The sequence below is a fragment of the Lygodium microphyllum genome, chromosome 29, assembly GCF_053477565.2.
Source record: "Lygodium microphyllum isolate KBCC chromosome 29, Lygodium_microphyllum_v1.1.10, whole genome shotgun sequence".
Lineage (NCBI taxonomy): Eukaryota > Viridiplantae > Streptophyta > Polypodiopsida > Schizaeales > Lygodiaceae > Lygodium > Lygodium microphyllum.
The window spans coordinates 71261152-71333240 of record NC_141163.1 but is presented as its reverse complement, the minus strand read 5'-3'; the positions used below and the strand labels follow the sequence as shown (position 1 = coordinate 71333240).

Below are 72089 nucleotides of genomic sequence, written 5' to 3'. Positions count from 1 at the left end.
AGTATGTTAGCCAAACAGGCTTACCACAACATTTTTAGGATAAAGCAATTGCTACTACCGTACACTTGATAAATCGGTCTCTATGTACTGCTCTTGTCTATCAAGTTACAGAGGAGGTATGGTCTAGAAAACCTCCTTCATATGCTTATTTGTATATCTTTGGTTGTGAGGCTTTCTGCCATGTACGTGAGGACAAGCACAATAAGGTAGATCCTAAGTTTAGGAAATGCATCTTTCTTGGTTACAAGGATGCAAGTGAGATGGGCTATCACCTGTGGGATCCATAGGCTTGAAAGGTGATCCACAACCATGATGTTGTCTTTCATAAAGAGAAAATGCATAAGAAGCCTAAGCATGGCATTGAGGTACGTAGGGTGATATTTCAAGAGGAGCTTCTTGCTACTATACAACCAACTAGACAACCTATCGTTTGCAACTGATGCCCCAATGGCCCATGTCCTAGATGCTCCACAAGATGTACAAGTTCTACAGCTAGCTTTGGTCTATTAGAGAGAGATGATAGCATCTATAGTTTAAGCCCTCTATGGATTATATTATGGTGATAAATGTTGGTGACTCTCTTACTTATGGTGAGGCCATGCACAAAGGTGATAGTCACTTTTGGGAGAGAGCCATGCAATTAGAGTATGACTCACTGCAAAAAAAATCATATGTGGGATTTGGTTCCTTTGCCTAGTGGCAAGTGTGCTCTGCCATCCAAGTGGGTATACAAGTTGAAAAGTATCCTAGATGCCCCAAGCCAAGATAAAGGCCAGATTGGTGACTAAAGGCTTCAAGCAAGAACATGGTGTGGACTTTGGTGCATTATTTTTTCTTGTCGTAAAGATGATCACCCTATGCTTAGTATTGGCTTTGGTTGCTCAGCTTGACTTGCATCTTTATCAGATGGATGTCAAGACAGCTTTTCTTCATTGAGACTTGCGTGATGAGATTTATATGGAGCAACCTAAGGGCTTTGTAGACCTTGGTAGGGAACACCTAATATGTAGATTTCGAAAGAGTCTTTATGGCCTTAAACAAGCACCTAAGGAATGGTATCACAAGTTTGAAGAGTCTTTATGGCCTTAAACAAGCACCTAAGGAATGGTATCACAAGTTTGATGCCTTTAAGCATTCACATAGATATTCATGTAGATAGCGATACAAATCCATGTTTATACATGAAGAAGACACATGATGGAAGCCTTATGATTTTGATCCTCTATGTAGATAATATATTGATTGCTGGGAATGCTCGTGATGAGTTGGATGCATTGAAAGGGCAACTCAAGAAGAGCTTTGAGATGAAGGACATGGGATAGGCCTCATATATTATTAGGATGGGTATTATGTGTTTCGCTCTAAGCAGCTCCTCTACTTATCACAGAAGGAGTACATCCAAAAGATCCTTGAGCGATTTCATATGTAGCATGTTAAGATTATTGGGTATCCTTTATCTTCTCATGCGGAGGTTACTCATGCCGATATGGCCAAGATCCCTTATGCATTTATAGTGGGCACTTTGATATATGCCATGATACTTACTCGTCCTGACATAACCTTTGCAGTGGGAGTTGTGGAATGATATATAGCTATACTTACTAGAGTAGACAACATTAGGATGACATCAAGGGTATCATGAGATACTTGAAGGAAGCATTAGCTATGTGCATATGTTATGATGGCTAGGATACATGAGTCATGGGGTACACTGACTCTGATTATGCAGGGTATGTAGACATTCGGAAGTCCCCGCCTCTGGCTATGTTTTCACTTTTGTTGGAGATGTTGTTTCTTAGATGTCCAAGGTGCAAAAATGCACGACCCTATCTACTATCAGAGGCAAAGTATGTTGCAACCACTGTGGCCTACAAGGAGGCTCTCTGATTAGGTCATCCTGGTAACAAACATTGATATTACTGATGTGGTCCCCACACTGCATTCGGATTCTATGAGTGCTATTCAGTTGGCCAAGAATCTAGTCTTCCATGCAAAGATGAAGCACATTGAGGTACGCTACCACTTTTTTCAAGAGGTCGTTGAGGATAAGTCCATTGAGCTTGTCAAGATCTCAACTGACCAAAATCCTACAGATCTTCTCACTAAATGGTGCGCAGATCGGTCGCAGATAGCTCACGTGGTGAATCCCGGAAGGTCCCCAAGAACAAAGTACTCTACTTTTTAGCACAAAAACCCATGTAAAAGCACGACATGAGACAAGAGACAAATTGGGTTCAATCTCCCCCATGCCTTGTGTGAGCGCTTCACAAAGCATGTATTTAATGTATATTTCCAATCTTCATGCTCAATAATAGCCCAATTACAAAAATATGACAAGCTTTTAGCTTTTGAGTTTGCTTTCTACCAAAAATAGGAAAATAAAGCTAATGGACGGTGCCCATAGTGTCTGGCACGCCCAATCTCAATGTCCAAATAGAAATAACATATCCAGGCGCATAAGCGCATACAAAATAATAATAAATAATCGATGTCTCAATAGACATAACAAAATATAGGCGTGGCGCCTATCAAAATCTAATCCAAGAGTCGAAAACCCGCTAGACTCCAATGCTTTCCTCCGCCACTGCTGCTATCTCTACACATCAACTGAAGCATTCACAATCGTTAGTAAAATAACACAATTAAACCGACAAAAGTGAATACCTAGCAGTCTTCAGCTACATAAATAAATCAACTGGTTAGAAATAAATCCTAACCTTAATTTATTACGAGTGCGCACTCTAAACTCATAAACGTTTATTAATTTAATATGCATTTTGCGGAATCACCCGCTATGGAATCACCCATGTACACACTAAATTAATGAAACGCCCGAAAAGGACAGGCGTCCCCATCAACTTCTCGCACAAAGAATCCTCTTTGCGTATGAGCCCCGGTCATCTAAGTTTACGGAATCCACCGTAAAACCTCACGGAATCCACCGTGGAATATGCCTCCTGGCATCACTAAAAGTCTCTTAGCAGAGTGCTTTGCCTTCCTTAGGAGTTGATGGGCATTGGATAAGATGATGTATTTCCTCATCCTATTATACTTATGTACATTTGTACTTTGTCACCATTTTTCTTATTCTCTCCTCACTGGGGGCACATTCGCCTTTAAGTGGGAGGTTGTTGGGGGTAAAGGCACCTATGCCTAGTTGTTCATGTATTAGTTACACTGACAGTACTCGCACACATGTACACTATAAGTGGTGGGTGCCCATTATTGTCACTTCATTCTTTATTCTTTCAGTGACAATTGAATAAAGGGAAGGTCAATCACACATTGTGACTATTGGAGTTCCCACATCTTATATGTCTCTCTCTCTTACTCTTACTCCTTCCATCATAGCTCTTGCTTTCGCTCTGTGCTTTAACTTTAAGGCTCACGCCCTCCAAAAAATATGAGAGAGAGAGAGAGAGAGAGAGAGAGAGAGTGTGTGTGTGTGTGTGTGTGTGTGTGTGTGATGGAGAAGGAAGGAAGATAGGAAAAACTTTTAAAAGTGAGAAATTTATAAAAAATTAAAAGTTAATAAACATCTAAAATATTATTTTCAATTTAAAAAGTAGCTAGTTGATTGAAAAGATTCACTTTTTGCAACAAATATTTAAATTTTGATTTTTTGTATAAAAAAGGTTATGTAGATTTTCACACATTTTTAAATATAGACAAGAGAGAAAAAGAAGTGATGAAAGAGCAAGTGAGTGAAAGAGAGAGAGAGAGAGAGAGAGAGAGAGAGTGAAGAAATAAAGCAAAAGAGATAGTAATTGGCACAAAGAAAGAGAGTGAAAAGAATAGAGAGAGAAGGGGAGGATAATGAGGGATAAAGAAAAAGAGGGCATATGAGAGAGAGAAAGAGAAGTGGAAGAGAGAGAGAGATGGGGGGACAAGGGACAAATAGAGAGGGGAGAGAAGAGAGAGAGAGAGCATAACATGGCATCATAGATGATCTATTACTTGCATTGTAGCAAAAACGAGTAATGATGAAACGAATGAGATACTCGAGATTGAGAGGCATATCTCAATCTATGTGTCCCATCATCCATGGAGAAGTGGTTTCATATGTATAAGGTTGTGAGAATTTAATGAGAGGTAGCAAGTCAGAGTTTCAGCATAGTATGTATCAACGACCTATTCAATATCCCAAGGACCTAGAGGAATTGCTGTGATTCCTACCTATGAGGTGGTTGTGTAAGGCATTAAGAAAAACGTCATATGAAGGTGAGGTTGTCACAAGAGACAAGTGGGAATTCCCCAAGGGATGTAATCCAAAGGTAAACATGTGATTTCATCTTTGTTATATCCAATAAGTGTGACAACTAATCTTAACCTTCAATCCATAATACAATTCTATAGTGTGGCGTGGTCATATAGGTAACATTTTCGGGTAGAGCACATTGATAAACTATGCTTGACAATAGATTGTGGTGTCATGGCTAAGTTCAAGCATGAAAGTTGACGCCAAGCCAACAATTCGAATATTGTAGTAGTTGAGATGGAATACTTTGGTAGCTTACAAACTGTGATTTCAAAATATTATCATAGATTTTCTATGATTATATTTGATGTGTATTAGTTTAACATGGTGTTGGCTTTGGCAACTTGCAAAGTAAGATGTGATTTCAATAGATTACTATAGCTTTTTCATGATCCTATTTGATATGAATTAGTTTAAAACAGTATTGAAAGGAGCGATAATTAAATATTTTTGTTTATGACCGTCACTATTTTTACTACAACTATCACTATTAGCATTGCTATATAAAATTGTTGCTTTTTGCATTGCTATTAGCAAGGGTTCTGTGGCAACAATTTTACCAATACTTGAAGGAAGCATTAGCTATGTGCATATGTTATGATGGCTAGGATACATGAGTCATGGGGTACACTGACTCTGATTATGCAGGGTATGTAGACATTTGGTAGATGTCCAAGGTGCAAAAATGCACGACCCTATCTACTATCAGAGGCAAAGTATGTTGCAACCACTGTGGCCTACAAGGAGGCTCTCTGATTAGGTCATCCTGGTAACAAACATTGATATTACTGATGTGGTCCCCACACTGCATTCGGATTCTATGAGTGCTATTCAGTTGGCCAAGAATCTAGTCTTCCATGCAAAGATGAAGCACATTGAGGTACGCTACCACTTTTTTCAAGAGGTCGTTGAGGATAAGTCCATTGAGTTTGTCAAGATCTCAACTGACCAAAATCCTACAGATCTTCTCACTAAAAGTCTCTCAGCAGAGTGCTTTGCCTTCCTTAGGAGTTGATGGGCATTGGATAAGATGATGTATTTCCTCATCCTATTATACTTATGTACATTTGTACTTTGTCACCATTTTTCTTATTCTCTCCTCACTGGGGGCACATTCGCCTTTAAGTGGGAGGTTGTTGGGGATAAAGGCACCTATGCCTAGTTGTTCATGTATTAGTTACACTGACAGTACTCGCACACATGTACACTATAAGTGGTGGGTGCCCATTATTGTCACTTCATTCTTTATTCTTTCAGTGACAATTGAATAAAGGGAAGGTCAATCACACATTGTGACTATTGGAGTTCCCACATCTTATATGTCTCTCTCTCTTACTCTTACTCCTTCCATCATAGCTCTTGCTTTCGCTCTGTGCTTTAACTTTAAGGCTCACGCCCTCCAAAAAATATGAGAGAGAGAGAGAGAGAGAGAGAGAGTGTGTGTGTGTGTGTGTGTGTGTGTGATGGAGAAGGAAGGAAGATAGGAAAAACTTTTAAAAGTGAGAAATTTATAAAAAATTAAAAGTTAATAAACATCTAAAACATTATTTTCAATTTAAAAAGTAGCTAGTTGATTGAAAAGATTCACTTTTTGCAACAAATATTTAAATTTTGATTTTTTGTATAAAAAGCGGGCCGGCTCTCACAGGACCGTGAGTTCGATGGCAAAGTGGAGCTACTCATGCTTTTACGATGCTTTGGATCACGACGACGTCTCCTGTCAGGCGGCAGAAAGCTCACTCCCAACCCATTCAGAATGTGTTGTCGAGCAGCTTGTACTTCAACGTAACTCGGCTCCAATGCCAGAAAAAAAACTTTTCATTAGTGGATTCCAGATTGAAAAGGCTCCCTCCCCCTTGTAGATCCAAGAGTGCCAGCCCTTTTTTTCCCGTCCGTTCCGCCCTCAGGAAAAACCAGAGAGCCCTCTCTTTTCGCCCCTTTTTGATAGGATTAGTGGCCCCTTTCTTTTCTCCTTTCCTTCCCAAATTGGCTTTTCTCCCCGAACCAGAAAAACCCCCTTTTTAGCCACTCTTCCTTTTCATAGCATATCACACGCAGAAAAGCGGCCTCCACCTTTTCAACTTCCCGTGCATACCGTAATGCTCGCAAAGAAGCCGATATGTATGATCTATAAGTTGAAGTGTTGCATCAGCCATGTTGCATAACACCTGTTCTATCCCAACGGTCCGTTGGATTGACAAGAGCATTATACTGAAGTAGCAACTCCACTATTGAGCAATGTCCCTCACTAGCGGCAAGATGTAATGCAGTTCTGTTATCATAATCAACTGCTTTTGGTGAAGCCCCATCATCCAACACATCCTTCAATGCATTTGTGTCACCTTTGCTTGTCTAATTTCTAGTAATGTCATCTTCTCTATGACTACTATGCATGCTTGAAGGCTAAGGACAAATATTGCCTTGCAAGGAATACAACCTTCATCTTGCATTTGTTTGTAGCACGATAAACTGCTTTCCACTTGACCTTGCTCAACATAGGCTGAAAGCATCTCATCTTGCTCACCACTATGCCTCCAACTCCTCCTCACTATACTCATATGCAGAAAATAAATGTAAACACAACAACTAAGTATGTACAAAGTATCAAATCACACACACAACTTTTGGGTGGATTTCACACCTCGAATGCGCAGCAATACGACATCCACCCCCTCTAATCCTGCGCATCCTCTGGATGGGCCAACTACCCATGATCATTATCATCGAGATCCACAAATAGATCAATCTCTTCATTATGCATTTCCGGTAGATCAACAAGATTATCTGTCATATCATCTGTCTTTTCCATTGGAATTTCTTCTCGTTGCTCTCTTGCAAATTCTTCCAATGCATAATCCTCATCATCTCTTTTCTTGAAAATCTTGATTCTTTTTCCAGCAATAGGCACTCTAAGCACTGTCCCATCCAATTCTGTCAACTCATATGTTGCATTATCAAAAACATGTCTGACTATGTACGGCCCAAACCATCTTTTCACCATCTTCCGAAGTGCAGTATGCTGATTTTCAAGGCTGCTATCAAAGACCAATACCCAATCTCCCTCTTCTATTGCTCTAGGCCGCAAGCGATGCCTACTGTCAAACCTGTCCTTATTCCTTAGTCTAGCAACCTTCAACCTGTCAATAGCTAGCTGAATATCCTCAGGTCTCCTCTCCAACTGTCGAATCCGAAGAGCTAAGAGCTCCTCTCTCGTCAAATCCTCCTACCAAGGTAAAACTGACCAAGTCAAAGCAATTTCTTTGGAAGCATTCGAAGAAAAGAGGTGGATTACCTTTGCGGGTTGTCTGCGATAGAGGGACATAGTTACAGGTGAGGAGGGAGTTTCATGAGAGTCCTTGGGCTGGTCATACAGGAGTGTGGGCTACTTATGAGAAAATCAAGGAGAAATATTGGTGGAAAGGCATGTATAGAGATGTTTCTCACTTTGTTGAGACTTGCAGAGACGGTCAGATGTATTCAGTAGTGCGTCATCGAGATGAGCTTCATCCGACCTATCCGTTATGCATTCATTATAAGTGGGTAGTTGATTTGGTTACCATGCCTATGGGTCTATTGCAGATGAGATACATTGTTTTGGCTAGAGAGGATCTTACCAATCATGTTGAGGGTAGATCTTTGAGAACGAAGACCACTAGTGCAGTGTGTAAGTTCTTATTGGAGGAAATTTTCTGCAGGTATGGTTGTGTGGGTAAGATCACTGCGGATCGTGGAGAATTGGATGCAGATGAAGCTAGGGAGTTTTTTTCTCAGCTAGGAATCAAGTTGGCTCTAACTACAGCATATAATCCAGAGGGAAATGGGAAGAGTGAAAGAGGGCATCCGCCGATAGTGAAAGCATTAGCCAAAGCATGCAGAGGACGGATTGGAGAATGGCCGAGACTTCTACCATTTGCTTTGTGGGCTGATCGTACGACTCATAGTGTTACCACAGGATATATGCCTGCAGAGTTGATGTATGGTCAGAAACCTGTTATGCCGACTGAGACTTGTGTTTACTATCCAAAAAGGTTTGAAAGGAAGAATGGCTCGATAGGCTAAATTTGTTCAAGAGTTTGACTATATGATACAGTATTGCAAGGATTTATATAATGTTGTAGTTGATGCTCTAGAATGCCTAAGATTGACACTTTCTCATTTACAATATTGAAGAGTGGCATATTAGAATCTTTATGAGGAAAATATGAGCATGATCAGTCTTATGAAAAGGTGTGGAATGTGGTCAAAATAAGGGATCCCTAGCTAACTTATGCCTAAGCTATGAATTCTACACCATGCTCCTCTCTTATCAATGATGAGCTCTCAATCAATTGAAGAACTTTACCATTGATGATGGGTACTTGCTTCACAAAGGTCGAATATGTGTACCCTCAGACAGACACACTATGCCAAATTCTTTATGAGTGTCATGATAGTCCTAGTGCAGGTCATCCCGAGATACGAAATGGACACGGTCTGTAGGATACCTCAACCTTAGCATTAATATAGTAGGTAATGGACCACTATGCTAAAGTATTGATGGGGTTAAGAGATAGCCTACATTGGGCACAAGGTATATAGACCAAAGGGTCAAAGGATAAGCAATTAGTGTAAGTAAACTCACTAAAAGTCGAGGTCAAAAAATAGTCAATGGATATGCCTAAAGATACCAATGCAATGCTAAAAGAGGCTATCATCTTGAGTGGCTAGGAGATTAACTGAGATTTTCTTGACTTCTATGCTCAAAAGCAAGGCACCCATGAGTGCATTACAACATGTATGTATTGTTCATGTGTTTCTATAGTCTATGCACATTTTTATGTGGTTTTAGAATATGCATACATTGCATGGATGTGTTCAATCATTAAAATTATAATATCATCCCATATGTTCAATAAAAAAGAAATTAGACTCATTATTATAATGTATGTGCACTTGTGGATGCATTTAGACTATATACACATTACATACGCATGTTCAACCATTAAAATAACATATCATTTCATATGTCTAATTAAAAAAGAAATTCACATCTCTCTCTCTCACTAAGAAAAGGAGAGAGAGAGAGAGACACACACACACACACACACAATTTTTCAAGGACTTGCCTTTACTTTCCATGCTTATATCCTAAAGGGTATATGTATTCCATGATCATGTCCTATGTTCATTCTATATATTATTTTAAGCTTTGGCTTGTGGATCCCAAACCAATGAGAATGCCCTTGAGCCTATGTGGCACAAGGAGGACAGGTTTGATAAGGAGGAAAGGTTTAGTTTGAAATAAAGAAAAAATGTATTTTGAGTGGAGGTGGCTATTTAATTTCCACAATATATCACATTCTCTTTTTCCGCATCAGTGTTTTGAGGGTGTCCTTGTTGAATAAAAAGAAAATGAATACCTTTGTTCCAACCAAGAAAACGTTTTTCTCTCACTCTTCTTCTCTCAAGATAGTCATTGAATGTTCAATCACATTTTGAGCAACCACCCCTGTCTCTCTCTTTGTAGTCATTGATGTGGGTATATAGTGTGAGGACCCTATTTTGAATAGGATACTAAGATAACATATAGAGAGAACCTGTGGTGGAACATTGTTCATTGCAACTGGTGCGCTTTGAAGAGGGAGCATTAGAGAGAGACTTTGATAACTATTTTAGCATTCTGATGTAGTGCTCTTGTTCCAAGAAATTGGCATGCTAATGGGATGGTTGGTCATCTAGATGCTGCAAGAAATTGGCATGCTAATGGGATGGTTGGTCATCTAGGTGCTGCAAGAAATTGGCATGCTAATGGGATGGTTGGTCATCTAGGTGTTGCATGCAACCATACACAAAATCTTATGTGAGGAAGGTAGTGTAAGAATGTGGACTTGCATGCATATCTAAAGGGATTTGATATGGAAAAGAGAGAGTGTGTGAGTGAGTGAGTGAGTGAGAGTTGTGTGTCCTTGATTTTTCTAATTTGCACATTTTTTAGATTTGCACTTTTTCAATATGCATGTCTAAAAGGATAGTTGGCTAGGTGATGAGCTACTTGAAGGTCTTGAATATTTGATATGCAGACTTCACAAAGAGAGAGAGAGAGAGAGAGAGAGAGTAGAGTAGAGTAGAGTAGAGTAGTAGAGTAGTTTATTATGGTCCACAGAAGGCCAAATTATGACCCATGGGACCTTTCCAGATATACCATGATTCTCCTCCCCCATGGTAGGAAAGGGGTAGCTATGGTGAAAGAATGATCTATGCAATGTGGTTCTCCCAAAAGCGTAACATGTGGGTGATGAGAGCCCCTAACTTCGATATAGAAGTAGTGGTCAAAAACTGGTGAAGTAGCCCTTGTAAAGGGATATCAAAGTTAGCTCGTATGTGTGCATATGTTGGGCATGTCATAATCATGTGCTCCTTTGATTCTACACTCTGTAGTCCACACAGCTTGCATAACCTCATCTCTCTTGCCTGTCCAATCCATGCACTTGTATCGATAGATAAAGTGTGTGATCGAGTTCGAAGTCATGCAATACTCAGTCTAAATACCACTGAGAGTGGGTTGGCTATGTATGGTTGCATGTGTGCCTCTGTCTACATGTAGAATTCCCAACATGAAGGACAGATATGCATATTGTAATAAGCAAGTTTGCCATTTGCTCCCTTGATTTGATGTTTTGCTTGATATGCTCGTAAAAGGTCTGATTGAAATGTGTCCATGCATGTGTCTTTGAATCCCATATCTAGATATCTATCCACTCCCCACCCTTTAAACCATTTTCGCATATCCAACACCACTCCTGTTGAAAGCACTTTACTTTTCCATGTTTTTTGTAGGCATGTGCTAGCATCCCATGCCCATTTGGGGAGCCTACTGTCATCCATTTGATGTACTCGGGTGGCATAACTCAGTACTCATATCATAGCATATACCTCAATTGGCCGACTACCAGTTTCCAAAAGCATAAGTACATATGGTGTGGTTCTTTTGATGCCCAAATGTCTACGAGTAAAAGCTTTTTTTATCTTCTCAATGTCGTTCCATGCAGATGAGGAGATGCTCCCCCCCCCCCCCCCACACTTCCACTTCATATAATATCGTCTGTAGAATATATGCATCAAAAATCATATAGTGTATTTTCCAGCATTTAGTATATGTACAGTTGCAGTTGATTTTGTACTTCAAATGGTCCTAGAACATTGTCACTTCCAAAATATGAGGCTATCTTTTCTATCATAGAAAATTATCTCTTATCTCTTCACGAGGAGGTCAGAGACTAGATGAAGATTGAGGAGAGTTATAAGAGAGATTGATAAGGAAGAAAGCAAATTGTAGCAGCTGATGACAATACCAATCTATCATCAAGGCAAGGAGAAAGTATGTAATCAACGTAGATTGGTTAGCAAAGGAAAAGCGAGGTGATAATTGTCAATGAGAGGAGCTTTTGAGGCATTGATTTCTCCTAAACATTGTTATAGGATTGATGCAAGAGGTTTTTTCCTTTTGAAACAAAGGTTGCCAGAATCCTTAGAGAAAAAGTAGATGTAACCCTCCGAAGAAAAAGCAACAAAATGAGGTAACTTCTCTTCAACAAAATCAAGTGGAGGTCTATGTATTCTTAGCCAATGAATGCAAAAGAGATCCTTCTTAGTTTGTTTCATATGCAAATAGTGTAAAAATGTTGAAACATTGCAAATTTATGGTGAATCTTAGTGGTTAAGGGTTCTTGATTCAAAACTAATGTGTTGTGTCATGATTCAATGAGAGAGAGAGAGAGAGAGAGAGAGAGAGAGAGAGAGAGAGAGAGAGAGAGAGAGAGAGAGAGAGAGATTCCTTACCTATTTCTTTAGCACTTAATGATGCATATATTTACATGTCCTTTGATGTTTATATTATCTTTTAATTTGATAATAACTAGTTTGTATTGGTATATTATGTTGTTGAAACTAGGGAAGTGGGGTGGAGTAGTACTTGAAAAAATCGAAATAGGTAAAGGTGGAAACACCTTTACATTAGAAAATTTAGAGGAATTTTTGTTAAGAGTCAAAGTAAATTTACAATTTAGCACTTAGATCCCTTGAATTTTTGGTAATTTTTGGCACCTTAGACTCAAAAATTGAAGTGGATTTCTAAATTTTGAAGGTGGGGTTACACTATACCTAGGTTTTTTTCAAGCAATGTGGAGGGAACATTCATGCTGCTACGTATTAGTCAATGAGAGAGAGAGAGAGAGAGAGAGAGAGAGAGAGAGAGAGAGAGAGAGAGAGAGAGAGAGAGAGAGAGAGAGAGAGAGAGAGAGAGAGAGAGAGAGAGAGAGAGAGAGAGAGAGAGAGACAAAGAGAGAGAGAGGGGGGGAGGGGGTTAATGTGAATATAGTAATATATATAAATGATTTATTATAGTAATGTATCTTAAAATACCTAACATGTAGGTAATGTTCACTTTAATATGTGAGAGAGAGTGTGTGCACTATTACTTTAATACATTAGATATTAATCTTAAATATATATTAATTATTAATGATAAATTTAACATGAAACACCAAGGTGCGCATGTATAGAAGTTCTCCATAAAGTGTGAACTTGGGTATATTCTCATGGGAGAAATATCCAAGTCAACAAACATATTACAATCAAATATCATGGACAATTGTTAGTAAATTAAAAATATAACTATAATTTTGTTTCTAATGGCTAATGTTTAAATGAGTGAAGGAGGAGGAGGAGGAGGAAGAAAAAGTAAATCTCAATATAGTTTATGGATTGTCAATTTTATATAGTATTGTAAGCTCAACGTGTGTCGATATTATACATGCCATGATAGGCTCAATCTGAAGAAAAATTACTATTAATTGTGCTTGTCTTTGAGAAGCTTTGAGAAATAGTCGTAAGGCTTCTCTAGAGTTATAGTTTAGGCTTAATCATGTTTACACTGCCTACTTCTATATATTAGTGAGTGCCACAGCCTAATATAATGCATTTTTATACATTTAACATTGTATTAGCCTAAGTTGCCAAAGCTTTCAAAGTTTGGATTATGTTTATCATATCACCCTCCCATGAACCCTCTTGCCACATGAAATGTGCCTTTGAACCTCAATGTGAAGCATTGAGAGAGCACTGATACTACGAAGCAACATGAGAATTTGAAGGGAGTGAGCCTAAAGTGGAAGCAGACAAGTGGAAGCAAGAGCTGTGGTGGAAGGAGCAAGAGCAAGAGAGAGAGATAGACACAAGATGTGGGAACTCCAATAATCACAATTTGTGATTGGCCTTCCCTTTATTCAAATGTCACTGAAAGAATAAAGAATGAAGTGATAATAACAGGCGTCCATACCTATAGTGTATAGGTATGTGGGTACTGTCAATGTAGTAATACACGGGTGGCTAGGCATAGGCACCTTTACCCCCAACAACCTCACACTTAAAGGCAAATGTGCCTCTAGTGAGGAGAGAACAAGAAAAAAGTGACAAAGTACAAATGTATGTAAGTACAACAGGATGAGGAAAAACATTATCTCATCCAACACCCATCAACTTCCTAAGGAAGGAAAAACACTCCACTGAGAGACTTTTTGTGAGCAAATTTGCAGGATTTTGGTCAGTTGAGATCTTGATAAGGTTAATAGACTTGTCCTCAATGACCTTTCTAATGAAGTGGTAATACACCTCAATGTGTTTTGTCTTCGTATGGAAGACCAGATTCTTGGCTAACTGGATAGCACTCATAGAATTCGAATGCAATTAGGGACCACATCAATAATACCAAGGTCAGCTACCAAACAGCCTAACCAAAGAGCCTCCTAACAAGCCTCAATGGATGCAACATACTTGGCCTTAATAGTAGAGAGGTTAGTGCATTTTTGCACTATTAACCCCAAGCTGAGAAGGTGGAAGAATGAATGAAAAAGCGGGAAGGAGATGGAAAAGGAGCAAAGACACACAGGCGGCCTCTAAAGCTAAGCCGGAGCCAAAAGCGTAATTTTAAATGAAAGGCGTCTCAAAAACTCTAAAAACTCTTGTAAAAGAGCGCCAAGCTCCCTACTGTGCCATTGTAAAAGAATAAACGAGTATAGGCTTAGAGCATGAAGCAAGAAGAGGGAATTAGAAAAAGGGACCTTGCCACAATGGCCAGTCATGTAAAAAGGGATGGGCGCCCATGGGGTTTTAGGGTTTGTATATATAAAGTTCAAAAAGTGAATGGAAGCTCATTCTTTGGTGTGTGGCTAACAAGAGCTCTTCTCTTCTTCTCTTCTTCTCCTCTTCTTGCTTGTGTGTGCTCTTGAGAGAGGGAGTGTGAGAGTGTGAGGAAGTGAGTGTGTGTGAGGAAGTGAGTGTGTGTGAGAGTGAGGGATCAAGAGAGTGAAGCTCTTCACCATCTCCTCTTCTCTTCTCTTCCCTTCTCTTGCGCGCGTGGCTATGGTGGATGGAGCTTGGAGATGGAGGAGGCTTGAGGATGCTTGAGCTAGCATCTAGGATCGTGGAGCTATCGGAGTGCACGAGAGAGGAGGAAACTCATTTCGACATCAAGGTAAGCTCACTACACTCATAGGATCGATGGCTTATCAGCTATGTGAGAGGTAGCCATTAGAGCTCGCTTGGAACGCTTGAAACAATAAGCGGTCCGTGGGTCTTGGCAGTCGAGCGAAAGCTCCCACATTTTGGTTCCGTTGCCATGACAAACAGATTCAAGATTGAGCGCTTGCGCGCCTCATATCGAGCATCTAAGTAAGGGATTCATCCCTGAAACGGAGCTTGAGATAGGTAGGAAGGTTGGGTGTTTTGATCTTCGAAACAAGTAAGTATTTTGGGTTAGTTTGTTTGTTTGATGATTGGAAAACAAGGAGAAATCATTTTAGTTTGTTGCTTTCGATTCTTGTTGGATTTAGTGTAGGATAGGATTAGGAAATCGAACCAGGAAAGGGTAGGGTTTACTGTTGCAGAACAAGGCAAAACATGGCATAAATCATGCAAAAAATGGCAAAAAAATTTCTTGGGATGCTTAATGTCGGCAAGTGAGTGATTGGGAGCGTTAAAGCCTTACCCGGGAGGGGGTTTAAGAGCCAAGAGGCCAAGGGAGAGCTCATTTGCAACCATTGCACAAAGAGAGAGAGAGAGAGAGAGAGCCCCCGCAAAGATTCGATTTGATCTCGTCATCGGAGAGCCTACCGCTCACCCCAGGTATACTAATCACTTCCTTTGGTGCCTTAGTTGCGATATGGAAGTTTGTGCTTGGAGTGATTGCCTGAATCGAGAGATTTGTTCAAAATCGTCATCGCACAGCATTCGTCATGCCGCGTTTGACCCGTCCGAGTGGCCATTGTCCCAGACTTGGCCCTCAGACCCTGCCATTCGGACCTCGATCTGAAAACCCTAATCGGCCCTCGGGCCATAGTCCACTCGGCCCATCCGAGTGAAGGCACTCGGCACTTTGACCAACTCGACACTCAGTCCGAAGTCCACTTGGCCCCATTTACCAGCTCAGCCCTCAGCCCAGACTCCGATTCGACCCTCGACCCAACACTTGACTTGGCCCATCCAAGTGATGCCACTCAGACCTCGGCCCGCGAAAGATTCTTGTACTCGGACTAGTGCGATTCGGCCCATCTGAGTCACCCACTCGGACCTTGCAATTCGGACCAGTTGGGCCGAGTGCGTATTTGTCTCACCTTTTCAGAAATTTGACCTGATCCAACTGGAGCTCTCAGCAGCACAAACTGTCGCAAGCACTCCTGACACTCAGAACTTTATTCTGGCGCGCGGAATAGACAAAATCGTAAGGAGCGGCCGCTCAGCAGTTTGAGTGGGCTATCGCGATCCCTAGAAACCTAGAGACCTAGAGGCAACTCATTGAGCCATAAAACCCCGATTGGACCCCAAAATGGGCAAGGCAACGTGATCGAAAAGCCCTAAATCCCATTTAGACGGCCAGAGAATTGATCAACAAAGCCTATCAGGCCCAAAACGAAGCGAGGGTGCGTAAGACACTTAGAGGCTGTTTGCCGCACTCACCTTGAATTTCCGCACTTAAGGAAAACGGAAAGCTTGATTGAGCACAAGTGCACTAGAAAGAACACACGCACTGAGTGGAGATAAATTGAGGACTGTATATAATAAGTCAAGAAACTCACTTAAATAAGACACTCAAGGAGCCCACGAATAGGAGAGAACCCATAGACAGAGACAACCATCAACACATGAAGTAGGACCAAGTAAGTGGCGCAAACGAAGTGGATTTGACAAACCTACTCAACGTGATCGATAGCTTGGTGGAGCACGAGAACTCGACTATGCAGAAGAAAGCTCAGACCGCAGGTCTAACGAGGAACTCGACTTAGGCGTCTTCCCAGAGGCTATTCAGCAACTAGTCAGTAGCAGCTACGATGTGCATGCCCGGTATGAGCATCACGGTCGGACAGCAGATTCTATCATCACAGACTTAGAAGAAGAGAGAAAACTAGCCCACAAGGCATTGCAAAGCATAGCCGCATACAATAGAGACCAGCATGCCAGGAGTCAAAGGTAAAGCACGGAGTTGCGTGAGGTGCAGCAAATGCTAAACTTAGTCGCAGAAACCGAACGGATCACGAGAGAGCCCTAGAAGGAGACTTAACACTGAGTGAGCTTCTTATGAAGCGATTGCTAGACAACATCGTAGCAGAGCAAAGCGCTGCAACATTGGTGACCTCACTTCTGGCAGGATTAGGAGCAACCCAAGGCTCTAAGAGCCAATCTAAAATCCTAATAGTTGCAAAGTAGCTCGACAAGTACCAACCCCACGATGATCTATACAACTTTGTAGAGCAGTTCAAGCAAGTCTGCAAAGCCAACGGCCTCAGCGACCTGACTCAGCGCTCTCAAGCAATTGGGCTCTACTTAGGTGACAAGGACAGGACTTGGTATACAAGCTTAGATGCCGCAGAGCGAGCAAATTTCAATAGCCTCAAGAATCTCTTCATCAAGAGATTTGCCGAGCCTAGATACTCCGACAATCTGCTAGTATGACTGATGAATGTCAAGCAGAAAGAGGAGGAAGACATTCACGATTACGTAACCCACATGAGGAGCCTCTTTAAGAGAATCCCTACAGGTGAACGACCGACTGAAAGAGCAGTTTCAACTATGTTCATTGGCGGAATTCGAAATGAGGAATTGTATAAGGATTTGGCAACCAACTCAAGCTTGCAGCGAGATGCGCTAGTTAGGGTTTTTGAGGAAGCCATCAGAGTTGATGATCAACTGATAGAGCAGAGCTCTAGGAGCCCTAACTCAAAAGAAGCCAAATCGCGAAGTTTGGAAAGAGTGCCAACCTCTAGTGAATGACTAGCCCCATCATCCCAAGATAAGGGGAAGGCCACAGAGACAAATGAAGACTTGGCTGATGTCAAGATGGAGATAGTCAAGCTGCAAGACCTGTGGAGATGACCAATGCACCCATACGTCCAATGTGTGTGGCAGAAACCATTTGCTGGCCGAGTGTCAAGACCCTCGATCGAGGCCTTGTGCTAACTGCGGCGGCAGGTTCGGTCACGACATTGTGCATTGCAGATTTCCTAGGAGACTTCCGTACTCCCAACCATACGGTCAACCTTACCTAGCATACAGGCCGCAACCACTCTTCGGAAGGGGAGTCCCATTGGCCCTTCCTACGCCTAACGACATTAAGTCGACTGTCCCTAGGGTGGACATAAACCCTATAGATATACCTAGACCACCTGATCCCTATGTGACCCATCCACCGAGTGACGCTCTAGTCAACTACGTGGAAGAGCCAAATGAGGAAGAGACTTACTTATACCCTTATGTCTCTCACGACGACGAGGGCAACGCAATCCTTATGGACTATCGACCAGTACCAGTGATGGTGTTGGGGAGAGGATGAGGTAGAGGCCTAGGAGGGTAGACGCAGGATCCAATCATCTGTTGGACTTGTGGTCACCCGGGTCATGTCTCATCACGTTTCCCTGAGAGGGAGCAGCAGAACAAAGACAAAGCTAACCTAAGGTGTGTTGAGTGCGGAATCACCCATCTCTTCGTCGATTGCCCAAAGCGAAAACCTTCTTCAAGTTCAGCCAACGTACTATCTATTCCATTGGGATTGTTTGGTATCGAGAACCTTGATGGGGAGGCCACACCCATCCCGTTGCGGGTCATGACCCATGCCTAGACAAAGCAGGCCGGCCTACCAAGACCCAGCAACCTCGATGCAGCCTTGATAGGGAAGAAGAGCCACAGGCAAAGAAAGAAGAGGTCGGAGGCTAAGATCGCACTAAGAACTGAGAGTGCTACAACTTTGCTTATTGGAAAGAAGGTCACAGACACAGAGGCAAAAACTTCAGCCCCCAAGATGGCCAAAAAGGGAAGTGCCAAGGTAGGGGAGTACCCGCATCTGAAGCGCCAACTCGAGGCCATAGAGAAAGTGAAGGACTGGGTGAAAGAGGCCCAAGAGCACATAAGGGATGCTAAGCCCATCCTAGAGGACGAGATCGATGATCTCACTAGCATGAACACGGCGGTCTCACCCCCTCGACCAAAGTTAGGAGATGCAACCGCACCGCAGGCAGCATCCCTTAGGCCAAGCCTTGATGCTTCATGCCCACAAATCAATCACAGCCATTGGCTAGGATAATCCAGGTTAGGAGAGGGACGACCAATCGACAACCTCCGTACCATGCTAGTGAACACACCTGTGACATTAAGCTTGGGAGACCTGCTTAAGCAGCATCCCACCCTATGGCAAGACCTCAAGCAATGGGTTGAGGGGTCACGAGAACAAGCTGTGGATCTGCATGATCATGATGTAGAAACACAAATACCAAGTCTAATGCTGCACTCTTACCAAAATTCTTGCACGTTAATGCTTTTTGGGAAGGCACCGAGATGCATAGAGTGTTACTAGTCCTAGCCTTAGGCAGCACAACGAGAAAGGGGATCGTAGACATGGGAGCTGGGGTTAGTGTGCTGAGCCACACAGTACTACAGACCTGGGGAAACCCACCTATTGAGACCGCTTGGTTTAATGTCACATTAGAAAATGGCATGAGAGTGAAGCCATTCAGGGTACTTAAAAACTGGCCAATGAAAATCACAAGTGTCCAGTTCTATGTCAACTTTATAGTCATGAAGGGGGTGGACTACGATATCCTGTTTAGGTCGACCCTAGATACACAATGCCAGAGTTATCAAAGATTGGGATAACAGCTTGATCTTCTTAGGCAACAAGACGAAAGCTGTGAGGGTAGAGATGGACACTTGAAAGACCTCACTAGTCGACTTGGATGCCATCTCCGTGATGCTCAAGGGTGACGCTCAAGCCAAGAAGTCTTATGGGTCCTTGACCAAGTATATCCCATGCCCAGAGGATGAACAAGATTAGATGCATGTCCTTGCTACAGTCGACCTACCATTCTCGGATCAAGAGGCGTATGAACAAGCCATCAAGATGATGGGCACGATTGACGGCACACCCTCTGTGTCAGTTTGCATGAGGGAAGGAACCCTTCTTGGGAGACCTAAGCCCGTCACCTTCCAAGTGCCAAGCAACAAGAGAGAACTCAAGGAGGCTCTAGAATACATAACAAACAAGCTGGCTGACAATTCAATAGCAAACTTCAAACCACTCCAAGATCTCTTAGGTGAATCCAAGTGGCAATGGACTAGGGTGCATGACTTGAACCTTATGTACAACTGGGCTGAAAGGTGAGAAGGATCAAAGCTTGTACTCGAGAGCTATGACAGGAGAGAAAGAGCAAAAAAGAGAGAGACAAGAAATGGGAACTCCAACAGTCACAATGTGTGACCAGGCCTTCCTTTATTCAAACTGTCACTAAAAGAATAAATAATAAAGTGACTGTGATGGGTGCCCACCACCTGCACTGTACAGTGGCGGTGACTGTCAATGTAGTAATACACGAGTGGCTAGGCGGAGGCGCCTTTACCCCCAATAACCTCCCACTTAAAGAAAAAGATAGTACAACATGTACACATGTGCAATAGGATGAGGAAAGATGTCATCTCATCCCACGCCCATCAACCTCCTGAGGAAGGCAAAGCGCTCTATAGAGAGGCTTTTTGTGAGCAAATCTGCAGGATTCTGGTCAGTCGATATCTTGACAAGATCAACAGACTTGTCGTCAATGACCCCACATATGAAGTGATACTTCACCTCAATGTGTTTTGTCTTCGCATGGAAGACCAGATTCTTGGCTAACTGAATAGCACTCATAGAATCCCAATGCAGTGTAGGGATAGCATCAATACCAAGGTCAGCAACCAAATGACCCAACCAAATGGCCTCCTTGCAAGCCTCAGTGGGGCTGCAACATACTCGGCCTCTGTAGTAGAAAGGGCCGTGCATTTCTGCACCCTGGACATTCAAGGAACAGCACCTCCAGCATATGTGAATACATAACCGGAAGTGGACTTCCTACTATCTGCATGTCCTGCATAATCAGAGTCAGTGTTCCCCATGACTCCTGTATCCTGGCTGCCATAGCATATGCACATATCTGTAGTGCCCTTCAGGTACCTCATGGTATCCTAATGCTTCTTGCCAAGTATAGCTATATAGTGTGCCACAACACCAACTGCAAATGCAATATCTAGATGAGTGGCTATCATGGCATACATAAGACTACCCACTATGGATGCATAGGGAATCTTGGCCATCTCGGCCCTCTGCTCATCTGTTTGCAGACAATTAGCCTATGATACCTTCACATAATAAGGCAATGGACAGCCAATAGGCTTTACATCATGCATGCAGAACCGCTCAAGGACTTTATGAATGTACTCCCTCTGTGACAAGTAGAGGAGTCCCTGATGCCTGTCGCGGCTAATGCACATACCAAGTATGTGAGTGGCCTATCCCAAATCTTTCATCTCAAAGCTCTTCTTGAGATGAGCCTTCAGAGCATTTAGCTCATCATGAGCTTTTCCTGCTATCAGCATATCATACAGATAGAGTACCAAAATCAATAAAGAACCATCACGGGCTTTCTTCGTATAAAGACACGGATCCATAGCACTCCTGCTGTAGCCCGATGACTGCATAAAGGCATCAAACTTATGATACCACTCCCTAGGTGCCTGTTTCAAGCCATAAATACTTTTCTTCAATTTGCACACTAGGTGCTCCCTGCCAGGTTCTACAAATCCCTTAGGCTGCTCCATATAAATCTCATCATGCAAGTCCCCATGTATAAAAACCGTCTTGACATCCATCTGGTATAAATCCAAGTCAAACTGAGCAACCAAAGCCAAGACTAAATGTAGGGTGGTCATCTTAACCACAGGAGAAAAGACCTCATAGAACTCCATACTATGCTCCTGCTTAAAACTCTTTGCTACCAATCTAGCCTTGTATGCTGACTTGGGTGTCCAAGGGTACTTTTCAGCTTGTACACCCACTTGCATGGCAAAGCCTTCTTGCCCTTAGGCAAAGAAACCAAATCCCAAGTCTCATTCTTATGCAAGGAGTCTATCTCAGACTACATAGCCGTCTCACAGGAGTGACTGTCACCCCTACGCATAGCCTCATCATAGGTAAAAGGCTCTCTTGCATCTGTTACCAAGACATAATGCATCGAGGGCTGAAATCTATCAGGTAGACATCTGTCTCTAGTAGACCAGGCTCTGCTACCTACCCAGCTACTTGTCCAACACCCTAACCATGAGCATCTGTTGCAGCTGTAGGCTGTCCAACTGGCTATACAGGAGCTCTCGGCTCCTCCTGAAATATGACCCTACGGATCTCAACAACTCTCTCAAGTTGCCTATGCATCTTGTCTTCATGGAAGACTACATCATGACTGCGGATGACTTTCTGCACCTGCGGATCCTAGAGACAGTAACCCATCTCGCATGCATCCCCATAACCAAGGAAAATGCATTTGACACTCTTAGGATCCAGCTTACTTCTCTTGTCCCTGGGCACATGGCAAAATGCCTCACATCCAAAGGCATGGAGATGCGCATAAGAGGGAGCTTTTCTAATCCATACCTCCTCTACAACCTGAAAATCCAAACCACTAGAAGGTGATATGTTTATGACATGCATAGCTGTACTAACTGCCTCAGCCCAAAAGCTCTATGGTAGGCCTACATGGCTAAGCATACTGCGTACATGGTCCTGGATGGTTCTATTCATCCGCTCAACTAAACCATTCTAGGGGGGGGTGTAGGGGGCGGTCAACTCACACTTAATACCCCTCCCATCACATAACTGCTCAAAAGCATGCGAGACATACTCACCCCACTTATCTGTTCTTAGACATTTTAGCCTATACCTAGGCTGGTTCTCAAATAATGCAAGCCATCTTTGAAACATAGCCAAGATATCGAATTTCAGCTTAATGGGATAAGCCCAAACTTTTTGTGAAAAATCATCTATGAATGTAACAAAATACTTTGCACCACCCATAGATTGACAAGGCATGGGCCCACAGACATCCGAATGTACCAATGCCAAGGGCTCACTCATGCGTGGCCTACCAGACTTCTTATGTGTAGACCTAGTCTCCCTACCATAAAGGCGATGCTCACATGAATCAAAACATGCATAATCAAGGGCGGTAAGTACTGCAAACCAGAAAGCATTTTCATTCCCTTCAAAGACATATGGCCCAAACGGGCAAGCCAAAGAGATACATGGGGGATAGAACCCACAGACAAAACATAATCAAGGGAAGAAGCGGATACAATCAAGGGATAGAGGCTACCAGCCTTGGCACCTCTCGCAATCACAAGTATACCACGAGTGATCTTCCATGGAGAATCTCCAAAAGATACATGATAACCTGCATCATCAAGCTGTCTAGCTAACAGGAAACTGCGTGTCAAAACAGGTACATGACGTACATCCTTCATAACAAAACTGCTGCCTGAAGGAAACTGTAGCGTAACATCACCAATGCCCATAATATTAAGAGAGCTATCATCACCCAAGCGCACAGAACCCGAAACAGTATTGTATGAATGAAACCACTCTCGGCAAGGTGTCACATGAAAGGGTGAACCTGAGTCCAAGAGCCAACACAGTGCATACATAGAGTGTATCTTTGTCATCTGCGAAGTACTAGAAGAAGCTGCAAGGATATAATCATCGTCAACATCCTCACTCTACGTAACATTGATCTCTTCAATTTTAACACTGGACTTTGCAGGCACTATGCTGCGATCAGAAGACTTATCCTGCACTTTGTCTTTCCCCTTATCTTTGCGCCTTTCATTGCGCAGTTCATGGCATTGTGGCCTAATATGGCCCTTTTTCCCACAATGGTGGCAAGTAACATCTGCATTCCTGCCACGAGATTTGCTATGTGACTTTCCATGAGACTTAGACCGAGATTTCTGAGAATCCCATCCACGGCCACTGCCACTGCCATGCTTTCCATATCTATCATTCCTGCCTCTAACTATCATAGCATGCGACACATGAGAGGCATACAAATTCTTACAGCTAACCTCTTCCTGCAAAAGAGCACTCTCAACATTAGATAATTTCAAGGTAGCAGCAGAGGCACATAATGCAATGTGAAAGACATCCCATGACTCATTAAGAGTACCAAGCAAGAAAAGAGGAGTGACATCCTCTACAAAAGTGATGTCCTGCAAAGTCAAGTTCTTGAGTATAGCATGGAACTGGCTCAAGTGAGAAAACATAGTCACATTCTCCTTCATGCAGACACAGATCCATAAGCTGCTTCAGCCAATACATCTAACTCATTGGACTTTTCTTGTCATAGAGATTCTTAATTTTATCCCAAAACTGCCATGCACTCTGTTTTTCCTCAAATACATTGTAATGAACCTATTCTGTGAGAGATAATATAATAGTGGACTTGCATAACTCATCAAGCTCAAACCATTCCTCATTTGGCATAGTTGCAGGCGGCTGCCCGCCGCTGAACCTCAATGGTTTGATCTATGATTTCTACACCAATATCTGTCAAATCTGGCTCTTCCAATAAGAGTAATTCGTACCATCAAGCTTAGTGATGTTGAAAATAGCATGATCAGTGGACGAACTCGCCATAATGCAGGCTAGAAGCTATAGACAGTTCAAAACTGCTTGTTGTTTACTATAGAAAATGACCAAAAAATCACCAAAATCGAGAGAAAATGGCGAGAAAAGTGTAACCAAAGCTGTTGTCCACCAAGTACTAGTAAAAGTGCATCATTTCATAATATTTCAGCATAAAAAATCCATGTCAATGCGGATTTATATGTTTGCTGTAATAAATGACAGCAGGGTACTATGAGAGGCAATTGCTGACTAAATCACTACACCAAGTCAATAAATGACAACCAAGACATGACCAGCCATAAACCAGCATAAATCAGCACCAAACCGTCATCAAGACCCTGAGCAAACACCCAAACATGTCACCAAAGCATCCGTCAATGAGTAGGTATACCCCTTGGACAATAGGGCAAAGTATACATAACACTGGCAAGACCTAACACCAGTAGGTGTATGCTCACAAGAGTACAAAGCCCAAGCTCAGGTCAAAAGCAACTCGAAGATATTAGTGCATGAACCATGCAACACTTAAGTGTAAGAGATCCCAAAGTCTTAAGTATCTGCAAAATGCTCAAAATAGCATAAACCTCCTGCTCAATGTCGGTCAAGCATACAAGATGCTCCCACTGGCACAAAAAGGTAGATAAACAAGCTCAACAACTCAAGCAAACCAAGTTAAAGTACCAAAGACAGGTAACCAAGACAATGTCTCAATAGCATCCAAGGTTGTAATGGAAAAAGTCAAGTCGTAACGGAAAAATCCAAGTCAATGTCCAACTGCTCAAGGGAATACTCAAATGAATGTCAAGGCGAGCTCAAACAATTGCCATCCACAGCCAAAGCATAAAGCATTCACCAAGACATCATAACCCGTATTGGGTAGCCTAGGCATAAACCATATGATAGATGAAATGCCAGCTGCAAAGAAGTGACAATCAAACCCAAATCAAGCTCTAATCTCAACTCAAAAGCATTCTGGAGCATAAATAAGACATGTGGCATAGTCCAAATACATCATGACATCATACCGAGTAGCCGGGAGCACCCCGTGACCAATAGGCATAACCCAACTGTAGCATAAATAGCTTCAACCTTGAAGTTTCCAACAGCATATAACCTCTGTAAACTGAGCAAATCAATGTTCAATCCAAGCTCAAATCCATAGGCAAACCATAGGCATACATTTTTGTATGTATAGGCACCAACCGGGCATAATCGGGCATCAAATGCCAAGACGTGTAAGCATAAAATTGAAGTAACAGGTGGCTGCCCTATTTTGGATAGATCTGGGATTGTTCAAAACAGACAATGGCTGAGCTAAATCAGCTCCAAATGCGTCTCACATAAGAGGCATAACATCCACAAGTCATCCGGTATCAATAGACATCAGTAGAAGCATCACATAAGCCATAGGCATACAAATACATGCTGTCTCAGACCTGAAATCTATTGCAAAATATTCTATCATCATAATTTGGAAAATCCAACATCAACATCGCGTCTGGAGCGTGCCAAAACCCCAATTTGAACTCTTACCTTGCCTGAATTGGGCTCTGAATGCCCGAGATATGACAAAAAGAGTGATTTTTGGGCCAGATTTTGAAAGACGCACAAAAAATACATGAGCTGGCTAGGGGGGTCTGCTATCCCATGTGTCAACAATGGGGCCCAAAGGGGGCACAAATGGGGGCCAAGAAGGCCTACACCAAGTCTTAGCAAGCCTTGATAGGCTGCAAGCAAGATCCAGGTGAAGGAAGCTCCAAGAGGTGTGAGCTATGGCTGCCCACAACCTGTGAAAACCCTGTTTACCTAGACCTGTGGACTAAGATAAATCTCTGAAATAATGAAGCAATACCTCAATGTCAATGCCTTGATGGTGCCTCAATAGGCCGAGAAGGAGCTCGGGAAGCCGGGGAGTGATGGGAGCTCAAGAGAATGAGCTATGGCTGCCGGGAAGGAGACCCAATGCGAGTGGGGAGTCAATGGGAAGCTAAGAATTCCACGAGCCAAGCTCAAGAGTTGGAAAGCCATGCTCTGATACTAGTTGAAAGGTGAGAAGGATCGAAGCTTGCACTTGAGAGCTATGGTAGGAGAGCAAGAGCAAGAAAGAGAGAGACAAGAAATGGGAACTCCAACAGTCACAATGTGTTACCTTCCTTTATTCAAACTGTCACTAAAAGAATAAAGAATAAAGTGACAGTGACGGGCGCCCACCACCTGCAGTGTGCAATGACAGTGACTGTCAATATAGTAATACACAGGCGGCTAAGCGGAGGTGCCTTTACCCCCAACATGGGCCCTAATCCCTGATCAACGACAAGAGATATACCAAGCCCTAGGAGACGATGAGCAGTCTGATGTAGAGGACTCTGATAACGAGTACGAAGACTGCCAATCCTTCAGTGATGGAAGTGAGGGTGAGATGGACATGGTAGAATACGACAGTAAGGGATATGAAATAGAACAAATATGGGCAGACTCCAAGCCTCAAAAGAAAAGTGTCTACAGGATAGAGTGAGGAATCATATGCATGGATTGTGATCGCACTTGGTTAGAACACATAGGAGCCATAGACATTGAGCAAGCAGGTCTAGCTCAACCAGGAGCGCACCGGTGCTTAGGGCAGAAACACCATTTGTGAAAGGTGAGAAGGATCAAAGCTTGCACTTGAGAGCTATGGCAGGAGAGCAAGAGCAAGAAAGAGAAAGACAAGAAATGGGAACTCCAACAGTCACAATGTGTGACCGGGCCTTCCTTTATTCAAACTGTCACTAAAAGAATAAAGAATAAAGTGACGGTGACGAGCACCCGCCACCTGTAGTGTGCAGTGGCGGTGATTGTCAGTGTAGTAATACACGGGTGGCTAGGCAGAGGCGCTTTTACCCCCAACAAACTCCCACTTAAAGGCAAATCTACCCTAGCGAGGAGTGAAAAGAAAAAGAAAAAGACTATACAACATGTACACATGTACAACAAGATGAGGAAAGACGTCATCTCATCCCATGCCCATCAACCTCCAGAGCAAGTCAAAGCACTCTATAGAGAGACTTTTTGTGAATAAAGAATAAAGTGACAGTGATGAGCACCTACTACCTGCAGTGTGCAATGGTGGTGACTATCAGTGTAGTAATACATAGGCGGCTAGGCGGAGGCACCTTTACCCCCAACAATTTGAACTGTGACCACCATGGGAGACCCTCTCTTCTAGCGAAGACGGCGAGTTCAACTCTGAGTCAGAGGTAAGCTCGAATAGCGACCCAGAAATACCTAGGCCACCCAAGACCCACCGACGCACCAACAGGGACCTACCCGTCCACCTAAGGCGCAAATGATTGAAGCAGGAAAGGGCGAACCAACCCAGGGACACACGAACAGACGAACAGTGAAAACCAATCCACGAACAGACGAACACACGAACCAATCCAAAGCACGCTCATGTTGTCAATGAAGAGATTGATAAGCTAATGAGAGCAGGATTCATTTACAAAATTGAGCACACGGACTGGGTATCACCCATAGTCATCCTGATGAAGAAAAACTGAAAAATTAGAGTGTGCGTCAATTACAAGAAGGTGAATGCTGCTACTAAAAGGGACAATTATCCATTGCCATACACTGAGCACATGCTTGAAAGAGTGGCGAGCAAGGAGGCCTATAGTTTTCTGGATGGCTTCTCAAGATATAATCAAGTGCAAGTGCATCCTGCCGACAGGCATAAGACTGCTGCCTTTGCCACCGAGTGGTGCATCTTTGCTTACATAGTCATGCCTTTCGGGTTGACTAATGCCCCTGCCACCTTCCAACATCTCATGTGCACCATATTTAAAGACATGCTTCACAAGGAGTTGGAAGTCTTTGTCGATGACCTTTGCATTCACTCGACCTGGATGGAACACTTAAACAAACTCCAAGCAGTCTTTCAGCGGTATCGCCTATATCGTCTCTCCTTGAACCCCTTGAAATGCCAGTTTTGGGTGAAGCATGGATGCATCCTCGGCCACATGGTGACAAAGAACGGCATTGCCACTGACTTCTCGAAAGTCAGGGTTATTGTCGACCTTCCACCCCCAACCAACTACAAGGGATTTCAATGCTTCTTAGGCCATACAGGATACTATCGACGGTTTGTGCTGAATTATGCATTGATAGCCAGACCTTTGTACGACCTACTGATTGTCTTTGAATGGAGGTTGTATGGAAGGGAAAACTACACTACATGGCTGATCATATGTCATGCATCCCCGCAGGAGAAGCTGCTGGAGAAGGCATTACCGATGAATTTCCAGACGCCCTTTGCCAAACGCCCATCTCTTTAACCTCTCTAGCGAGAGAGATTTATTCAAGGCCGATCTAACACCATATTAGGTAGATGACATAGTCCAAGTGCTTGAGCATGGACTCCCTAAACAACTGATAGAGAAGGCAAGGCTGAGGCGACTTATTCTCAAAATCCAACCCTACCAGTTGATAGCAGGTCAATTGTATCTCTTAGGGCAAGATGGATTGTTGCGTAGATGCGTGTGTGAACATGAGATGCACGACGTGCTCTCAGAGGCACACAATGGAATTGCTGATGGACACTTTAGCAGAGACATGATGGCCCACAAGGTGCTGCAGTCTCAACTATGGTGGCCAACGATGTTCCGTGATGCCGCACGATTTGTTAAGCATTGTGATGAGTCTTAGCAGATGAAGGTCCCGATTCGCAAGGATCAGATGGAGTTGACCCCAATCATTGCATGACAACCCTTCGAAAAATGGGGAATTGACTTCATAGGACCCATCAGCCCCGCTACATAGTATTCGCATGCCAAATATATCATTGTGGCCATAGACTACCTAACGAAGTGGGCAGAGGTAAGAGCAGCATGAAAGAACGATGCTCGAACGACTACCAAGTTCTTGTGGGAGCAGGTGATCTCATGATTCGGATGCCCCATCGAACTAGTCAGTGTGACCAAGGGACACACTTCATCAATGAAGTGATAGTACATCTCCTATCCACATTCCTAATTGTCCATCGAAAATCCTCTCCATACTATCCTCAAGCAAACGGCCAGGCAGAATCCACAAATAAGATTCTTGTCAACGTCCTAACCAAGGTAGTCTCTGCCTCACGCAGCGATTGGGATAACAAGCTAATGGCAGCCTTGGGGGCTTACCGGACAGCTTATAAAACGGCTGTCGGCGGACAGGCCCCCTTTAGGTTGACCTACGGAACCGAAGCAATTCTCCCCATAGAATTCTTCGTGCCTAGCCTGCAAATTGCACTTCAGGAGCGATGGGAAGGAAAGGAGGCATGGACGCAATGCCTAGTTGAGCTCGAACGCCTCTCGGAGACTCGCCTTCTAGCCACTCATGCACTCATATGTGAGAAGGTATGATACAAGAGCTAGTTTGACAAGCATGTCAAGCAACGCGACTTCAAACAAGGCGACTTAGTGCTCCTATACTCAGTTAAGGGACATAAGCAAAAAATGAAGTTTAGGGGTCTTGGACCTTTCAGAGTCCATGCGATCAGCCGAACGGGCAACGTTGAGCTCAAGTCTCTAAATGGTGAGGGAATAGGCTTCTTCAATGGTAGTCGTGTCAAGAAATACTATCCTCCCACACATCCTTTGCATGAGCCACCAATGTTGGAACCATCTGTCAAGGTACGAGTAGCCACCATCACCAAAATCGATGATGAGGATGAGGAAACTGTGGAGCCTGCATACCTACACATCACGGTCACTGCTAAGCGAACATGCATCTTCAATGCCTTAATTGACGAGGGAGCGGACTTCAATGTCTTGACTCATGATCATTAGACCCAACTTGGCAAGCCACCACTACAATCCACTAACGCCAAATTAAGCCCATATGGGGGCCGCTCATATGCACTTCTCGGCAAGTTCAGGGCCGTCGTTTCTATCAAGTCTGAGACTATACCAATGATCTTTTACGTGTTGCTAGACGCCAACGATGCAGGCATGAAGACGCTACTAGGGTGAACCTTCAAGAAGCAAACTCGTTGCAACGTTGATTATGAGTTGTAGTGCATTCACCTCGCCATAGGCAACATTCGCATTGATACAGCTTTCAGCAAGGGCTGCGCGATCTCACCCGAGTCCGCACGGCCACCGGTAGAACTATTAGTAGCCAAATCTAAGGAGAAGGGTAGTGCTCGGCCACCACCCACCACCTCTCAAGAAAAAGCTAAGGCTCAACAGCCTAGTTTTCAATGGAGGCCTAAACAGCCACAACCACCGCCTAGGAGTCATCACACACAACCTCCTAAGACCCGAAGCTCTAAACCTAGGACACCAAGGCGCATTACAGAAATCGATAAATAATCAAGCAAAGGTGGGTCCCTAAAGCCCTCCTGCACACGCAAGGCTACTATGAGGGAAATGCCTGGCTATGGATCCCTAAAGCTCACATGGCCAAGCGCACCACTCGACTCATCCACATACATGCCCAAGAGAGTCGAAAAAGCCTATCGACCCAAACGACAGGCATCGCCACATGAGCCATCACCCACTAGGACCCATCCGAATACAATGATCCACTCTGAAGGCAGCAGTCCATCAGAAGTAGGTGCTACTTCCCCAGCCCTAAGCCAGAAGCCCAACCGCAACCTCAAGAACACCCACAACCATAACTATCCATTGTCAACGACTCTAGTGCCATCAAACCCCAACCACCAGCTCGTCTTAAACCCTCATATGAGAAAAAATCATTTTTGACACTAGCCTTAGATCTAGCCAAAGATACAGGGGATGGCGTGGTTGATTGCATTAGATGGCTCGATGCCACCTTCAACGAGCTAGCTCTAAGCTACGACCACTTGGACTTAGGCTTGTTGCCCGAGCCTTTTGCAATCGAAGTTCGTATGACGCCTTGTTCTCGGGAGACGTTTGAACTTGCCTTCACAAAGGCAGCAAACTCTGTTGTTGTATTGCTCAACAACGAGATCTCTAAAGAGCAAGCCCTCAAACAATGCCTCATCACGTCATATGATCAGCAAACCACTTCTGCCATCACCGACCAAGAAATTGCAGAATTATCCAAACTTGCTAAGACTGAATCCCCATTCTTGAGGCACTGGTACACTCTTAGGTTGCAACGGGAAGTAGAAGGGTGCCGAGTCATGACAAATGCTGAGCAGCGCCACGCAATCAAAACAACAGAGTACGATCCCACTTATGTCGTGCCAACCTCGTATAGAGTGTTAACCACTCTTCCAACCGCCCCTTGGAAGAGCACATCAAGGGACACCCTTACCTTGATCGCCTATTGACTGAGGAAGAGCTACATATTGCTAGCCACATTGCCTCCAGTGACTTTCTAACGGATGTTCTCACTTACATTACACACATGGGCACTCGACCTTTTGATCTAGACTGCACAGCTCAGTTAGAGTACAACCCCGATTTCTACACTTGGTTCCTACGCCGATAACTCCTAGGCCCATTGCAGAATGTCCTCAACCTCAAAACCTTCAATCCTAGGAAGGATTCTTCTTGAGCTGGGAGGGGAGGAGAGAGAGTGAATCAAATTAAAACCAAGGAAAATCAAGCAAAAGCATAAACACGTAAACAACGAGCAAGGTAGGAAAATGGCAAGAGAACTTTGAAATAAAGGGCAAAAAGTTAAAGTCGGAAGGGAAGATTCTACATTGGATGGGATTTTAATGCTTTCATTCAATAAACATATAGAGTCTTTCTTTTTAAACTATGACTTTTCTTGCGAATTATTAATTTGGAAGCACTAATGGAAACTTGGGATTATGACAGGAACAAAAGATGTCACAGCAAGACCGTGCCCACCGACTTCCGTTCACGAAAGAGGAAAGAGCATAATACAGCATCACTCTTGAGAGCCACGCTTACAACCAGCTTAAGTTCCGAACCATTCACAACGTAGAGGGTGTGGTGGCCAAGGAGGAAGCGGCCAAGAGAGTCATTGAACAATGCAATTTCACCAAGTACCTCAAAAAATTTGTGCAAGAACTTGACCACACGAAGTGTGTGGAGTTTCTCAGGTCTTACAACCCTGACAATGAGGATAGTACCGTCACGGTAGGAAGGGGAGAAAATGCCAAACAGGTATAGGCTCACTTAAACCGTGCCTTGGTGGAGAAGGCATTGGGACTGGAGCCAAAGATAGAGAAGAAGCAAAAGAGAGATGTGTACTCCATGCTAAAAATGAAAAAGGAGGATGTGCTAACTAATGACGGCATCAGCATCTAGGACATCCCTGATATGTGAAAGCCAGATTGCGAGCAAAGCTAGTACACTGACTCTTCTCCAACTAGCACTACAATGCCTTAATGCATCAAATTAACGTGCATGTGCTGGAGAATGTAGCGGCTCACACCTTGCATGAAGTCGACTGGAATGGTTATGTGCGCAAAACTATCGACCAGGCGGCTAAACCACTGGCTTTAGGAAGCACACCAGCAGGAGGAGAGTCCCTAGCTTCCAAGGCCACGGAAAGAAAGAAGGCCTCATCCAAGGCCTCGTTTATTGCCTATGGAAGCGTTTTGACCGCGCTCATCCAGAAGGTAGTGTAAGAGACACAAGATGCAGAAGAAGGGGAAGGAGAAACGCGTGACAGGTCATCCCCTCACCAAGACCAAGACTGATAAGGAAGGGCAAGAATAAGAAGAACAATCGGGCAAAAAGTAGGCCAAGAAACCCAAGAAGAAGACATCACAAAAAAAAAAGAAGCCGGATGAAGATGGCAAGAAGGAGAAAGACGATTTGGAAAAGGCAAAAAGACAATCCCTCAAGGAGGCCAAGGAGAGGGAGAAGAAGAAGAAATAGGAAGAAGAAAAAACAAAGGAAGAAGTCAATAGGGCTAAAAAGGTGTCAAAACAGAAGGCCGAGAAGAGGAAAAGGGAAGATCGGGAAGAAAAAGAGAAACTAGAGGAAGAGTACAGGAAAGCTAAAGAAGAAAGGCAAAGAAGAGCTGCTGAGGAAGAAGAGGAACTAAGAAGGAAGGAGGAGGAGGACTTGGCGGAAGCCACACGATGGTCCATTGAGCAGCAATGCAGGGCTGATGATCCGAGAGCCTGGAGCCTATTGAGGGAAGAAGGGCCTAGTTCTAGCAAGCAGGTACTAGAAGTCACGCCACCCGCTGTCGTTGAAGGCAAAGGCAAGGCCCTCCTCCATCCTATCCCCACCCTCATGGTGCCCTCCACCAAACCAACCACCCTCACCCCTAGCATCCCCACCAGCATGGAGGTCTTCAACTTCGTGGCCTGGATGCAATATTTTATCAATAAAGAAATGGCCCAGGGAAAGAGCACAAAGATCACGGCCACAGGGCAAAAGAGACTAGCCGCATATGCTGAGTCGAGACAGGACCAAAAGCGTCCGAGAGTGGAAGCCTCGACCACCCCAACCCACACAACAATGACGCCACCAACCAGTTACGATGAGTATGTCGCTGAGATGCTCTCCTAATTGGAGAGGGCTAAGGAGGAAAAGAGGATGGCCGTGGCTGAATTGGTGGCGGAAAAGGAGTCAATAGTTGCTTTTCACCTTGAAAAAACTCACACAATAGCCATGCAACAACGACAGATCTTTGACCTCAAGCAAGAATTAAAGGCCAAGGAGGACATGGAAGAAAGCTACAAGCAGCGGCTTGAGGATGAGAATCAAGAACTAGTACAGATACAGCGAGAATATAAGCTCCTCTTGATGCAACATGGGGAATTGGAGGCAAAAACCGCCAACATCGAGCAAATGATGGAGGAATTGAATGCCAAAGAAGGGGAGAGAAAGCAAGAGAGAGAGCAGCAGCAAAAGGAGATCGTCTATGACCGATCAACTACACTTGGGAAGGAAAGAGCATGAGAACATGAGCAGGGAACTCAAAGCCCAGGAGTAGAAGCTCGTAACCCTGGCACAAAAGTAGGGGGAAAGCATGGAAGAAATGAACAAAAGAGCATAGGAATGGGCAGCACATAACAAAAAAAGGGTGAAGACACTGGCACGACGCCTTGCTTTGGTGGAGAAGGAAAAAATCCTTGCAAAAAGTAAAGCAGACACCGCCTAGACAGCCTTCAGTGCTGCCCAACAACAGGCCTTCATCAACACACTACTAGACACGACCCGCCCAGAGGGAACGGAGTCATTGGAGGTGGTGCACAAAAAACTAAGCATCGCACGCAGAGCCCTACATGCGGGGCTACAAATGCCACCCCAACCTGCGGAGGTTTGGCTGATCCTAGAAGAGCAACAAAAGTACCTACTATTGGCCGGCCTAACCCCCCAGGAATTGGACGCATTGGGCTTTGAAGAATGAGCGCAACTAGAAGACCGGCAGGGGGAGGAGACTGACCTTGAATTCATTATGGGGAGAATCAGAGAAGAGCTAATCCCACAACCCCCCTCATCGCATGTCCAAGAACAACAACAGATTGATCCATCCGCGGAAAGACAAGCCGCACTAAGGGAGAGATGGAGAAAATTAGTTGAAGAAACTAGGAAGCAGCTAAGAGCCAAACCGGTCGTGCAGTCGTCCGCACCCCTCCCACCGTGCCCCAATGACCTCCCTGCTGGATTCCATGCGGAGCTAGCGATTTGGAAACGGCAAGAAAAAGAAAAAGACCCATTCACCTTCAGCTTCCTCATGCCTAGCAGCCTGCGGAGGGTCCTACCAATCAAGGTGATGGAGGAGGTGATCGCGACTGGCGGCCAACTGGGACAGAAATGGCTGGAAGAAAGGGAGAGAACCCCCACTTTGTGGGGAAGGGTATAGTTTTGACAAAACAAGGTGTTTGAAATACCACATATTGTACAGGGCTACAACTGCCAACCCCTATGGAGGAGGCGAGTGTGAGACATTAGCATGCTCGCCTGGATGGCTTTTTGTAACACCCTGCCCTATGAGAGGAAGAGGAATGACCCCACATTCATGGCGTATCCTCATAGGGTAGGTATGGATTTTGTTGCCACCCTCCATGGACGTCATGATTTCCCCATCATCTACAACTCCAATGCTGCCTCCTTCGAGCATGCCCTCCTTTTCGACTCGGAAAGCCTAAATGATTCCATGACGCGTTTTCTCGTGGACTTCTCTTCATGCTCCCGATCCAGCCTTTATAACTACCTGTAATTATCTTAGGTTACTTAAGTTACTACTCAAGCAGGACCCGACCCCACAAGAGTGTGGCCTACCTCCCCTCTTTTTTGACCCTAACGCCATTGACAGCTGTGCCATGGCGCGTTTAATGATAAGAGCTAGCCTTCTCCCCTCCTTTTGCCTAGCTCTCCTAGAGGGTATGAACAACAACCACTTCACTAGGTGCAACCATCCCTTCCTCTCCACCACTTCCCTCCACGTTTGCATGAACCTCAAAGGATACATGCAAAGCCATCAATTTTTGAGCAAATCCATCCGACCCCCTTCTCCTCCTAAATCAGACGAGGAAGATTAGGTACATGCTATAGTTCTACTAGAGTAATACTATTCCAACAAAAAAAAAAACCAAAAAAAAAAAAACAAAAAGAAAGAGTATCCAAGGAAGAGCAAGCAGAACATTACGCATGGAATGGATAAAACAACTCACTTACAGAAGCACTTAGCACCACATAAAGCACGATCACTACACCTAGGGGTCCTCAAGTTAGGCGTGCCCGGTGGCTTCGATCGGCTGGCTCCGCCCCTAACCCCCTAGCCCTTTTTGCTCCCCCACTTCACGCTTAGGGCCCATCAAGGGTAGGACATACCTAGGGAGGTAACACTCGCCTATGGTTAGACCTGTCATCCTAAGCTACTTGCACTACACCTCCCTTTGCACGAATGGGGTCCCCAAGCATGGGATATTACCCAGGTTATCCTGTGGTTACACCCCACTCCCCATTCCACCAGCACGAGCACAATGTACTACACAATAAGGTAGACACCCCCCTTAGGTAGAGCACTGCACCCTTTCCTTCCAAGCACCACAAAGGCGACCAACCACTGACTTCGAAGGCCCATGTCAACCACTTGCTATCCATTTGGCTTCTCCAACAAACCTTATTACCAAGCTTCCACGAGCACTCGAGTTTATATATGGCCCTGCCCTTACACGACTACTTCGCCAACTGCCTCTTAAACACCAACAGTCGCCAAGAGTGCCATGGGACTGGCACCCGTCTTAGAGGGGGGTAATGTTAACCCCAAGCCGAGAAGACGGAAGAATGAATGAAAAAGCGGGAAGGAGATGGAAAAGGAGCAAAGACACGCAGGCAGCCTCTAAAGCTAAGCCGGGGCCAAAAGCGTAATTTTAAATGAAAGGCGTCTCAAAAACTCTAAAAACTCTTGTAAAAGAGCACCATGCTCCCTCCTGTGCCACTTGTAAAAGAATAGACGGATATAGGCTTAGAGCATGAAGCAAGAAGAGGGAATTAGAAAAATGGACCTTGACACAATGGCCGGTCATGTAAAAAGGGATGGACACCCATGGGGTTTTAGGATTTGTATATATAAAGTTCAAAAAGTGAATGGAAGCTCATTCTTTGGTGTGTGGCTAACAAGAGCTCTTCTCTTCTTCTCTTCTTCTCCTCTTCTTGCTTGTGTGTGCTCTTGAGAGAGGGAGTGTGAGAGTGTGAGGGAGTGAGTGTATGTGAGAGTGAGGGATCAAGATGGTGAAGCTCTTCACCATCTCCTCTTCTCTTCTTCTCTTCTCTTCTCTTCCCTTCTCTTGCGCGCGTGGCTATGGTGGATGGAGCTTAGAGATGGAGGAGGCTTGAGGATGCTTGAGGTAGCATCTAGGATCATGGAGTTACCAGAGTGCGCGAGAGAGGAGGCAACTCATTTCGGCATCAAGGTAAGCTCACTACACTCGTAGGATCGACGGCGCGTCAGCTATGTGAGAGGTAGCCATTAGAGCTCGCTTGGAACGCTTGAAACAATAAGCAGTCAGTGGGTCTTGGCAGTCGAGCGAAAACTCCCACATGCACCCTAGACATCCAAGAAATAACACCTCCAGCAAAGGTGAAGGCATAGCTAGGGATGGACTTTTGACTGCCTACATGTCCTCCATAATCAGAGTCAATGTACCCCATGACTTCTGTATCTTGGCCATCATAACATATGTACATAGCTACTATGCCCCTCAGGTACCTCATGATACCCTTTACTGCATCCTAATGCTATCTACTAAGTGTAGTCATATAGCGTGCCACAACTCCCACTGCAAATGCTATTTCAGGATGAGTGGCTACCATAGTATACATCAAACTGTCCCCACTGCGAAGGCATAAGGGATCTTGGCCATCTTGGCCTTTTGCTCATCAAATTGTAGACAATCAACTTGACTAACTTGCATATGAAAATATAAAGAATAGCTACCAATAGGCTTCCATCATGCATATGGAACTGCTCAAGGACTTTTTGGATATAAGTCCTTGAGGATATACTCCTTCTATGATGACAGATAAAGGATCCCCTTAGAGCAATCGTGCATGATACACATCCTAAGAATATGCAAGGTTGTACGAGAGTAGGAGGCTTCTTTTGAAAGATCACCCTACATACCTCAACCACATGCTCATGTTGCTCATGCATATTTTTCTCATGGAAAACTACATCATGGCTGTAGATAACCTTGCAAGCTTGTGGATCCCATAGGCAATAACCCATCTCACCTGCATCCCCATAACGAAAAGAGATACACACAATGATTATATGATTGAGGTTTCCTAGTCCATATCTCCTCTACAACCTAGCAATCAATACTAGTGCAAGAGGACCAGTTAATCAAGTATACAATATTAGTAATTGTATCAGTCCCATAGTACTATGGTAAGCCTACCTCGCTAAGCATACTATGGATTCTCTCCTGAATCATTTGGTTCATGCATTCAACAATACCATTTTTGGGAGGGTGTAAGGGGTGATCAGTTGACGCTTAATACCCCACTTATCGCAAAACTTCTCAAAAGATTTCAAGACATACTCACCCCCATTATCTGACCCTAGGCATTTCAACCTATACGCAATTTGGTTCCCAACAAGAGCAAGTCAACATTGAAAAGTAAACAAGACATGCGATTTCTACTTAATAGGGTAAGCCCAAATCTTATGTGAGTAATCGTCAATGAATGTGACAAAGTACTTTGTACCACCTAGCGAATGATAGGGCATGGGACCACATACATTTGAATAAATAAAAGCCAAAGTCTCATCCACACACTTCATGCCAAACTTTGTATGCATACTATGTGTTTGCTTGCCATATAAACAATGATCACAAGACTCAAAACACTTATAGTCTAGGGGTAGAAGATACTACAAACTGATAAGAATTTTCATTCCTTTCAAAGATATGTACCCAAGGCGATGATGAAAGAGATACATGTGGAACTACAACCATAGCTAAAACATGGTCAACTGACATAGATACAAGCAAAGGATAGAAGATACTAGACTAAGCATCACATGCAATAACAAGATTACACGAAAACCTTCCATGAGGAATCACCAAACGAGACAACATAACTTGCATTATCCAATGTACCAATAGAGATAAGGTTCTGTGTGAGAGCTAGTACATGATGTACATCATGAAGAGCGAACATGCTACTTAAACCAAAACGTAGTTGGACATCCCCAATATCAAAGATCTCCAATGCTAGGTCATTACCGAAACAGACAAATCTAGTCATACTACGATATGAGTGAAATTACTCTCTATGAGGGGTTACATGAAACGAAGCCCAGAATCTATCAACCAACACTTAGTATATCCTAACAAAGTTGTGAAGCATCCAAAGAAGAGACTACCAATATAAGATCATCAAAGATATTAGGCTGCACCAAATTAATCTCCTCAATCTTAATGTTAGACTTGCTAGCACAATGCTACAATCATAATTCTTTTCTTGCACTTTACCCATTCTTTTTTCCTTGCACTTGTCTTTGCACATTTTATGGCACCATGGCAGAATATGACCTGCTTTCCCATAATAATGACAAGTAAGACCAAACTTACGACCACCACGGGACTTAAACTATCCATGTGTCTAAGATTGAGACCTGTTAGAGTCTCTACTATGGCCATTTCCATCCTGTCTGCCTCTCATAGTCAATGGATTGATGTACAAGAAGCATCCACATTCTTTTTGTTCACCTATTTTGTCAAGAGGGCACTCTTAACATCCTACAATTTCAGTCCATTCTTAGCACATAGAGCTATACAGAAAGTCTCCTATGACTTAGGTAGAGTGTCAAGCAGAGATAAAGGATATCCTTGAATTCAATCTCCTACAAAGCTAAATGGCTAATGATGGAGTGAAACACATTCGAGCGTACAGACATAGAAGTTCATTCCTTCATCTGAAGGTCCATCAATTGTTTCAACCAACACATTTGAGATGCAAGACTCTGCTTGTCATAAAGATTCTTAATTTGTATCCAAAGCTCATATGTAGTTTTGATTTTTAGTTACAACATTGTAGTGAACTTGCTTAGAGAGTGATAAAATGATCGTGGACTTGTATAGCTCATCTAGTTTATCCCAATCCTCAACTGCAATGTTTTTGGGTTTGGCATCCTTATTTTTTTAGTGGTTTAACCTATAATTTTTGCACTAAAACCTGTCATATCTAGGTCTTCCAATAGTTGTAGTTTGTCCCATCCAGTTTCTCTGTATTGAAGATAGCACTTTCGTGAGAACCACTAGCCATAATGAGACCAAGCAAGGGCATAGAAGGGCAAAATAAGTTGCTATACTACTTAGCAAATTAGCCCAAAAACCGCTGCTAAATCAAGCGGGAGACAAGAGATATTGCCAAAGAAATGAGCAGTCCACAAACTATAGGAAAGCAACTATTAAGTCCAAGTAACTGCCTCAAATAGAATGCATAAAATTGAAACGACACAATGTTGTAATATACTGCAGCAATATGCAAACAGCTAACTATGAGCAACCAAGGAGAAATAAGCCAAGAATAATCAATAATGAAAACTATCACAACTGCAGTGTGTCAATAACCATACATGCAATAAACATAGGCATCATTCACATGGTAGGTCTCAAGGGTGAATGAAAAGAACTGCCAGATGCATAACCCACTGAGCAAAGCTCAATACATAACCCAAAAGCATATAAATACCATTGACAACACCCTGACAGACATAAGTACTAGGTCTAAGCCAAGAGATCAAATCAGCCCATGATAGAGTAACTGCATCCAATAAATATTGAGAGAGCATGTACATGTCATAATAAGTTCCACTGTCTCATTGTAATAAGCTCAAGCTCAATTGCATAAACCAAATGCTTTGTAGTGCATCCAAAGTGCAATATGTGGCTTAATGCATAATGCTGAATAGCTCCCACTAAAGCAAAAAGTTAAATGCCAAATAAGCAAGTAAAGCTCAAAACATCATGGTGATTATATTCATAAATCTAAGGTCCATAGAGCATACATCCAGAAGCATAAAACCCAATATATATTCTTCAAGCTCGTAATGGCAATGACAGAAGTAATTGGCATAAAACCAAGGTGTGAAAGCATCCAATGTGACTCAAAATGGAGCCTCAAATGTCACCATAGACATGCTCAAGCCCATACATTAGTGCCAAGTATGTGCTAATATGTCGTATCCGAGAAGCATATAGGCCTTAAATGCATAAGGCTTTTAAGTGAAATACTTGTTGTTCACTCTATATATAATAAAGAACCTTGCTTCAAATTGAGCAAATAAAGCTCAAACCTATCCAAGAAGCATCTCAAGACATGTACTAAGCATCCCAACATCAATGCATAGGTGTATAAGCATCAATGAAGCTCAAATAATGAAATAATGGCTGTCCTTATTTGTATTACAACAAACTGTCTTGAATGTATAGACAATGGTTGAGGTATGTACTTGCAAAGGATGCTCAAATAGGTCCCAAACAATGTCAAGAGAGGTGCTAAAGCTTTGTTAAATGCTATAGGAGCTACCAATGCCTACAATAGTAGTGCCAGGGATAGGAGCTGGAAAAATGGTGCAAATCACACTGAGTATGTTGATGTGGCTGTTGGTTGTAATCATTACTTTTGAGCACTTATTAATGAGGCTCAAACAGGGTTATCCAAGCTTTGGAACAAGCCTCGAGTGGAGGGAGCAACCGAGGAAGAAGCGGGAGCAAGATTCATACCTTGGGAAGAAGAGGACTAAACTGCCATGGAACCTTCAAGTTGAAGCTTTATCTCAAGTTGAAGCAAACTAAAGGGAAAGAGCTCCTTAATGCCAGTGTAATGGCTATGATACCAATTAAGGGAGTGAGCATGTAATGGAAGCACACAAGCAAAAGCAAGAGCTATGGTAGAGAGAGAGAGAGAGAGAGAGAGAGAGAGAGAGAGAGAGAGAGAGAGAGAAGATGTGGGAACTCTAACAGTCACAATGTGTGAATGGCCTTTCCTTTATTTAAATCTCATTGAAAGAATAAAGAATGAAGTGATAACGATAGGCACCCACCGCTTGAAGTGTATAGGTGTGTGGGTAATGTCAATGTAGTAATATACAAGTGGCTAAGCACAAGTGTCTTTACCCCCAATAGAATCTAGGCTTAAAGCGCTTATTTAGTGTTCCTTATATCAACTTTCCACGAACCCTCTTAACACATGAAATGAGCTTTTGAACCCCAATGTGAAGCACTAGGAGAGCACCAATGCGAAGCACAAGGAGAATCTAGGTGTGCAACGCCTAGTGTTCAGTTAAAAAAGAGAAAGAGTGTGTGCACGTGTATGTGTATTGAGAGAGAGAGAGAGAGAGAGAGAGAGAAGCTATAATCCCCACTCCCCCTTTAAGAAAAAACCTTCTTTATTTCTTGAATACCAAACTTCGAAATGCAAGGTTTAAACATCATCCAAAGATGGTACGCTACTAAGCCAGGACACGCTTAGTAATTGATTGGATATATGTTCAATGATGATACAAGATTTATAAAACCAAACAATAGTGTTTGCCAATTCTATTAAAAACCATTGTTTATAGGACTTAAAAGAGACGGCATCATGCAAGGGGGGGGTCTGAAAATTAAGTTAGAATGGCTGAAGAGGAGGCCAGCACTGCCCAGCAAATACTGAGCTTGCTATGGTCCATCGTCTCGACCCTCTCATCATCGGCCGTCTACTCGGCTCTCTTGGCATTTCGATCTATTGTATCCTCATGCTCAAGCAGGAGAGCCATTAACGGCGATTCTAGTAGCAGAAGAGGGGCCTTCTCTCTGTATGAAGGCACCGTCTGGCACGAGAGGCGGACTCCCGTCCATCACAAGTTCGCATATCACGTCCGATATGCCCTCGTCAACCTGGATTCTGCACCTTCCTGGTTCGATTCCGCAGCCTCTCGTCATCACTTGAGTGCTCAGCAAGCTCGCAGTATCGCGCAGACCGTGGGCCCAGTGTAAGCTTCCGTGAATAATCTTATGAACAGGTTATGGCGACACCGATTGTGTCACGTTTCTTTTCATGTCATTACTGGCAAAACTATCCTTACAACACATATTTTTTTCTATTTATCATCGAGACAATGCCCTTAGAATACGTCTCTGTCAGCAATGGAGAAACGCTCGAGAGCTTTTTACAACTCAAAAGCTTTTGGCCGAGTGCTTGCAAAGCTTTAACAAAATCCCGAACATGGAGGCAAATTTGAGAATTAAGGCTTGCTTGATGCGCCCAGGCACAATTTGAAATTTACAACTTTGTTTGAACTTAAACTGGAGCTCAATGGTGAATTTCCTCCCAAATGCGCAGGAATATTGATTACTGATATTATGAGACTCTTGAGTAGTGCACATTCCTTTTCCTCACGACTTCTGAGCTTAGTACAAGTGTCCATTGTATATGTGGGATTTTAGATCTACTGTGCTCGACTGATTCTTTTTTGTATCTCTTGTAGATACTTGCTTACTGTGCCTACTAGTGTTGGTTATGAGCAGAATCCACTGAGTGTCTACTATTGCTTCGATGGAAATGAGAAAAATCTGTCCTGCTGCATTGCAGAGGTAGTCTTGCAAAACATTTCTTCTGCTGTTTTCATTGGCATATAATTGTCCATACAGTCTGAAATTATGGTGTGTATATGATGGTTGTGTTATGTATATGAACACCTGTACTCTGTACTCTGCATATAATTTTGGTTTTTATAGTCTGACTGTCTCTAAGATCAATACCTTTGGATCCTAAATTAAGTAGTGTAACATTCACTTATGCCTATGATAAAATTAAATGCTTAGAGAGAGAGAGAGAGGCTTGGGCACTAAAGGTTAATTGCACTTGAGGCATTCATAAGAGCACAACTTGGTGGAAATCTGCAGTGATGGTGGGCTGGCTTAACTAAACCCTTTCAAATACAAAGTCTTTATTTGGAGAATGCTGGTGTTTATCAAATACTAGGATTGGTTGGCACTAAAGGATAATCACACTTGGGGTATTCATAAGAGCAGAGCTTGGTGGAAATCTGTGGTGATGGTGGGCTGGGTGTTGGCTTTAAAAAAGCCCTTTCAAATACAAAGTGTTTATTTGGCGAATGCTGGTGGCTGATTGTCCTCTTACTTGTGCATTGCCAAAATGCCATATTTCCAATGGATCTTGCTTCTTTTGTACTATCAGGGAAGAGACATCTTGTCGTCACTTTCTTTATTGCCCAATGGCAAGCACTGGTGCCATGTGGTCAGATTGGCCATGCATCCAAGAGACTAGGTTTTTGGAAAGCTAAAATTGATAGATTTTGTGCAGCCACATGCGAAGGTTGTTGGCATATTTAGATAATCCAAAATGCATTCATTTTTTATTCTACTTTTGGAATGCGCAGTCACATTACTTGTCGAGGAGGGCTTCTTCATTGGTAGTTTAGCATCATTCAACTTGTTGACATTCTTCTTGTTGTTAGAATGCATGGATCTAGAGCATGGCTATGGTAGCTTGAAGAGAAAGAGAAGACTCATGATTACATTGACTAGAGATAATGAGTGTCACACAAGTGAATTAGGTTCCAAGATGGAAACTTGGTCTCATAAACACAATCTTGTGTGTGTAGACAATGTCATTGACATTTGAGAGAGGACAAAAGTACTCACAAGGTGTACAAAGGTTGTAGTGCCAAGTTACATGAGGAGTTTACAAAGCTTATGACAGAAGCATTAGGGCAAGGCTATGCAAGGCTTCAAGAAAGTCTATCAGAAGATTGGGAATAGAAGGATTGGTGAGGCTTGTTTTTCTGCTCGTGATAGTCTTCTTCTTTTTCTCCATGGTCTTCTTCTTTCTTCATAGCCTGCAAGATAGGCCTTCTAAGACTTCTTTTTGGCATGACAGAACTTTTCAGTATGTCTGATTCTTTTGCAGAAGTCACAAATTAGCTGGTCCTTTTTGCTTTTGTTCTTGTTTTACTGACATACAACAGTTGTCCATCTTTTGTAGTTTCTTCTTTTCCTTTAATTTTCTTTTCTTATTTTAACAAGGAGGCCTTAATGTCAACCAATTCAGGGTTTGACATGTTGATTAAAGTGATTGAGACATTATCATAATCTAGAGGCAAAATTTTTAACAAGACACCAATACATATATCTTTATCCATTTTCAGATTTATTCTTGCAAGCCGGGTTAGAAGACTTTTCATGTAGTTTAGATGAGATACTAGGGATGTATTAGGCTTCATGTCTAGTCTAAAGAATTCAATTAGCAATCCGTACTTAGAAGACTTTGATTGGTTACCAAATAACGTGTCCAATCTATCCCAGGTGTCATGGGATGTGTCACAGCTATCCACATGATGAATGTAGCTGTCATTCAACTCAAGCTCTATGATGGCTTAAGCCTTGTCATAATTTTTCTACCAGATTGCTGTAAGGGTAGTATCCTGGGGCTTCTTCTCTTATTCATTAGTGATGGCACATAGGCTCTTCTTTATCAGGATAAGCTTTATACGTGTTTACCAGGTATGAAACTCGACTCCTTTGAAGCGATATGTCGGAGAGTCTTTGTCCATGTTGAGTGACTGGAACAGTAGCAAATCAACACAAAAAATCTAGATTAGATCAGCAAATGAGTTGATGTGTCAAAGGACACAAGTAGCAAGAGTCACTGAATGAGTGTCAATAGACACTATGCTTGAATCTTCTTGGGTCTTCCAAATCTTCCAAGATCTCCCCTCCTTGTTGATTTGATCAATGAATGTTGCTTCAAATTCTCTTCTTGAAATTTGTATTTTTTGGAACTGATCAGATTTGAATGACAAGAACTCAAGTTGACTAAGAAGGATGAGAAATTAACGTGGGAGAAGAGCTCGAGTCTAGTGGTTATGGATGCTTAGTCTTCTCTTACATCTTTTTCTTGTTGACTTGAAGGGCAAATCTTGGTGGAAACTTCAGTGCTCTGTTAGATCAGAGTGGTAGGACCTTCAATGTATTGGGAGGAGTTAGAAAATGGAGTAAAAAAGAGCTTGAAGCAAAATGGCTATGGAGTCTTTAGGGTTTCTAACAAATCCGATTGGTTTTTTGTTTGCTGCAGCTCGCAGACACAATAATGTGTTGAAATATTTGATGTGCAAGAAGCTTATAAGCCAAGCTTCAAATGCTCTCTACTCACAGGAGCAATGGCGGCCCGTAAATGTAGATTCAGCTGTATGACAGGTTGCAGACGCAATTCAGGCAGCAAGCTGAGATTTTCGAAATGCCGGACAGCAAAGCACGCAATGTCGACCTGTAACGTGATGCAGTGACGTGCCTTGAGCAAGGGAACAAATTCCTAGGAGAGAGCTAGCTAAGATAGGTCTAGTTGAGGAGATCCAAGAGCTCCAAGTAGACAGGGTTTTGCAAGCTATGGCTGCCATGAAGGGTAAAGTGAAGAAAGAGGTGGAAGATGAGACCTTCAGTCGGACTTGAGTTGAGCAATGATGAAGAGGAGTTAGAAGAGCAGAGAAGAGAGTTGAGCCATGCTCACCATGGCTCTGATACCATGTTAGAATGCATGGATCTAGAGCATGGCTATGGTGGCTTGAAAAAAAAGAGAAGACTTATGATTACATTGACTAGAGATAATGACTGTCAAATAAGTGAATTAGGTTTCAAGATGGAAGCTTGGACTTATAAACACAATCTTGTGTGTAGACAATGACATTGACACTTGAGAGAGACAAAAGTACTATGACATTACATCAAATGAAAGGCAAGTACAATTCTTTATAGCTTCAGGATAGGTAGCACTTTCCACCACTATGCTTATGGGATTGAGCAAGCCTGCATATCCTTAGCCCAATTGCTCCATACAAAGGGGCTACACTGGGTATGATTGCCTAGTTCTCAACACTTCTGAGGGATGATTTACTTTCTTGGCATGTTGTAGTTTCTTCGGTCCCATGTTTGTCATATAGTCCAATTGTGACTCTTGTAAGTGTACATCCATTGTATGATTGCCTCTCTTGGACTCTTGGCTTATAGTTGTCAAAAGTGGTGCAGCAATGGAAGCATAGACAAGTGCTAAAATAAATTGTTGAGCACAAGACAAAAGAGAAAGAAAACAAAAGAACACTACTAAGAAGAAAGTTAGAGATGTGCTTGGGAAATGGAATCCATACACCAAACATGAGATAGTCACATACAATAGTGAGTCATTGGCTGCGTGGGCATTGGCACTGACTTCTCTCTCCAATGGAAAGTCCACTTGAAGAATGATGATGATTGTATGACTAAGGAGGAGGAGCAGCCCAATAAATAGGCACAAAATATGCCATATACAGCGGCTGGTTTAATGCTGGCCAATTGGCATAAAATGCCAATAACCACATGAAACGGCCATAATAAAAATGCCTAAAATCCTAAAAAAAATGCCCAGCCCATTAGGCATGCACCAACTTACATATGAGTTGACAATCTTGCTAACAATAGACTGCTGTGTTTGTACACTTGGATTGTGTGGGCTAATGGTATGGCATGCCAGTTCTTGGGATGTGGTCATAACCCGGAGTTTGGCGCCATGACTGAGAGGTGAGTTTGATGTCCAGTCCCTATATGCTCATTGATATAGCTCGTGTTGTGTCTCATGTCGGTTGGATCCTAGGTGGATGTTTCAGCTAGGCAGCCAAGTGGGGGGAGAAAATGCAAGGTATTCGGAAGAGAATCCCTTCGAAATGATGTCAGCTGAAGGTAAAAGGAAGGCGCCTGCTGTAGAAGAGAAAAATGCTGCAAAAGGCAGTTGTGAAACAGGTTGAGTGTTATCAGTTTTATGTAAATCCCAACCAACAACAAAGTATCCGCATCCAAATCAAGGCTCAATAGCTCTCAAATATCATATCCGAGCATAAACCATGATGACCAAGCTTCAATACATCCAATAGGACACTAGAATGTCAACAAAGAGTATTATGGATAAGCCGTCCTTGATAAAACCTTGTTGCTACCCAAATAATGTACATCAGTAAATCCCTGCATAAATCGAGCTCTAGAAGCTCAAACCAAGTCCCAAAGAATCTCAAAACATTGGGCAAACATCCCCAAAGCATCTGGGCATCAAATACCAAGCCTCGGGAGCATCACATAAGCTAAGAGCATGACATTTTCTTGCTGTAAATCAACCCAAATCTGTTGCAGTGTCCAACAGTCAAAATGCTGATGTGATAGTGATGTGGGAGTAATAGGATACCAGCGTAGCTACCAGCACAGAAAAAAAGCAGCAGTGGCTGATGTCACTAGCAGAAAGATTTCCTTAACTAGTAGTGGCAGGCTGGACAGCTTTTGGAAAAAGGTGGCAGCACTTGGAAACACTCCACAAACTATGGTATCCTTCGTCTCAGGCTGTGGACAGTAGTGGAGAGTGCTAAGGCGTGAATGAGCTGATGAGTAATGAATGAGAGTGGTGATGGGGTGACAATGCCCAACCCTATTTACGTCGAAAACTTGGGCATTTGTCCTACCATGCATAATAAATGCCAAATAAATATAATAGAGCCTTTTCGGGGCTACAAATGGAGACCAAAATTGGAAACTGATGCAATATAATTATTTGTAAATACACTTATGAGTTTGGTTGCTCAATACCCCCTCTCAAGCCCAAAAAAGTGTCCTAACAGGAGAGAGACAAAGACATTCTCCACTCTTGTATTTTTGTTAATTGTACAACAAGTAAAAGCACAGCAAGGAGTTGCTGATTGAGGAAAAGGGAAGGTATTTGATGATGAAGGAAACATTGGTAATCCAAGAACTCCACACAAAAGGAGACTTGTAAGGAATAATAGTAGACTTGTAAGGAAGAATAGTTGATAAAGTATGAAAAGGCTTTTTACCAAGGTAGGTGAAGGACCCCATGATGAGTAGTGACCCTCTCTAAAATTGGACGAGGAAGATCCTCCTTTGAAGCCCCCTTTGAGTCCCCTTGTGAAGGAGAGAGAGAATCTAGAAACTCATGAATCATGGCCTTCAAAGTGTTTGATGATGAAGGAATGACCGTTGGTAGTGCTAAAGAAGATATCTAAGGTTGCGATGGAACGAAGGCCCAATAGCTCCCAAATGGGGTAAACAACTTGTTCTATCTCCAAATCCTAAAGAATTTGGATGGGTTGATGTTTAGCATAAAAAAGGTAAGAAGGTTGAGGTTCAATAGCCAGTAGATGGCCAAGATTTTTTCCGTACACATGTATGGTCCCTTCTAGTTCAAAGCGGCCCGCACATTTGCAAGCACATGTTGAGTGTTCTCGGGATCCTCTTGCCCGCATGGCTTTTGATAAATAGGGTAAGGTGATTACCCCATGGGATCATAGATATCTTTGCTTGGGTTTAAAAAGGACGGCAAGCCCTCTTCCTACAAGTTTTATAGGAAGGGGCAGAATGCTTTTGCATTACTAGCCAATTTTTCAGAGGATGCTATACTTGAAAAGTTGACTGAAAAAGTCCACTCAAGTAGGATCAGCCTCGCATATAATCTTCATCTTGCTTTCTTAGTGCATGAAGATTGCCACTTGGAATGTTCGTGGAATTTGCTCTTGTAGCAAACAACTTGACATGTGGCATGTTTTGCATGAGAATAAATGGGATGCCTTATGTGCTATCGAACACAAGAGTCATGGTGATGTTGGAAAGACTATTGAGTGTCATGGATTCGATTGTTTTATGCTAGGAGTGCTGCAATTTACTATTTTGGTGTCCTTATGATTGTTCACGAGAGATTTCAACTAGTTTTCATAAAAAATGATAGGTTTGGTCATTTTTTGGTGAGTGAAATTATAGTTGATAGCAAGGTTTTATAGCTGGTGGGTCTAGAGGCACAGGATAACTCCTCACGTCATTGTGATTTATGGGCTCACTTGTCCCTTGGTAGACCAGGCTTGATGATGGGTGATTTTAATGTGTGGCTTCCTCGGAGTCTACCTCTAAGCACTCAATGATGGATGTATCAGAATATAGTGCTTGGGATGATTTTGCGTTGGTTGTTCTTAAACAGGATCTTTGGTCTTGGCTTTGCCCATTTTCTTTGGGATTTATCTTGCATTTAGTGCAACATACAACAACATGGAGTCATTTGGATCACATGCATGTCATGCAGGATGATGCTTTCTTGCCAGAGATTTTGGAGATGAGGGTATTGTAGTAGTATGTGTTATCTGATCACTTTCCATTTCAGTTTGAAATGCTTAGCCAACCTATTGCTCCATTTGCACAATGGAAGTTTCAGTAGCTACATGGGACAATTGCTTGACATGTTTTTGCTGGTGGACTTTCTGTGTGTGGGCAGTGGCTTTTGAGCGATTGATACAAAATGTGCAGAGGGGTGCTAAACATATGGGATCTATCATACTTCTCTCTGTAGGCAGCGTATGCATGGTCTGGAGGAATTGCTAGCCTTAGTGTGGTCTTTATTGATTGAGTCTCTAGATGATGATTTCTTGGCTTCCTTATTTGTACGGTTGGCTAATCTTACTAAGCACTTTCAATTGCGTTCTTATCAATGAGCCAAGTTGAAAGCCTTGATTGAGGGCTTGTAGGATAACTTCTGTAAGTCCCATAATTTTTTTGTGGTTTGCACGCATCCCTTGCTCGGGGAAACATGGTGAGATTGTAGAATGCTGATGGTCAGATGGTTATTTGGACCTCACTCTATTGTTTGTATGTGTAGACAATACTTTTAGGATCTCCCTGGTTTGAGACAAGTGCATTTTGATAAGATGATTCATGCTTGTTTGGCAAAGCCCTTGATAGCCATGTATCAGGAGCTTTGGGCTATTGGACTAATGCGTGTATCCTAGAAAGAAGGGGTTATCAAGTTGATCCCCAAAACCCGTTTCCCTTCAATGCTCAAACTTTGGCAACCGATTTCCTTGATGGGTACTATGTACAAGATATTTTCAAAGGTTTTGGCATTACACATCCCCATCAATATGGGTTCATTAAGGACTGGAATATCTTGCACAATGTATTGAATGTGCAGGTGGGCATGGATTATGTGCAACACTCCAACCAAGAGGTTGTTCTTGTCTAGTTAGATTTGGAGAATCCTTTGATTACTTGGAAAGGTTTTTTTTGGCAAAGCTTATGCAAACCGTGGGTTTTGGGCCACACACGTCTCAGCTGATATACACTATTAGTAGCAATGCCTCTTCACATGTCGTGTTGAATGGTGGTGTTACTTCGCCCGTTGCTCTATCAAGGTCTGTTTGACAAGGCTGTCCTCTCAGCCCTCTGTTTTTTGCCCTTGCTGCCCATTTGATTCTCACCATGTTGTCCCATCTTGTTGAGATTGGGCAGTTGGCTGATTTGTTCCTTTCTTTTATTGGGCAGGCATTGGCTGATGATGCATTTATGATATTGAAAGTTGACAAGGACAACCTTTGTAAAGCATTGGACATTTGGGATTTGTTTGGCCATGCTTCAGGCCTTCATATTAATGCGACTAAATCATCATCGATCAGCTGCACTGAAACATATTTGTAGATAGTAGTGGAGGTTCAAGGGGAAGTAGTTTTGCGTGGTCATATTGCCCGGCATTTGGGCTATGCTTTGGGTGTGGATGTACAGCCTAAACAATTGCTGCAGAAGTTGGATGGCAAGTCTCTCTATTGTAAATCTTAGGCCTGGCCTTTTCATGTTTGACTTAAAGTGGCACAAGCTACTATGCTGCCCATGCTTGCTTATTATTTGCCTCATTTACCTTGGCCCAAGAGTATCTTGCGTGACCTTACTTGGCATATGTGTTTCATCCTATGGAAAAAAGATTCAGTGCATGCTGGTATTTCTTGGATTTCTTGGATCCATGTTTGTACTCCAAAGAACATGGGTGGGGGGGACTGTCTTGGATGTTGACTCACATGATTGCTCTCTGTTGGTCATTGTTCCAAGCCATGTGGGTAGGTCATCAGCCGTGGGTCTCTGTTGCTCGCTTCTTTTTGGAAGACCGGGGACAGAGATTGTAGCACTTTGCAGGTTACCCACAACCCGTGCCTTTTTACACTCTTGAGCCTTGGTATACGGATTCCATTTCGTGAGTCTATTCTTTTTGAGTTCATTGTGTTCTTGTTGTTCTTTTCAGTTCTTTGTTTACGACAGTTCATCAGCTTTTTCTCTTTGCTTCTGTTGCCTGATACCTGTTTGACATGGTATCAAAGTCCAATCTCTTGGTTCTGGTGCTGGTTGCTATGTGTGAATGCTGTTTCAGGTCTGATCATGTGTAGATTGCTCCAAAATTTGTGTTTCACTTCTGTTCTGATCCCGACAGGCTAGGGCATGTCATCATTAGGCCAGCCTGTTTTGACAGTGATGAACCTGAATTTTTGCTGCTGTACCTGCATTTTTTGGTTCAGCCTGTATTTTGTATGCTCAGCCACTGTTTTCATCACAATTGCTGATGTTTTGATCTCTTGTGCAGTCACCTCTAATTTTAGTTCACAATCTTCAGCTTCTTCAGCCTGTTTGTGTTTTCAGCCTGATCTCACCACACTCAAGGGCAGGATCAATTGTCTTGGTTATCACGCTTTAGTCACTACACTCTCTTTGCATCAGTCCCTCAATGGTTTTTTCTGAATTATTCTCTCTGCTTGAACTACTGAACTCTTGGTGTTGGGTTGTTCATCTAAATGCCTATCTTGCTCATTCTGCTTACTTTATCTTCTTTGTATCTCATTTGCAATGGCTTCTACATGGCGCAATACTAATGACAAGCTTAAAGGACCTGACTATCTCACCTAGAGTGTGCTAGAATTTGCCAATTCTATGTGTGGTGCCCAATGTTTTAGTCTTTAGTTCTTTTTCAGTTCTTAGTGTGAACACAACTAAATTTATAAGTTGTGTCACCACTCTTAGAGTTAGAGTTAGTTAACTCTAGTTGAGTTAGAGCTAGGTCTATCGTAGACCTATATTGTACCTTTCATTCTCATTCTTTCAGTTCAGCAAGTACACTCTACTCTTTTGCTTCAACACACTCTCATTGTCTCTTTTTTCTCTCCTCCATAGCTGGTTGTCATTTTCCAACGTTTGGTATCAGAGCAGGCTCTATGAACGGATTTAGTTCAGCCACTGTCAGAGTCAGTACTGCCCCGCCTAAGGTCTTGTTGCTATCAGCCAACTCTTTGCCCAAGGAAGAGAAGGATAAGCTGCTGCTGTTTTTGGCTTGCGTGCAGTCCTACGCAATCTCGCATGTAGCTTGAGGAGCTAGTGTTTTGGAGGAGCTGTTGCTGTTTTCAGCTCTGCCCCTTATTTTCTCACCTTTGCCCGTCATATTCTCAGCCCTCCTTGCGATTTTCTGCAAACCCTTAAAAGTGCAGAAACCTTAATTTTTAGATTTGGGGTTTTTTCAAAATTTCTGCTATTCCCATTGATTTTGGCCATTTCTTTTCAAATCTTAGCTCGTGCCACCCAAAATTTGGGGCTTTTGTCAACTTTTGCTCTCGGAGTTCAAGTTGTCAACTAATTCAAAGAAATTTTACAATTTCTTTGACATTCTCGCTAAAAATTTTGCGGCTTTTGCTTGATTTGCAATCCCACATGCGATTCTTCATTGGAAACGCCAACATTGCACAATTTCATCAACATTTGTGCAAGAAATTTGGGGCTTTTTTTCCTAGAGGCTTTGACACGCATCACGAGGTAGATTCCAACTGCTGTTCGCTGTTGGCATGCACCTCGAGGTGACATTATTGCAGAAATTCAAGTTGCAAGGTACAAATTTCTTCAGTTTCTTTGACATTTTAGGAAGAAATTTGGGGCTTTTGCTCGACTTGCATTCCAAGGTAGCAAACAAGCGGTACAACGGCATTTAATTGTTGTTATAGTTAGATTGAGCAATTTTTTTTTTGGGAAACTCAATAAATTTTGGTAAGAATCGGCATTGAGTTCTTAGAATTGTTGGAAAATGATAGCCAGCTATGGAGGAGAGAAAAAAGAGACAATGAGAGTGCTGAAGCAAAAGAGTAGAGTGTACTTGCTAAATTGAAAGAATGAGAATGAAAGGTACAAGATAGGTCTAAGATAGACCTAGCTCTAACCCAACTAGAGTTAACCGACTCTAACTCTAACTCTAAGAGTGGTGATACAATTTATAAATTTAGTTGTGTTCACACTAAGAATTGAAAAAGAACCAAAGACTAAAACATTGGGCTCTGCCTATAGAATTGACAAATTCTAACATTTCCCTGCAGTGCCAATGTAGTAAAGTACAGGAATGATCAATCACCAAAGGGTAGCAAGTTTAAGGACTTGCAAAAAGCCTTAAACTTCTCATGAGGTAGTGCCTTGGTGAAAATGTTTGCAACATTTTCTTGTGTAGGAACATACATCGAGTTGATTTCTCCAGCATAGTATCTCTCTCTAGCATAATGGTAATGCATCTCAATATGTTTTGTGCGTGCATGAAACACAGGATTTCGTGCCATTGTAATAGCACTTTGATTGTTAGAAAGAATGGGTGTAGGACCCTTTAATGGTAAATGTAGATTAGCCAACAATCTGTGCAACCATATACATTCCATTGTTGCCATGAAGGCTGCCCCATACTTAAGCCTTACAGGACGAGGTAGCCATTGTAGGTTATTTCTTGCTTAGCTATGAAATGCATGAACCTAGAAAGAAATAGTGTCCATTAGTAGATTTCCTAGTGTCTGCATCACTAGCCCAATTTGAATCACTGTAAGCATGTAATTGCAAGTCTTCCCCCTGGGAAATAAGTATGCATGTGATTGAGTACCTTGCAAGTATCTAAAGATCCACTTAACAGCTTGCCAATGTATAGTCTGTGGGCTATGCATAAACCTGCTCACTTGAGATATTGCATACTAAATGCCAGGGCCTGTGTTGAAGATAAATAAGACACCTTGGTTGTAAATTGCAACATCAGATATCTCTTCACCATCGTGCAAAGATAAATAAGACACCTTGGTTGTAAGTTGCAACATCAGATATCTCTTCACCATCGTGCATAGACAGCTTTAAGCCTGGCTTTATAGGAGTGTAGATAGGTTTGCAATCTTGCATATTAAACCTATGTAATAGCTTATCCACATATTGTGACAGTAACATGATGATACCATGCTAATTTTGGGTGAATTGAATCCCCAAATAATAGTGTAGATAGCCCATATCTGACATGGAAAATGCATGTTTTAATTCAGCCTTGAAATATGCAATTTTTGCTTTTGAAGATCTAGTGAGCAGCATGTCATCTATATAAAGAATGATAATCAGCAAGTCTCCCCCTTCATTCTTAATGTATAGAGTGGGAGTAGTTGGACTGTTTTTGAACCATTTGCAAGCCAAATACGCATCAATTTTAGAGTACCATTCACGAGGAGCCTATTTGAGACTGAAAAGAGCTTTGTTTAGCTTGCATACCATGTGCTCTTTTCCCTTAACCATAAAACTCGGAGGTTGTGACACATTAACATCCTTATGTAAATCCCTATTCAAGAATGTTGTCTTAATGTCCAACTCATGTACCTTCCAACCATAATTTGCAGCCATAGCAATTACATATCTCATCGTACTCATATGGGATGTAGGAGCAAAAGTCTCTTCATAATCTATGCCCTTCTTTTGTGCATTGCCTTTTGCTACCCACCGTGCTTTGTACCTATCAATGGTATCATTAGCCTTGTATCTGAGTTTAAAAACCCATTTTGTGCCAATGGCCTTCTTGCCAAGTGGTAAGTCCACAAGATTCCATGTAGAGTTATTGGTAATAGAGTCTAATTGATCTTGCTTGGCCTACATCCAATGTACATCTTGCTGAGCTTCGTCCAAGTAGGCTCATCATCATCCAACAGTGAGCTCATAAATACATGCTCATCACAATCATCTACTTCTGTAAAATCAGCCAAACGGGCTCCCCCTGCATCATGTGCTGCATGTCTAGCAGCCCTTCTAGTGTGTTGAGCTAAAGGAGCATCCATTTTACTCTCCTGGAGAGTTTGTAACAGCCATCTCAGGACTGTTTTTGCTGCATTTATAGCAGCCATTTCATGTTGTACTACATCTTCCACTACATGTGGTAAACCATCATCAATACCTTGCTGTTTAGGTGCATATGGTGCAGCAACAGCTTGCTGTATTATGTTTGTCCGGCCATTTATAGTAGGCACAGACTCCAAAGAAAGTGGCAAAAGACCCTCAAAGACATTACCAATGTCATGGTGGTTGGCATTGAAAACTGATCATGTGAAAATGTAGCATTTTCAGCAAATATGATATCCCTACTGACAAAAACTTTCTTTGTGTGTGGGTCATACAAGTGATAGCCCTTGCTTTCCGAACTGTAGCTAGTAAATATGCATTTTACAACCTTGTCATGAAGCTTCCCATGAAGCTCTTTCGGAACATGTGCATAAGCCATGCAACCAAACACCTGAAAGTAGTTAACCTTGGGTTTCTTGCCATGCCAAGCTTCAAACGGGGTGATTGTCTTTAGTGCCTTAGTGGGCCACATGATTTGCACATTGAAGGCCTTCTAACCAAAATTTATGATGCAACCCCTTGCTTTTGAGCATACAATGAGTTATCTCCATAAGAGTGCGATTCTTCCTTTCAGCAACATCATTTTGCTAAGGAGTCATTTTGGCTTGATGTGTAATGCCATGATCAAGCAAGTAGGTCTCAAAAGCATAAGACATGTACTCCCTCCCTCTATTTGTGCAAAGTGTCTACACTTTCAAGCTAGTTTCAGCCTCAAGCTTTGCAACAAGATGTTTAAAATACATAAACACATCAGATTTTACTTTCAACCCATACACCTATGTATACCGAGAGTAGTAATCAATAAATGTAACAAAGTAAAGATGGCCTCCAAGTGGACATGTCCTCATGGGACCATAAACATCAGAGTTAATAAGCTGCAATTCCGGACAGCACACACTGCACCATCCTTTTTGAAGGCAAATTTGTGCATCTTGCCCTAAATACATCCCTGCATGAGGAGGTGGAGTTTCCATTGGAGGCAGTGCATCTACCATATGACACCTCATGCTATCACCCTCATCCATGTTCACATTGGCCAGCTCTCTATTGGAGATAATATATTCTGGCCTTGTTATGTGTTGCAAACATATGTTGAAGTATATCCCATGCTGATTTTGAGGTCTTACAAGACTAGATGTGTGGAATGATCGATCTTTTCAGTGGTAAGTCAATCAAAGAAAGTGCTTGTGTATCTTTTGAGTCCCATCTCCTCCGATCCTTGGTAGGAGGGGGAGGAGAGGCAGCAGTACCAATAGCCTGTCCTGTAGTGTTATATTGAGGTGTCTGAGGTGCAAGTTCTCTTGGTCGCGGAAAATCACTTGTAACATAGTCTCGCAAGTCCTGGATATATAAAGAAGAAAACAATGCCAAAATAGGGGCTGGCCAGGTAGTATAAAATGCCCCAAATGAGCATACAATGACCATAATAAAGTGACTAAATAACGTGGCCATGCTTGGCATAGGTCATTAGACTCACACATGAGCTGTTTGGACTGCTAACACCCTCTGTTAGATCATGGATGATCTGATACAATACAAGGATACAATGATAAAGGCTAATCATAGACCGTACAACAAAGAACCACTAGAGTAGAACCATGGATACCACCCAAGCGGTGGGTGATCAAGCCACCACCAAGGTGCCTAGGAGAGAACCTGATGGCAATGTCGATTGTATATCGGCGAAATTATCTGATGGTAGCACAAACTCTAGGTGAATGTGCCTAGCTTCACCTAAAATGATAGTGGACCCCAACATGTTGCAGGATAGTGTATTTGGAAGGTGAACTCCTTCATCTATGCCACTATACTCTAGTCCTCTCTAGCATCATTGAAAGCTTAAGGCAATTGTTGCTTCACACATGGGGGTACCATAGCCTGCTCTTCATGGTATGAGATGACACTCTTTGGTGGAGTTACACTTACTTGCCATGGCTTATCTTCTCTATCCCACCCAGACATTGTGAGAGGCTTTGTATCTACTATCTATGCAATGGAGTTACTTATGCTTCAGCCATGCAATGGTATTGTCATTCTTGAGTCAACTTACAAGGGAAAAACCGGCTGACAGATGTTGAAGTGGTGAAGCAAGCTTGTTTGCAAGGAATGAGCTAATAATAAACGGCTCCTTGGATATATCCAACGTTCAATATGATTTCTTGGATGTGTCTTGTCTAACAAGAAGCCAACAGCTTAAAGAGGATGGGCTTAACAAGTGGAGGTTAATTGCATCCTAAAATCGCGAAATGCTTGTGTGACTCACCTTTGAGGTTTTATAGAGCAAGAGTCTGCTCGTTTGAGAGAGATCTCATGTGGCATAGTTGTCGTGTAGAACACATGTTTGAAAGGACATCACCTTGGCAAGGAGAATTTAACAGGCCTTGGAATTTTATTTGGTAAAATAAGATGCAGCTGTTTATATCTTTCAAGAAAACACATGGAAGTGTACAGGCTCCTTAGAATCCGATGTAGTCAAAATTTTAGGACTTTGTGGAGTATCAAATAATTCATACATCTCAAATGGGGTTGAGCCAAGCTCTTTCTTGACAATTTCATTAGGGGGATGGATTGATTCTTCTCATCTATTAGAGCATTATCATTGCAACCTGTTGACAGGCGACTCAGAAGATGAAGCAGAATTCTTGAGGAATACAGTCCGACACTCAAAGGGCACGAGACCCGTTTCACCTCCCAGCCTTGCCTAGTTAATTGCTGGCCCCCCTCATCGTGATCCGATTGCCAGCCGTCAAATCTTGGTGAGTCCTACTATTCTTGGACTCTCTTTACTTCTAGGCTCCCCTAAATCCCGTTCGGGCGCCCAAGGCCCCGGACGGTCATGCCTCGTGCATGTTTCCCTTAATTTACCTCATAAATATAACATTTCCTTCCCCTTAAGAATCGGTTTCGTCCTCGAAAACGATACTTGAAAGGTCTAACTGTAAATTGGGAAACCTTTTCTTTAAGGTACTTACTCGCTCCCATGTTGAGCTTTCTTCTAAACAATCTTTCCACTTAACCAAACATTCTTGATAAATAGTATTCCTTGTTCGTCTATTACGAACATTTAATATTCTTTCTGGTTCATGTGGATTAGATTGGTCATTTAATAGCTCCTCAATATTATCATTTAAAATTAAATTATCCAAATCACCCAGCTTCTTCCTTAACTTACTTACATGAAAAACTGGATGTATTTTACTACCAGCAGGTAGTTGGATCTTGTAAGCCAGTTCTCCCACCTTTTTAAGTATTGTGAAAGGACCACAATACCTGGGTGAAAGCTTTGGACATTGTCCCTTTTTCATAGTTTTAGTTTGTTCAGGCACCTTAAGATAGACCAATTCTCCTTCTTTAAAGGAGATGTCTCTTCGGTGAGGATCTGCATATGCTCTAGCTCGATTTTGAGCTTTTTTAATATTTTCTTGAGCAAATTTTAACATACTATTCATATTCTCCAAAAAATCCTTAGCTGCCTGAACCTTTTTCTTATGCAGTTCTACTGCGTAAGGAGCTCTGGGCTGAAACCCATACATTAACATAAATGGACTATATCCAGTGGAAGAGTGCTTGGCACTATTATATGCAAACTCTGCTATCGGTAGATACTCTTCCCAATTAGTTTGCTTTTTACTTACACATGCCCTAAGCATATCTTCAAGGATTTGGTTAACCCTTTCAGTTTGCCCATTAGTTTGCGGGTGATCCGTCGTACTCATGCTAAGTTTAGTATCCAACTTCCTAAATACTGCACGCCAAAATTGACTATCAAATTTTCTATCCCAATCAGAAACTATATTTGCTGGAAGGCCACACAATCGGTATATGTTCTCTACGAACAATCTAGCCAATTCTGGTGTTTTAACATCAGTTGAAGTTGGAATGAACCTAGCCATTTTGGTTAACCTATCCACAATCACCCACACAGAGTCATGCCCCCTTTGTGTTCTGGGTAAAGCAACAATAAAATCCATGGAGATACTCTCCCATTTTCCCGAAGGAATCTCTAGTGGATGGAGAAGTCCTCCCATTTTCAATCTTTCAGCTTTATTAACCTGGCATTTATTACATTTGACCACATAATCAAGGACGTCCTTATTTATTCCAGGCCAATAGAACTGCCTTTTAATAAGACTACAAGTCTTATTAACTCTTGGATGTCCCGCGCTAGGGGTATCATGACACTCAAAGAGTATCTGGCGCCTTATTTCTGTATCTTTCGGGACACATACCCTACCCTTGTAGAGTAAATAACCATTATCAATGGTAAAATTCTTCCACTTGAATCCGGTTTGAGCAACCCCTAATGCTCCATTTCTTTGTTGAACATCCTTAGATATTCCTTCCTCAGTAGAAGCACTTTTATTTGGATCCCCATTTTTTATTGCTTCCCATATGTTGGAATATGCCGGATCAACCTGGCATTTCCCTTTTAAAGATTCAAGCAAGTTGGAAGTGAACTGAGTAAAACTCAATTAATTTATGATGGGCATTCTGCTGAGTGCATCAGCTACTATATTATACTTTCCTTTTCTATATCTTATCTCATAGTTGAACTCTTGGAGGAGTTTGGCTCATCTGGCTTTATGCCCGTGTAAATCTGGTTGATCATTAAGCCACTTAATGCTTTCATGATCCGATAAAATCAAAAGTTTGGCACCGTACAAATAGTGCCTCCATTTCTTCATTGCATGTACTATTGCATACAGCTCCCTCTCATAAACAGAATAATTCTGTTTTGCACGGTCTAATTTCTTGCTTTCAAAAGCAACTGGTTGACCTTCTTGTAATAAGACCGCGCCTATCGCCTTATCACTGGCATCAGCTTCAACCACAAATGGTTTATTGGGATCCACTATTAATAATACTGGAGCTGTAGCAATAGTTACTTTAAGTTTTTGAAAACTTTCATTTTGGTCTGTTTCCCAATTAAAGCTCTTTCCTTTCCCTTTAAGTTGGTCTGTCATTGGAACAACTATTTTGGCATAATCTCGAATGAATCTACGATAAAATCCAGATAAACCTAGGAAGATCTGCAGCTCTTCCAGGTTCCTTGGAGATGGCCATTCAATAATTGCCCTAACTTTCTCTGGATCCATTTTGATTCCCTCTTTCGAGATAATATGCCCCAAATATTTGACCTCTTGTGCAAAGAATTCACATTTAGTTTTCTTCGCATAAAGGAAATGTTTTCTTAACAGTTGGAATACTAATTGTAAATGTTTCAAATGTTCTTCTCTTGATTTACTAAAGATCAAGATATCATCCAAGAAGACTACTACAAAATGTCCTAGATAGGGCCGTAAGACACTATTCATCAGCTTCATAAAGGTAGCTGGTGCATTAGTGAGGCCAAAAGGCATCACCAAAAAATCATAATGTCCGTATCTAGTACGAAATGCTGTCTTAGGAACATCCTGTGCCTTAATTCTTACTTGGTGATAGCCTGATCTTAAATCTATCTTTGTGAAGAATTTTGCCCCTTGTAATTGATCAAAAGATCTTCCATTCTGGGCATAGGAAATTTATTCTTCACCATTATTTTATTAAGTGCTCTATAATCAACACAAAGTCGCATAGAACCATCTTTTTTCTTTACTAATAAAATTGACGAAGCCCAAGGTGAATTACTGGGTCGTATAAATCCTTTATCGAGGTAATCCTTAATTTGTCTTTCAACTTCTTGGTGCTGCGTTTCACTTAACTTATAAGGTGGTTTAGAAATAGGGTGAGTATCCTTATTTGTGTCAATTGGGTGATTTATATCACCCCTATCTGGTGGAAGGCCGCTTGGTAAATCAGAAGGAAACACATCTTTAAATTCATCTAACAGACTACTTAATTCATTATTTATATTTAACTCACAAACATAAGAAAATTGTTGCTTTATATTACAAAAAGTAAAAGTGTTTTGTACAGGAAGAGACCATAACATGTATACCTCACAAACTTCCTCCTTTATCAGCTTCTGAACCTCAGTGGAACACAGCAAAGGATTATCAGATACTTCATGTTCACCTTGAATAACAAAAGTCTTACCATCCCTTTCAAATTCCAGTGTATTACGATGGTAACTACGTTTTAAGGATGGTTCCAATTCCCATAGCCACTCCCTCCCTAGAGCAATATCAGCTCTTTCCATGTTCATAATTTGGAAATCAAGTTTATCTTTATATCCTTGAATCTCAATTTCCAAATTGGATACCATTGTATCCCATATTTTATTATCTTGACCTTGCATCATACGAACAACATATTGATGCTCACTCTTTTGTTGGGGAAGTTGCAATTTTTTGACAAGTGTATAATTTATAAAATTATGTGTAGCAGAGTCATCAATCATGACTCTAACCCTCTTTCCAGCTATCAATCCATGCACTCTAACTAAATCATGTGGACCAAAGGTAGGCTACCACGTAGAAGTTGACATACAACACTTGTGTTGTACATCCATGTGCAAGACCTCTAAAGATTTATACCTTTCATGCCCCTTTAATTCTAAGGTCTGCACTACATGGATTTGTTTTTATTTTCCCTTGCCCTTGTCCTTATCCTTTCCTTTGTCTTCCCCCTTTTTTCTTTGAGGGCAATTCTAAGCAGCATGGTTAGGGGATAGGCAATTGAAACACAACTTTTCTTTTTTGGCCTTATCAAAGTCGTCTGGACTTAACTTTGGCCTTACATATTGTTTCTTCTCAAAAGTTTGTTTTTTACCCTTAAAAAATGGCATTTTCCTTTTAAATTTGTCCACAAATTTTGAGGTTTCCAATTCCTTAGACTTGGGCTCTGTATCAGTGAGACTAGTGAGTGTACCTGGACGCATACTATCTTCATTGATTAATGCAAATTTAATTGCCTCTTCCAGCGTCTTAGGTGAACTCCTTTTTACTTCCTTTTTACAGGCTTTATCTAGTCCCCTAATGAATCCTCTTGTCTTTTGAAATTCATCTATTTGATCCAATTTGAGGATTATCTCACGATATTCCTCCAAATATGTCAGCAGGGGTCTTCCCTTTTGTCTGACATAATCCCAATTTTTCCAATTTCTTTCCATTTCATTTTCAGGAAGGAATTCTTTCAAAAAGACGGATTCAAATTGAGCCCAAGTTTCAGGTATTTTATTTGCCTCCTTTAAAGTTCGCCACCATTTATATGCTTTGGGCCCCAAAGTTAAACTAGCCTCCAACGCTTGGAGATGTGGTTGAGTATTTTTAAGTTTATGTAAATCTTCCCATTTTTGGAGAAAATTAAAGATTGTATCTTTATTTCTATCTTTTTCCTCCCCGTGAAACTGAGGGGGTTTCATATCTTTTAGAACTGGATTATCCCTCAACTTGTGGTGGGGTTCCTTAGGATCTCGCATAGTCACATCTAAATCTTTCGATGAAGATGGGATATCCGAGGTTTCTACCTTATTTTTATCCCTTTCTAACAATAAAGTTAATTGAGATTTTATTTCAGTGAGTGTTTGGGTTAAAAATTCCATTTGAACCCCGTGAGCCTGCACACGAGCAGTAAGATCATCAAATTGTTCTCGTGTAGCAAAGAATTCTTCCCACTGTTCTTCTTGCATCTCCGTTTCATGGGGATCTACCATAGGGTGGTCCCCAGAACTAGAACTTTCCATTACTCCCTCTTTCTTTTTTTTCTGCCATTAATACACTGGAATTGAAAAGCAAAGATAAAAAATTTGCATACAAGGTAAAATACTTCCCTGATTATAATGGCAGGTAACTGTTGCTGGTTTTGTAAATAAACCCGAAGTGTAAGGAACAAATTTTACCTTCCCGGACTAAAGTAGTAAACCAATCATGCTGGAAATGAAGTTTTGTGGCAGAAATGGAAGAATCACGGGAACGACCGGTATATCTTCTAGGTATAAAGCAGATTTGACTGACTTCAGTTAGCTGGTAGCGATTTAAGTCCTGGCTTCAGTCGGGTGGAAACGATCCTATTGTAAAACTGCGCCTCGAAGACAGTCGTGTGACGTGTAGAACCTGAAGTACCATCTGACGCTTTCCGCCACGACTTACAGCAGTCGCCTCACGCTTTTAGTCACGGTTGCTTACAGCAGTCGCCTCATGCTTTTCGTCACACGCCTTTCGTCTCCCTGCTACGTGTGACACTTTCGTGACATGTCACGACCATAGCTTACAACTTCATGTGGTGACCAAAAACGACTGACGGACGACGTGCGGCGACCTTAAACAACTGACGAATGACGTGTTAGTCGAATCGTCTGGCCCTTGCGCTTGTAATCGCCTGAAAAAAGGCTTCACTAATGACTAGCAAGATTAGAACCCGACGGCTCCAGCAAGATTCGATGGCGGCTCTGATACCAATGACAGGCGACTCAGAAGATGAAGCAGAATTCTTGAGGAATACAGTCCGACACTCAAAGGGCACGAGACCCGTTTCACCTCCCAGCCTTGCCTAGTTAATTGCTGGCCCCCCTCATCGTGATCCGATTGCCAGCCGTCAAATCTTGGTGAGTCCTACTATTCTTGGACTCTCTTTACTTCTAGGCTCCCCTAAACCCTGTTCGGGCGCTCAAGGCCCCGGACGGTCATGCCTCGTGCATGTTTCCCTTAATTTACCTCATAAATATAACACCTGTCTACTGCTACATTGTAAAGTCCTAACTCTCCCTACGGAAAGAGACAGGCAGATAGGAAGGGAGGAGCTGGTGGAGGAGGAAGGCTGGAAGTACAGGAGTTTTCCTTCTTTTTGTTCGGGGGATTCTTTTGGGGAAGGACAAGGAGGGGGGAGGAAGGAGAGGGGTAGAGAAAATGAATGGGAAGCAGGGAGCTGAATGGGTCCTGGAGAATCTAGGTGAGATGATTGTTCTTGATCTTTCATGTTCACTATGTCATTTGTGAGGTTATTCTAATTTAATGTTAGAAGGTTATCATGGTTGTGAATATATTTTCTTGGTGCTTTTGTGTGTGTGTGGGAGAGGCTTGAAATTTGAAAATTGCCTCAAGGGTGAACCCAAGGTTTGAACTCAGGCACCCATGTACACACCCACACACTCAAACCACTTGAGCTACAACCCCATTGGCTTGATGCTAGTTTGTATAATGTTATAAACGTGACTCTGAGTTAATTCTAATTACTGCTTGAAGATTCTCATGGTTGAGAGAATAGCTTCCGGTGCTGGCTTTGTAGCCATATTTATCAACTTTTTTTCTTAATGATGCTAGCTTAATTTACATGCTTTGGACTCTATAGGCTTAACTTTTGGTTTCTTGCAGCTGCTGGGGAGTTTTTGGAAGTATCTAATAGAGATATAAGAAGTGTTTTTTATGACAGGTCACCAACACACCATGGGCAGAGAGAGTTACCTTTGTATTTGATGCAGGAGGTGATGCTGTTGCAAAACCCCTTCATGTTAGCCCATTCATGGTACACCCTACCATTAAACCCAAGAAATCCTGTTCAAACAAGATATTTATGTGGTGTTTTGATACATTACATGCCTTTTCAAGTATCATATAGTGAATCAATGTTAGCTTTTATTCTTTTATCCAATGTAGGACACTCCAGGTGACCAGAATGACCAACACGGTCAAGTGGTGAGCTTATGTACACCACATTAAGTTTTAAGGACTTAATTGCTCAGAATGACCACCTGGCTCCTACCAATCCACACTTGAAGTATTGGTTTCTCATAGACTAAGACTACAACTGTCTGCTTGGTTGTCTGATATGTTTGATGTGGTGAATGGTATGACGTACCCATCACGTTTGGAAATCAGCAGTTACACTTTATATTTAGCGATGAGCAGTTTATCTAAGTTGCACCAGAAAGCTTTATCTGCAGTTAACGGTACTCTCCAAATTCATACAGGATATGTCAGGGACTTGGAAAATCAAAGCCTCTGTGCCTGACAAAGAACTGGTGATCACAATAACTGTGCAGCATTCTGAATTTGGTAACTATTTCACGGCAGCTTTGAAAGCAAAGAGAATAGAGAAGCCTTTACTGGATGCAGAGGCCTTTTTCTGGTTGATGCCTCATAAAACAGCACTGGGAATTTATTGGCAGGTAAGAAATCAAGATTTTAGTAGCAGTTGTTCTCTCTGAGGTTTGCTTTTCGGGTCAAGTGATGGTTGATAAGCTGCTTATGTAGTGAATCAGGAGAAATGCTCCAGGTTTTTGTATGGTGATTAAAATGACTTGTGCCAGTGATGTGCATGATTGCACTGCTGATTATGCTGCTAATAACGTGGGTAGTAATAAAAGGTCCATTTGTAGTGCTTTTAAGGATATATTTTTAACAGTAGTTGAAATTACATGAGCTTCATTAATCAATGCAAGTGCCATGTTTGCTTACAGGCACTTCGGCTATGGTGGAAAGGTGTGCAGTTTTATCAGCACCCCAAGTATATTGATGGTGCTGCATACCGACACCGTGCTATTGAACGAGACAAAGGTAATTTGCAGAAAGAACTCCAAGGAGGAGAAGGTGACTTAAGTCTTGATGGGAAGTCTAGTAGTATGTGTCCTGTCTCAAGCAGATTGAACAAAAGACGCCTCTACACATGGCGTGAAGCAGAGTGGCCCTGGAATTAAACATTATTCTTTGTAACATGTCTGAGGGATGGTGCCAGACTCTGCACTCCATGCACAAGCACGACTTTGCCCTAGAAATTGATGCAGATTCTGTGCACAAGCAGGAGGTGCCCTGAAAATAATCATTCTTTTGTGAAAAAACATATTGAGTTGCCCTAGAAAATAAGCAATATTCTTTTGCAACATGTTGAGGGATTTGATGCATAGGCATTGTCTACTCATGTTATTCATAATCAAAGTCTTAACAATATCTCTATTTATAAGTTGGGTAGTAAAGCTCGACCATAGTTGAAATGGAAATGGAAATGGAAAATGGGTGCGCTTTTATGGGAGCCATCTTATTTGTGCAAACCTCAAGTTCGATCGAGTAAAAACATCATATAAGAAAGACATGATTGTGCATGGAGGATGATCCACGTTGCAACTAATCATCATATTCATTATACATAAGGGAACTAGTTGTAGTAAACATAACCATGGTATTTAAGAATATGCTTGACAAAATAGAGAAAGAGTTATGTTTTGTTGCATAACTTACAGAGAGTGCATACAGTTTCTAGAACATGCTCATCCTTTGTAGATCGAGCAATTTCTTACCAATGAAACTTTATCATTGCTTTTAATTGCAACTCACTTCCATACAATTATATGGTGTCTAATTTACAAGAGTTTATAGTTGTATTATTATGGTCAATAGTGTTGTTAGAAACATTTAAAGTTACCTTGAGATGGATTGATCATAATTGTGTAGCTACCTCTTCTTTCTATGGAACAACATATTTATAAAACATTGGCCATTCCATTGGGCCTTCTTGAATTGAACCAACGTCTAGGAGAGTTTTGGTTACAATTGTAGTTGAGTTATCTTACTGTTCTTTCACGACTCCCCCCTAACCCACGTGGTATGATGTTGCTTTTCCTTGCCAGTTTGGTTGTTATGGTTCTCTTTGCATCTATGTAACTTGCATTATATCATTGTTAGTATTTTTTCCTATTTGTCTTGCTTTGTAAGTATTTTTCCTTACTCTATTAGTTATTATATATGGACCCACCCATTTATATTGTAGTCATTCATTTAAGTTTTTCTTTCTATTTATGTAGTAAATTAATACCTTGCCTCTATTTTTACATTCCTTATTTATTGGGATTTGCCAATACCTAGAGGCTAAATCCAAAGAAGTGAAGTAATTTGATCGTCTTAGTTGATCAAGTAAAGCATCAATTCGTGGCATGGGGTAAACATTGTGTTGTGCTATTTTATTTAATGGCCTATAATTGACATGAAATTAATATTCCTGTTATCTTTTTTTGCCAAGTGAGATTCAATTGTCCAAGGGCTTTTTGGTAGTTGCATTACTCCTTTTCTAACAGCTCTTTAATTCCTTGTTTAACTATGTCATTTTCTTTTGGTGAATGTTTGCCTTGTGCTATTTTTATGGGTGCATGGTTTAATGTGTTCATATGGTGTTCAATGGGGGCAAAGGTAATAGTACATGAGGTAGAGAAAGTTACTTTTTCATACTTCTTAAGTGGATTTATTATATTTTTTACCCTTGTTATGGAAGGCACAATTTGAGAGCAATTAACTCTTGAACCAAGCATTGGCTTCTTGATTTCTAGCCATTTGCATCTTGGAAGTTGGAATTTTTTGGTTTTGAAGTCAATGCTCCCACTCCCGTCAACTTTGTCTAGCCAATCACAACCTAATGTTAGTTGAATGAGTTGTTGTAGAAGTATATAACATTCATGAAAAAAGTTGGAGTCAACATATGACTTGAACCACATATTTATAATACAATAGAAAGTCGATTAGTAGTGATGAGCTGGATAATGACATCTAGGAAGGGAGTAAGTAGAAAGGGTGGGGGTTGTGGTCAATGTGAGTGGGCGCTACCTAAAGCCAAAATATTATTATTTTTGCATGGGAGAAGGGTATTGATGGCATGAATTCCTAAAGTAGCTATGTACAATGCTTGAAAGCAATAGACTCAAAATGAGAAAGGAAAGGATCCAATGCCATCAATAAGTGTAATAAAGATCATGGAGATACTAAACTCCATGATATATATGGTGACTTGCTCTAGGAAGCAAGCACTCTAACACAATGAAAAGCAGTAGATGCATTATAATGGCTTAGACAAGAAGAAGTGAAACAACAACGGGGCACTTGGGTTTCAAAGGAGTCTTTTGTAATGCTAGTACTAATACCCTTGCTCATCCTTGAAGTCGTTTCAAATGTTGTTTTAAATGGATGATGGGAGTCCCAAGCTCACAGGTGCAATTATAGGATGTTGATCGTGTAGCACCATTGTTACCTCCTTAATCAAATACTATACCTTTGGGTCAATTTTTGGATCTAATGCTTGATTTTAGGGATCACTTGTTGTAAGTATTACAACCCATTAGGGAAAATTTAGACTTAAAATTGGGCTCTTTAGAAAGTTTGATTCACTCTCCCTCCTAAAAAAATGGAGTCAGTGTGAAATTTTTGCAAACAAACTCAAAAGGTGCGAGACCTTTGATGGCAGTACGAATGTAAACTCCAACCTCTTTTCATTGATCTATAGCACATAAATGGAAGGATCTTAAAAAGTACATTCCATCAAAGGTCCGATAGCTTTTGACTCTGTTTGGTAAAATTTCAATGCGATCCCATTTTTTAGGAGAGAGATAATGGAGCTACATGGAGCATGGAGAGCACATGCACGTGCCACGAGCGTGCGCGCGCACACACACACACACAATGGAGCTACATGGAGCATGGAGAGTGCACACGTTGTTGGAGGGGCTTTAGTTGAAAGGTAGTATCCACTGGGGATCAGAGAGAGAAGGAAGTAGAGAATAGGAGATAGAAGAGAAGAAAAAGAATAGACAACAGGTACACAAGAAAAAGACAAAGCACAATAAATCAAAGCACTATGTATTGATAGAACCTGAGAAGATAAACAAATTCCTTGTTTGGCACTATTTATAAGTAATCTCCAAGCATTAGATCTCTTGGAGCTCCCTTGTAGACCAAAAACGTGATCAAACACTAGCTTCTTCTATGTTGCTCAGACCGCAAATCTGATGGTTCCATGGGCTCCAAAAGGGGAGTAAAGCCTTAGGACACCTACTCAGAATTCTTCCAGATCACTCCTCCCAGTTCTTTGGAGTGTTGTTTGCTGTCTGTAAATTGCGTTCAACAGCCCTTCTTTTTGCATGAAATCTCTTGCAAGCTTTATCCCTAGCCGTGCAAAGAAATCGTGGGCTTCATCTGCATCCAATTCACCCCAATCTGCTGTAATTTTCCCCACACAACCATACCAACAAAAAATATCTTTTAAGAGAAAAATACACATTGCATTTGTTGTCTTAGTACGTAGAGCTCTCCCTTCCACTTGATTAGTCAAGTCTTCACGGGCAAGTATGAGATATCTCATTTTCCAAAGGCCTATAGGCATTGTGACTAAATCCACCACCCACTTAAAATGAAGAGACAAGGGATATGTGGGTTGCAATCCATCTCGATGTCTCACATATGAATACATTTGACATGTCGTACATGTTTCCACAAAGTGAGCAACATCCTTATACATGCCATGACACCAATATCTTTCTTTGATCTTTGTAAAAGTATCCCAAACACCTCTATGGCCAGCCCATAAGCTTTCATGAAATTCTTGCATAACATTTACTTGTGAAGCTCTATCACCCAGAACTCGCAATGGCATACCTTGTTTCTTCTTAGAATGTTTCCACAAGTATCCATCTTTTAAGAAAAACCCATAGACTTTCCTCTTGATCTTCTTAAACTGCTCATCTTACCACTTGTCTCTCTTTGTTAATGCACTAAGATATCGAGCAATTCTCAGCCACTCTCCTCCATATTTATATTTCAGAAACACTTCTACACAAGATACATAACATCTAAAGTGTCTTCTCTTTGCTGTCCAAGCTTCTATTTATGTTGTAGTAACTCCTTGCATTGCTAAATTCACTCTTACAACATCATTTTCAGCTATAAGAAAGTCATCTTCTTCCTCCTCATCCATCATCCCATCTTCATTCTCATAGCATGCCCAAGATAACATGCCTGCCACTAGGTTATCTCTTCCTGCAATATGCTAAAATTCAGGGTTCAAAGTTAATGTATGCAATCCATCGGAGCATAGCAATGTTTGGGGTAGCATAACCAGTAATTATACCTAATAACGGCAAATAATTAGTCTCAATGACTACACGAACATCCATAAAATACTCCTTATCACATTTAAGGGCTGTCACAATTCCCCATAATTCACTTTTTACATGTGGATACCTTCTTTGTCGTTCATTCAATACTTTAGCACCAAAGCAAGCTACATATCTTTGCCCTTCCTCATCATCTTGCCTAACTGCCCATCCAATCCTGATTGGGTTCGTATCAATAGGAATAATGATAGGCTTTCCATGTGAATAATTATCCTTTCTCAATGTAGGAGCAGATTTCAAGAGTTGCTTCAATTTCTTCATTGCTTTTTGATATTTCTTTTCCTAGTGAAACCTTTGACCTTTCCTCAAGAGCTCAGATAGAACATCAGCTACATGTGCAAAGTGACTGATCCACATCGAATGGAACACACATGCACCCAAGAATCTACACACCTTTGATACATTAATGCATACGTCTTGCATTCTATCAATCCCATCTATTTTTGTTGGTGATGGTCTTTGCCCATAGGATTCACACATATGCCCAACAATCAAAACCTCTTCAACTCCAAAGACCTACTTTTGTCTAGAAAGAGTTAAATGCATCTCTTTTAGATGCATCAAAATCCTTTCACAATCAACAATACAGTTCACAAAAAACTGTCTACACCCATGAGCATCCATCTCTTCATTCTTTTCATCCACTACACACCCTTTGATTGGAACATCATCCAAGAAGGGCATTGTCAATTGTGGTATAAAATCCATGAGGACCCTATTCATAGCATTTGTCATGTGTGCCACATTGAGTTTGTTGCACCCTGTGGGAGAGTACACATCCGTACTAATCCCAAAGGAGTCTTCATGGTTGTGATATCCCTACTCTCAACTGCGAGATCAAACTGATCATACCTCAAGTAAAGATCACCCAAAGAATAGATCGCTCTGATTGCAAAAGTCTCTGCAAATTCATCAACCACAGAACCTACACTCACATTTCTTATGGTCACTTTATTGGTTGGCTACATGTCTTGAATAAATCTCAAAGCCCCATTCTTTTTGGGCATAGTAAACCAACAATGAGTACAGGGCTGAAGAGGGTTCCAAGATCTTCATGGGAATCTTTTCATTTAGCAAATCCATTAGCTTTGGCAAGTAAGCTTTAGGCACCAAAATAGGCCTCAAGTTCCATGGTACATGTGGCATAATAAATATTACCATAGGAAAGACAACATTTGGATCCACACAACCTATTTCAGTTGGCTGAAATGCAAATGCTTTTCCATGCCTAGCCAACATCTGCATAAAAGAGTCTCTTTCAGCAGCATGCAAGAGAAACCCTTATGCACCAACTTTCAATTCCCGTAATGTTTCAGATGTAAATTGATGATCTATATCTTTAGGATCCGTAAGCTTGTTGACTGCCTTGACACTTTTTCATAGAGACCCTCACTTTTTGGTGAAGTGGCAAAGCAACTGGTTTCACCTTTTTGTCAACCATCTTATACTTTGTCTCCACAATTGCTTCAACCAATTGTAATCCTTCTTGCTGAGCAAACAATGCTATAACATCAAACATGTCAAAAGACCATACTGACAACACTCTATTTTCAACCTCATTTTCTGCATGTATAGTTATTGAAATTTCAGCCATAATGTCATTAATATTCAACCCATAAAA

At 41.9% G+C, this 72089-nt stretch overlaps 1 protein-coding gene across 1 annotated transcript; it reads left to right on the top strand.

The window, feature by feature from the left end:
* Positions 1–42246: 42246 nt before the first annotated feature.
* LOC148010775 (DUF1365 family protein) lies at positions 42247–66541 on the top strand. The gene is made up of 5 exons (XM_087671638.1): positions 42247–42641; positions 43137–43242; positions 64972–65064; positions 65510–65707; positions 65999–66541. The coding sequence occupies exons 1-5, from the start codon at positions 42283–42285 to the stop codon at positions 66233–66235; spliced, it is 993 nt and encodes a 330-aa protein (XP_087527764.1). The 5' UTR covers positions 42247–42282; the 3' UTR covers positions 66236–66541.
* The last annotated feature ends 5548 nt before the right edge of the window (positions 66542–72089 follow it).

What these genes read in the sequence shown, in the direction of transcription:
- LOC148010775 (XM_087671638.1), top strand. Translation starts at nt 42,283, where the DNA reads ATGGCTGAAGAGGAGGCCAGCACTGCCCAGCAAATACTGAGCTTGCTA. An exon ending in TTCATGTTAGCCCATTCATG is followed by an intron (nt 65,065 to 65,509) that starts GTACACCCTACC and finishes AAATTCATACAG; the next exon opens with GATATGTCAGGGACTTGGAA. An exon ending in CACTGGGAATTTATTGGCAG is followed by an intron (nt 65,708 to 65,998) that starts GTAAGAAATCAA and finishes GTTTGCTTACAG; the next exon opens with GCACTTCGGCTATGGTGGAA.